This window comes from Chelonia mydas, chromosome 1 (genome assembly GCF_015237465.2).
Source record: "Chelonia mydas isolate rCheMyd1 chromosome 1, rCheMyd1.pri.v2, whole genome shotgun sequence".
Lineage (NCBI taxonomy): Eukaryota > Metazoa > Chordata > Testudines > Cheloniidae > Chelonia > Chelonia mydas.
The window spans coordinates 162009459-162081547 of NC_057849.1; the positions used below are offsets into that span (position 1 = coordinate 162009459).

The 72089-nt window shown below is 43.2% G+C and overlaps 1 protein-coding gene across 4 annotated transcripts; it reads right to left on the reverse strand.

The window, feature by feature from the left end:
* Positions 1-10432: 10432 nt before the first annotated feature.
* Positions 10433-46554, reverse strand: IFNAR2 (interferon alpha and beta receptor subunit 2). Of its 4 annotated transcripts, none has more exons than XM_037904850.2 (10): positions 46307-46554; positions 38540-38584; positions 34711-34802; positions 26756-26797; positions 26294-26423; positions 24304-24479; positions 21204-21364; positions 18527-18692; positions 18069-18190; positions 10433-14050 (listed from the first exon to the last, which is right to left on the reverse strand). In XM_037904850.2, the coding sequence occupies exons 3-10, from the start codon at positions 34748-34750 to the stop codon at positions 13394-13396; spliced, it is 1494 nt and encodes a 497-aa protein (XP_037760778.1). In that variant the 5' UTR covers positions 34751-34802; positions 38540-38584; positions 46307-46554; the 3' UTR covers positions 10433-13393. The 4 variants fall into 4 exon arrangements, with proteins under 4 accessions (XP_037760778.1, XP_037760786.1, XP_043378851.1 ...); XM_037904858.2 differs by having other exon boundaries at positions 24304-24476; positions 46307-46492; XM_043522916.1 differs by lacking the exon at positions 38540-38584 and having other exon boundaries at positions 24304-24476; positions 46307-46482.
* Between the last annotated feature and the right edge of the window lie 25535 nt (positions 46555-72089).

The following is a 72089-nucleotide window of genomic DNA, read 5'->3' on the forward strand; positions in this document are numbered from 1 at the left end:
CACATACATATAAAAATATCTCTTAACAATCATACATTTGTAGCTATTCCCAATGGGTCAGACCCTGTTTAGGTACAGAGCATCTTTAGCTGCCATTGGAATCAATAGCAGAGTTAACAGTGCTCAGCACATACACCAGTATACATCTAGATCAGTGATTCTCAAGCAGGAGTATGTGTACCCGTGGGGGTACGCAGAGGTCTTCTAAGGGCTACATCAACTCATCTAGATAATTTGCCTCGTTTTACATCAAGCTACATAAAAAGCACTAGCAAAGCTGGTACAAACTAAAATTTCATACAGACAATGACTTGTTTACACTGCTCTCTATACTAAGTACAATATTTATATTTCAGTTGATTTATTTTATAATTATATGGTACAAATGAGAACATAAGTAATTTTTCAGTAATAGTGGCTGTGACACTTTTTTGTATTTTTATGCCTGATTTTGTAAGCAAGTAGTTTTAAAGTGAGGTGAAACTTGGGGGTACGCAAGACAAATCAGACTCCTGAAAGGGCACAGTAGTCTGGAAAGGTTGAGAACCACTGATTTAGATATTCCCCATCACTATAGTACCTGAGTGACTTGAAAACTTTAGTGCATCTTCATAGATCTAGAGAAATATTATCCCCACTTGACAGAGGAGGAACAGAAGTACAGGGACATTAAGGGTCTGATTACATGTAAGTCGTCCCATGACTTCAGTCTTCTCAGGCCAGGTCTACCCTACACATTTACTTTGGTATAACTACATCACTCTGAGATATGAAACCTATGTCAGCTGGAGAGATTCTTACAGTAGGACAGTAGAACAAATTGCCTCAGGAAGTTGTGGAAGCTCCTTTGCTGGAGGTTTTCAAGAGGAGGCTGGATCTATCATAGAATCATAGAAGATTAGGGTTGGAAGAAACCTCAGGAGGTCATCTAGTCCAACCCCTGCTCAAAGCCAGGACCAACACCAACTAAATCATCCTAGTCAGGGCTTTGTCAAGCTGGGCCTTAAAAACCTCTAAGGATGGAGATTCCACCACCTCCCTAGGTAACCCATTCCAGTGGTTCACCACCCTCCTAGTGAAATAATGTTTCCTAATATCCAACCTAAACCTCCCCCACTGCAACTTGAGCCCATTGCTTCTTGTTCTGTCATCTGCCACCATTGAGAACAGCCGAGCTCCGTCCTCTTTGGAACCCCGCTTCAGGTAGTTGAAGGCTGCTATCAAATATCCCCCCTCACTCTTCTCTTCTGCAGACTAAATAAGCCAGGTTCCCTCAGCCTCTCCTTATAAGTCATGTGCCCCACCCCCCCGATCATTTTCGTTGCTCTCTACTGGACACTTTCCAATTTGTCCACATCCTTTCTGTAATGGGGGGCCCAAAACTTGATGCAATACTCCAGATGTGGCCTCACGAGTGCCGAACAGAGGGGAATAATCACTTCCCTCGATCTGCTGGCAATGCTCCTACTAATGCAGCCCAATATGCTGTTAGCCTTCTTGGCAACAAGGGCACACTGCTGACTCATATCCAGCTTCTCATCCACTGTAATCCCCAGGTCCTTTTCTGCAGAACCGCTGCCGAGCCATTCGGTCCCTAGTCTGTAGCGGTGCATGGGGTTCTTCCTTCCTAACTGCAGGACTCTGCACTTGTCCTTGTTGAACCTCATCAGATTTCTTTTGGCCTGATCTGTCTTGGCTGGTTTAGACACAACAAATTCTGCATCTTGGCAGGGGGATAGACTACATGACTCTTGCGGTCCCTTCTCACCCTATGATTCTATAAAGGGGGAAGGTTGGGAGAGATTCATGAAATCTCCATGCCTGGTGTCAGTACACAGGAGACAGAAAGTCAGCTAAATTAAGATAAAACAGGAGACAATGGAACACAACTAGGTAACACTATGGACAGCAAGGAGTAACAAAATACAAATATTGATTGGCGTAGTAGGCAGGTAGGTGTTACACTTAGGGTATGTCTACACTGCATGCTTCTTTTGGCAGCATGTAGAGTACCTACTTGGGTAGCCTCCCCCCACTCAGCACAAGTATAAACAGGAGTGTAGAGAGTTAGGCATGGCATAGGAGAGTAAAGTCATGCCTGAAGGGTGTGGATGTGTACCTGAATACATGCCCTATATGGCTCTCTACTCTCCCAAGCCATGCCTCCCGTGGACACTGCTATTTGTAGTAGTGTAGTGTCCTGCTGCTGGAGCCTTTTCTCTCCTCAGGAAAAGACTCCAGCTGAGGGGAAAGGTTCTCGAAGAGGCAAGGCAGCAGAGAAAGGTTCCACCAGCTCCTCTGTTGCTGAAGTCTTTTCCTGATACAGGGAACGACTGGCAGTGGGGAAAAGCTCTGGAAGGTGCGAGGCAGTGGGGAAAGGCTTAGCTTCCTTTGCCGTCTCCTCCCTTCCAAAGTCTTTCCTTGCCATAGTGAAAGGCTCCAGCAGCAGGGAGCTGCTGAAGCTTTTCTCTGCTGACTCCCTCTGCCTGAGCCTTTCACTGACACACGTAGTTGTGCCCTGCAGTATGCCTTTCAATGTGGCATGTAACTACATGCACGCTACACGTCATCGCCAGTGGTGTGTAGTGTAAACGTAACCTTAGTAAAAGGGCTTCATCCAGTCTGGCTAGAAAACTGGGTGAAATGCAAGAAAAACAAATGAAATGCTTGTAGTGGACGCAAAGGGTCTGGACAATAAAATGGAGGCACGGGAACTACTGGTGCAGGAGTTCAAACCAGATATAGGGTTAACAGAAACATTGTGGATTAGCTCTCATGACAGCAATACAGGTATTGGAGGGAGGGTATTTGCTGTTTAGGAGAGAGAGGAATAACAGTAAAGGTGGTGGGGTAGAGTTGTACATCAATGAAGCAGCAAGCTGCAAAGAAATACAAAGTGATGCTATGGACAAGAGAGAATCTGTCCGAGTCAAAATAACTTTGTGGAAGGATTGTAAAAGAGGTTCTGTTGGGATCATGTTAGGGGTCTACTGTAGACCCCCAGCGTCAGTCTCAGATATGGATAGTGATCTCTTTAGTATTATTAGAAAAATAAATCCTGCCAGGAATTGTGTCATAATATGGAGACTAGCTTCCTGGATTATGGATTGCAGAATAAATGCTACTAATGCTGGTAGGCCCCCTTATTCCTGGATGTGACAGATGGCCGTTTTCTTCCTCAAATTGTTACTGAACCAACAAGAAGTGATGCAATTTTAGATTTGGCTTCTGTAAGCAGTGCAGACATCCTAGAAGAGCTGGTCATAGGAAATAACCTTGAATTGAGCCATCATCAGCTGATTCAGTTTAAATTAAATGGGAGGATTATCAAAACCAGGTCATCAACTATTATTTTTTATTTCAGATGGGCAGATTTGGGGAAATTAAGGGAACTAGTTAAAGAAAGGTTTCAGAGTAACAGCCGTGTTAGTCTGTATTCGCAAAAAGAAAAGGAGTACTTGTGGCACCTTAGAGACTAACCAATTCATTTGAGCATAAGCTCAAATGCATCCGATGAAGTGAGCTGTAGCTCACGAAAGCTTATGCTTAAATAAATTGGTTAGTCTCTAAGGTGCCACAAGTACTCCTTTTCTTTTTAGTTAAAGAAATGAGCTGGTCTGCAGAGCTCAAGGACTTAAATGTGGAGGAGGCTTGGAATTTCTTCATATCAACAATACAAAATTATCTGAAATTTGCATCCCAAGAAAGGGAAAAAAATGTGTAAAGAAAGGCTTCAGCTCCAGCTGGATGAATAACCACTTCAAAAAGATTATTAGGAGTAAGCAGAGAGCCTATAGGGACTGGAAAAAGGGGTTGATTAGCAAAGAAAGCTACACTGTGGAGGTTAGAAAGTGTAGAAATAAAGTGAGAATTGCTAAAGGTGAAGCTGAATTAGCTCTTGCCAACGAAATTAAAATAAACAACGAGAGTTTTTTGAGTTATATAAAAAGAGAATAAGGAAGGATGAGGTTGGGCTGTTAGGTTATGTGGATGAGGAGGAGTTTAAAGATAATCCATGTATGGCCCAAAAAGTAAATGAATACTTTGTCTTGGTTTTCAGTAAGGATGATTATATGGATCGTGTGCATGAAGGCAGTATGGCTGATGGAAATGAGTGTCTAGAAATGGAAATTATCACATCTGAGGTGGAAGAAAATGTTAAAGATCTTAATGGGCTGAAATCAGGGGGATTGGATAAATTCCATCCCAGAATACTGATAGAACTGGCACACGAGATTGCTAGTTTGATAGCAATGATTTTTAATAAATCTATCTATTTATAGGGGTAGTACCATATGACTGGAGAATAGCTTATGTCATACCTATATTTTAAAAAGGAAAAAAATGATCCAGGTAATTACAAACCTGTTAGTCTGACCTTAGTAGTCTTTAAGGCTTTAGAAAAAATTATAAAGGAAAAAATAATTAAATTCATGGAGGTAAATGGTAAATTCATGGAGGTAAAGGGATGTAATGTAACATGGATTTACCAAAAAATAACTGATTTTATAGATAAGGGAAGTGCAGTAGATCTAATATACTTGGACTTCAATAAAGTGTTTGAGATGGTAGTATATAGGTAATTATTAGTTAAATTAGGGAAGATGGGGGATCAGTACAAAAACTGTGAGGTGAATAAGGAATGGGCTAATGGGGAATAGACAATGGGTTGTGCAGAAGCACGAATAATAGGACTGAAGGGAAGTTACTTGTGGAGTTGCTCATGGATGGGTCTTGGGACCAATCTCATTTGATATTTTTATTTATGACCGTGGCACAAAAAGCAGCAGAGGGCTAATGAAATGCGCTGATGATACAAAGTTGGGAGGCATTGTCATTACAGAGGAGGATTGGAATATTACACAGGAAGATCTGGATGACCTTGAAGACTGGGGAGTGACAGAAATGGGATGAAATTCAATAGTAAAAAGTGCAAAGTCATCCATTTAGGGTCTAATAATCAGTAGTAATAATACTGGTACAAGCTGGGGGTTCATCAGCTGAGAGTGACAGACGAGGAGAGAGACCTGGGTATGTGGGTCCATCACAGGAAGATTATGAGCCACCAATGTGATGTGTCTGTGAAAAAGGCAAATATGATTCCAGGATGTATCAAGCGAGGCATTTTTTAGTAGAGAGAGGTATTAATGCCCATTGTACAAGGCACTGGTAAGACCTCATTTGGAATAGTATGCACAATTCTGATCATCCCGGTTAAAGAATGATTAATTTAAACTGGAACAGGTGCAGAGAAGAGCTACTGAGATGTTCAGGGGAATAGAGGACCTCTCTTATGAGAGTAAACTGGAAGAGCTTGCCTTGTTTAGTCTAGAAAAAGGAAGGCTGGGAGGGGATATGATTGCTCTCTTTAAATACCTTATGGGGGTAAATACCAGGGAGCATGAAGAGCTATTTAAGCTAAAGGACAATGTTGGTACAAGAATCAATGGATATAAACTGGCTAGGAACAAATTCAGGCTGGAAATTTATTTCTAACCATCAAAGGGGTGAGGTTTTGGGACAGCCTCCCAATAGGAATTGTGGGAGCAAACAACTCAATTAATTATGAGAGAGCGCGGGATAAATTTCTGACTGGAGTTGAATGACAGGGTTGCTTGTGATGGTGGGGGGCAGGGCTCAGCCGCTCTGGGGCTCACTTCCGGTTTGTCTCATATTTTGAAAAGGTCATGCTTCATGGTTTCATCTGGCCACTTGCTGGGGTCTGGAAGGATTCCCCCCCCAATGTATTCTGTTTTGTTTTTTAAATCTCCTTCCTCTGAAGCATCAGGCATGGCCCTAGTCGAGATGGGACATTGGATAGGGAGGATCCAGGCTCTGAGGTGCCACTGACCATTCTCTCTCTCAGGTGCTTGGCTGTCTGGTTCTTACTCATATGCTCAGGGTCTAACTGATCACCCAGCATATGTGGGGCCAGGAAGGAATTTCCCCCCAAAGACAAATTGGCAATGAACCTGGGCGGGGGGGCGGTTTACCTTCTTCTGCAGTGTGTGGGTGCAGGTCACTTGCCAGGATTATCTGGCTATATCTCACTTAATCATTTCCCTGCCATTGCAGGGCCTTGGGCACTGGTGCACCTCGGTACCTCCTGTTCTGTGCCCGTGGCACATAATAGTCTAGTTTCCCGAGGCAGGTTGTAATTCTTTGTTCTGATGTTGGTTGTTGGGTTTAGTGTGCGGGTGCCCAGTGACGCTGGTGGACTGTGATATACAGGAGGTCTGACGAGATGATCTGGTGGTCTCTTCTGGCCTTAAACTCATCTATGACTAATTATTGGTATTTTATATAAATGATGACAAAAATTCATTATGTAACTGTAGGCATGGAGATTAGTGTACTAATGGAATAATTGCATGAATTGAAATAGACAAACACAGAACAAGTCACATAGTTCATATTCAGCCCCTTCTTAACCAAAACTCTCAGGGAAAGCAGTGGGAGTTTTACCTGAAAAAGGGCCTAAGTAAAAGTTATGGTCCACAATGACTAGAATAAAGAATCCAGCACCATTAGTATGATGATTTTGCATTCGTACTATCATAATCAATGCTCATTTTAGCGAAAAGACATTTGTCAATTGGGAATACCAGTCCTTTATCAGAGGTGGATCAGTATATTCTTTCTGGCTTGTGCATCATCTTCAGTAATAAAAGATTCTGCCGGCCAAATTCTGCCTTCAGTTACATCTGTATAGTCTTATTGTCCTCAGTTATGGACTGGATTGCACAGGAGTAGGGTTGTACAGGTGTAAGTAAAACATAATTTGAACACATCATTGAACCGGGGGCCTTATCAATGGAGTTAGCGTAAGAATGGCCATACTGGGTCAGACCAGTGGTTTGTCTAGCCCAGGGATCCTGTCTTCTGACAGTGGCCAATGCCAGGTGTTTCACAGGGAATGAACAGACCAGGGCAATTATTAATCCATCCCCTCTTGTCCAGTCCCAGCATTTGCCAGTCAGAGGTTTTGGGACATGCAGAGGATGGGGTTGCATTCCTGACCATCTTGGCTCATAGCTGTTAGTGGACCTATCCTCCATAAGCTTATCTAGTTCTTTTTTGAACCCAGTTATAGTTTTGGCCTTCACAACATCCCCTGGCAATGAGTTCCACAGGTTGACTGTGCGTTGTGTGAAGAAGTACTTCCTTTTGTTTGTTTTAAACCTGCTGCCTCTTAATTTCATCGGGTGACCCCTGGTTCTTGTGTTATCTGAATAGGTAAGTAACACGTCCTTATTCACTTTCGCCACGCCATTTGTAATTTTATAGACCTCTAGCCTACCTCTCCTTAGTCATCTCTTTTCCAAGCTGAACAGTCCCAGTCTTTTTAATCTCTCCTCAGACGGAAGCGGTTTCATACCCTAAATCATTTTTGTTGCCCTTCTCTCTACTTTCTTCATTTCTAATATATCTTCTTTGAGATGGGGCAACCAGAGCTGCACACAGTATTGAAGGTGGGTATATTCTGGATTTATATAGTAGTATTATGATATTTACTGTTTTATTATTTATCCCGTTCCTAATGGTTCCTAACATTCTCTTATGTAGTTGTTTTGACTGCCACTGCACATTGAGCAGATTCTTTCGGAGAACTATCCACGATAACTCCAAGATCACTTTCTGGAGTAGTAACAGCTGATTTAGACCCTCTCATTTTGTATGTATTTTTTCCAGTGTGCATTTCTTTGCATTTATCAACATTGAATTTCATCTCCCATTTTGTTGCTTAGTCACCCTGTTTTGCACAATCCCTTTGTAGCTCTTTGCAGTCTGCTTTGGACTTAACTATCTTGAGTAATTTTGTATCATCTGCAAATTTTGCCACCTCACTGTTTACCCCCTTTTCCAGATCATTTATGAATATGTTGAACAGCACTGGTCCCAGTACAGATCCTGGGGGAACACTGTTATTTACCACTCTCCATTCTGAAAACTGACCATCCATTCCTACCCTTTGTTTTGTAGCCTGATCCTTTTTAATGGTTAATAATTGTATTGGTTGCCGATAGATACTAATATAATGAGCCGGGGGTAATAAGGTTCTCATCCCAGAATTAAAACTAACAAACTCAATATCTTGTAGGGAACCCTGGGGTGTATGGCAAAGATATTCACATCGAGGGCAAAGCCAAGCCTCAGCCACTTTTACTTAAATAATAAGTAAAAACAATAAAGCTGTGAACCACATAAACAAATACCCCTAATACTGTATTACTGCTGTCTTTGGTGTCATTCCCTGCAGATGCTCATCTATTTATATACTCCTACCCTTCCTTGGAGACCTGGTGGTGACAAAGGACCAGCCCTGCCCCTGGCATGCCAAATGAATCCAATGGTCCAGAACCCCAATGACCAAAGGTCGGTGGTAGATAACAACGAAGAGCTGAAGGGTCAATGATGGAAAGCTAGCTTCTGCTACATGGTGGCTCAGGGCCTGGGTACAATCATGAATATTTGTTCAGATGCCCACCCTTGCATGTCCAGTTCTAACTTCCTTGCCCTCATAATATTGAGGTATGCTTATCCTATAGGTTAACATATTAATGCAGGGGTGGGCAAACTTTTTGGGCCGAGGGCCACATCGGGGAATGGAAATTGTATGGAGGGCCATGAATGCTCACAAAATTGGGGCTGGGGTGTGGGAGGGGGTGCGGGTGCTGGGGTGGGGCTGAGGAGTTTGGGGTGTAGGAGGGTGCTCTGGGCTGAGACCGAGGGGTTTGGAGGGCAAGAGGGAGATCAGGGCTGGGGCAGGGGTGCGGAAAGAGGTTCGGGTTCTGGCTGGGGTTGTGGGTTCTGGGATGGGACTGGGGATGAGAGGTTTGGGGTGCAGGAGAGTGCTCCGGGCTGGGATCGAGGGGTTTAGAGAGCAGGAGGGGGATCAGAGCTGGGCAGGGGGTTGGGGAGAGGCCCAGGGGTGTCGCCCTTGACCCAGCACCCCATGGAGCGGGGCCGAGCTGCGTGGTGCGGCCCCGACCCTGTGCCCTAGCCGGAGTGGGGCCAAGCCACGTGGTGCGGCCCCAGACCCAGCCCCCTGGTCAAAGCAGGGCCGCACCACGTGGCTCGGCCCCCGACCCAGTGCCCCAGCCAGAGCAGGGCCGCACCATGTGGCTCGGCCCCCGACCCAGTGCCCCAGCCAGACCAGGGCCAAGCTGTGGTGTGGCCCTGACCCTGCACCTTGGCCGGACCGGGGCTGCACCATGCGGCTTGGTCCCAGACCCAGTGCCCCGGCCAGAGCGGGGCCAAGCTGCTTGGTGCGGCTCAGGGGCCGGCTTAAAACAGCTCGTGGGCTGTAGTTTGCCCACCCCTGTATTAAAGCCTTTTAGCTCTATCACAGCGGTTCTCAAACTTTAGCAACCTGACAACCCCCACCTTGATTTAATTTTTTTCATGGACCCCAAGCCCCCTGCTCAGCCCCAGGCCCTGCCTCCACTCCACCCATTCCTGCAAGGCTCCACCCCACCTCTTCCCGCCCCTGCTCCACCCCTGCCCCTCCTCTTCCCTGCCTCTTTCCACCCCCTCCTCCAAGTGCCCCCTGTCCCCGCTCCCCTCGCTTCCTCCTAGTGCCTCATGCAGGCTGAGGAACAGCTGTTCCCCAGCGAGCAAGAGGCGCTGGGAAGGAAAGGTAGGAGTTGAGAGAGGGAGGGGGAGATTATCAGCGGGGCTGGCTGACCCCCTGGGGTACCCTCACAGACCACCAGGGGTCCATGGACCGCAGTTTGAGAAACGCTGCTCTATCATATACATCACCTATTGCTAAAGCATGTGTGTGGTTAAACATCTGCCTGCAATTCTGTCCTGAAATAGCCAAACCCAGTACCAGTTCAGTGTTCTTGCAGTTGCTTAGAGTTGGTCCAGAACAATACCTTCTCTTGACCAAGATATTCCCAGTTTCCCAAAGTCTAGGGTAACTGTCAGGCCATTTTATCTATGCTAAAGGTCATAGGCCTACTTTACTTATGCTAACGTGCTTAAGCCAGTGTTTTACAGGATACAGGCCTGTATTCCTTGCATTACATAAAATACTAAGCTAGCTCTATGGGCTATAGTTTACTGTCTTTTAACCAGTTACTGATCCATGAGAGGACCTTCCCTCTCATTCCAAGACTGGCTGGCAAAGGTTGCCAAGGGACCATAGTCATAGCTGGAGCACAGTGCACATGGCCATGGGACCTCCTTGTCCCCTATGCCAGAGTCAGATTGGAACAGGAGCTGGGTATGTCAGCTCTACATCAGCTAAAAGCTTCCCTATGCTGAGGAAATTCTCATCTGCTAAGAGCTGGTGGCTTTCCAGTGGCACAAAGGGGCCAGAATGAAACACAGAATCTGACTCAAACAGTTTATCTTCATTCTTAAATCTATCCACAGGATTAGATGGAGCACATACGTAGCATTACTAAATATTCCAGAGCAATAGTTACACATTTTCAAAAACTTTTATTGATTTTAAAAAGGCATTTACTACACCTCAAAAATACAATGTGGTAGCTGATCATTTTAAAAAAATGTAAAAAAATATATAAAACGTAATAAGGTAATTAAAATAAAAACAAACACACACAAAGACATCCACTTCCATTACCAGTTAGGAATGACCTGTTGAATTATTTTAGCAGCTTGAACTCTGCTCCTAAAATATTGTGTGTTTCCTGGTTTACATACTTTCTGGCACATACACAGTTCCTGGTTATGTCATTACAAAAAGGAATATTTCCATGCAGCATCATACATTGCATTAGAAGTTCACACTTTAACTTCTGATAAAGATTTTGTATCTATGGTACAAGTCTAAATATGTACTGTAGTATTTCTTAATACCTTATACTATTTTAAACTGCTTTAATTATCAAGTGAAATCCTGGCCCCAAAGAAACATATGACAAAAGTCCCATTGACAAAGGCCATATGTACATTACAAATTTAAATCGACCTAACTTACGTCGGCATACAGCTGTTGCAATAATTACACTGCTTGTGCATGTCCACACTTTGCTCCTTGTGTCGGTAGTGCACATCCTCACCAGGAACACTTTTATGGATTGTACTGTCAGTGTGGGGCATTTTAGAATGCCTCCTGAAACCCAGTAATAGTCAACATAAGCAATGCAGTGTCTACACAGACTCTGTGTTAACCTAACTACATCAATCTTGACTCTATGCCACTCGTGGAGGTGGAGTTATGAAGTCGGCATAGCAGTGCAGTTAATGTCGGTGGGAGAGAAATGCAAGTCTAGACACTTCCATAGCTAGGTCAATGTCAGCTGCCTTGTGTCAACATAACTCTGTTGTGTACACCAGACCTTAAATGGGACCAAGATTTCACCTTCAGTGTTTTGCAATGAAATATGCTTTGTGGAAAAATAATAATGTCTTATTTTATACTGCAGACTTTTAAAAGAGAGTGCTCTTTCTGGGTCTGAACCCACCAAATGTGCTATGACCATCTACTAGCTGTCTGGTCTCAGTTTCACTATAGATTGAGGTAAATGCTGAATCTGTTTAAATGTTATCAATATAGGAGATACAGTTCAGATACAATGGCAGTTTTCATTCTTTTCCCATGGTTTTCACTTAATCAGCTTTCTCTGCATAAACAGCTTCTGTGTAGGATTGATTCATTTACAGGAATGCAGCATTACTCTATTGTTTGCAACGGTTAAAACATATTTAAAAGTAACCACCAATATAGAGCAGACCTTCCAGAGACTGCTTGTGGAGATTACTTTGTGGTGAGACCACCCATATAGTAACATCATTATTTCTGTTTCTCATGGTGAATTTTTGGTAAAGGTTTACTACTTATTAAACACTTAAAGTGGACTTGTCTGTGGACCACAATGTGTGAGAATTCACAAAGTTTAATAACTGCAATATACTGTTGCTACATATATTTACCTTCAGATCTGTACTTCGCTTTTGTGTGTGAAATAAAGCTAGTATTGTACACTAAAAGCTTGTCTGAACAACGGGTTTAGTTTATTCCAGCTGATGCATATCAGTTGGTGCACAATATAGAAGTTGCTCTAACAGCATGTATATGGGACAGCTGTGCCTTCTTTCAATTCGCATCATTTCGTACACATGGTGGAGGCTTTGAGCTTACTAAGCATGTGGCATTTTGGGTGCGTATCCGATGGTCCTTTGCTTTGCTGTTGAACTGTGTGCATTCTGGGATTTGTCTTGTTGCACACTGTGAAATGCATTGCAGAAACCAGAGGAATTCTGGGACTTAAGGTAAAATTCAGAATTCCATGTTTTGCTCCATCTACCCCGATTCGATTCCTCTCTATCTGGGAAGGCTAGCATCGTTTTCGAACTGCTGTTGGCCAGCATGGAGGCAACAATGCTCCACACCACGATTCTGGCAACTATGATTATACGCAGAGGCTGTCTGGACTTTATTTGAGCTCTCAGTGCTGGGTGGCTTTGGCCTCCAATCACCTACCAGCAACAGTAGCAGAGGAATGAGCAGGACATCGAGCAACTACTACTCTATACTCTTCCTGGAGCAGTTTCACTTGGTGCTGTGCCATTTCCGGGCTCAGGAAAGCAGCATTGATTGGTGGGAGAGGATTGTTCTGCAGATCTGGGATGACCAGCCGTGGCAACAGAATTTCAGGACAGTGAAGGCAATCTTTTCCGAGATCTGTGCTGAACTAGCTGCAGTGGCACCATATCAACATGTAAAGTCCCATAACCCACTGAGAAATGGGTTTCCATCACCATCTGGAAGCTGGCCACCCCAACTGTTACTAGTCTATAGCCAACCAATTTGATGTGGGGCAATCGACTGTTGGAGGCATTGTCACGCAGGTGTGTGCTGCCACGCAGAAGGTACTGTTGCACCAGGTTATAAATCTTGGTAATGCTCAGGAGATTATTGATGGCTCTGCATGCAAGGGTTTCCTGATTGTATTGGGCAACTGATGGTGCCCACATACCTATCGTTTGACCCCACAAAGCAGTGTGGGACAGATGTTGGAGGAGTGCTAAAGTACCATGTAGCAACATTGTGCAGATATGAGTGATAGTCTGCACTAACTCAATTTTCACTGAACTTAGTACACTTTGAAGGAGGACTCCAGAATTTGCACCAAGGGTTAGGGTTTGCCTCATGTGTACACAGGTATTTTCAATCTGCACTAACTCGAGTTAGACTGGACTAAACCCCTAGTGCAGAGAAGCCCTAAGCTACCAAAACACTGTTAATTAACATATGAGTCCTGCATGCTTTTATAATGTACAGGCATATATTTAGAATTTAAAAAATGCAGAGTTCATCAGAAGCTGAATTGTACGTTCAAACCAGAAAGAGAAACTCTGAAACATGACCAGTTGTTTATTCATGTTTTATAAAGTGGTTCTAGCTTTCATCAATTCATCTCCTTATGTATTCAGAATCTGATGCATCACTTTCATCCGAGACACTAGGTTTTTGCAATTCATGTGAGATGTTATGACAATCTGGCTTCTTAACATCTACTGTGTTAGTAAAAAATTTTGATTCAAGTGCATGAGAAGCGCTAGAATCTTGAAAGTCAACTGCATCCTTTTGCTGGGAGATTAATGTTGCAGAATCACCCCAGGTCTTGTCAGGGTCTCTCAGCATCACAGTATTTAAGTTTATGTTAAAGCAAGCACTGTTACTTAACCCAGAAGTTGACGAACTGTTTATTTCAGATGAAGGATGAAAGAACACTCTACTTGTGCTTTCATTTTCGCTAATGACAGATTGATGCTCTTCAGAATTTTCTGCCTCAGAACCCAGAAGTTCAATTGCTTCACTGCTACTCTCTGCAGATGGATAGTCTATAGTGTGGTGCACGAAGGTGTTTGATTTGGCATGGGAACTTGGAACTCTGCTCAAGATGTCATGTCTAGTATATTCACCAGAATTTTCACTATCACTTTCGCTATCATCATCATAACTGTATTCCCACGTTTTTTTTTTCATCTCTTTATACATGACTTGCACAGAGCACACTTTTTCAGGATCAGGTTCATGCACTGAGCAATGTAAGTTATTTGTGGTTTCCTAAAAAGACAAAACAAAAACAAAAAAAATCACACACACAAAAATTACACACAAATAAGAGAATAAGAAAGTAATCTTGTTATTTACTTTAACAACTGCCTCACCACTTTGCACTTATACTAGTACACAGGCAAAAGTGTTCAGAAGTCAACGGATCACCCCAATATACATGTTTTGGTATTATCTTCAAAGCTCTGAGAATCCCGAAGTCTTCCCTCTCCTGCACTCAAAAAAGAATGGCATCCTGCTCCAAAATACAAACACAGAGAACTAGATAGGCTCATGCAATTGCATATTGGTTCCAAATAAGATCAGAAATGACCCTATGCTTTTTGCCAAAGAAAACCCCAGATGGAAGACACCGTGTTTTCAAGATGTATTTTTTGTGGGATTTTCTCTGTTGAAGACTATCAAATATATTTTGTGGCAAGGTTTTGAAGAACAAGGAAAAGGGGAGGGGAAAAAAAAAGTTTCCAGCTCTCTTTGCGGAGAACTTAGGTTCAGAGGGTAGTCCTAAAACTCTTCAGTACACTGCTTAACTTCATGCATCCAATGAAGTGAGCTGTAGCTCACGAAAGCTTATGCTCAAATAAATTTGTCAGTCTCTAAGGTGCCACAAGTACTCCTTTTCTTTTTGCTTAACTAACGTTTTCTATTTCCTTCCTGGAAGCTAAGGATCAATTTTTAAAGCCCTTTTAATATTTGCCACCTGTACAAAATCCTATATGTATGTATAATATCCCAGCTGTATGAATTCCCTAAAAAACATTCTCTCACATAACAAGCCTGAGAAAGATTGTTTTAGTCAAAATATGTGAGGCAATGTACAATGTATTTCACCAATTAAATTTCCTTTTTTCTACTAGTCTCACCATTAATCCTCAATCATGGATTTTGTCTTCATCTATACAGTGACTGGAGACAGTTACTTTAAAGTCTATGCAGGGGATGTTGGCCCTGCCTACCAGGCCAACCACTAGAAGAGTTCTTCTAAACCTGTGTTTTCCAGCTTTGACACTTGGTAGTTCATGATAGATTTGGTCATACACTTGTAGTTGGCTACGAGAAATATAGCCATTTGAGAGTATTCACATGCTAATTTCCTTTCTTCTAGTGAAATTACCATTCCATTCTATAGCATAAGCTCTCCCCTAATCCTCATTGATATAAGAATACACTAATAAATTATGAAAGAGAGACTGAGGGGGTAAGAGAGAAATCCTGAATCCTGTGGCATATCTATTTTGGAACCACTATTTAGAGCACACTCCTGACAAAGGAGGCATCTTGGGATGATTGCAGATCCAGTTTATATCATCTGGTATACAAGGAAACTGAAGGCCAGACTTTTTCTATGTATATCTATTTCAGCAAAGATGTTCTTTGCTTGGGAGGCTGCTGTTGACATTGTAGAGCAAGTTCAGGTTTCCTCAGAAATGACATACCCTGAAGACTTGTATGCTTCCTCAAAGCAACATCTTATCCACCTGGCCAAAGAAGCCCTTCATGACTTATCTCCTTCACACCCTGGGTGTAATGACATAAGTAAGATACTGGGCTCTTATTCAGTGTGTGATAGATCAATTGTAAGAGCTCTTTTCCACATTTCATCCAGAGTTTTGTTTTTTCTTATGAAGGTGCTGAATTTTTAGTGCCTCTTGGTCTCGTGTCCTCTTGTGGACAATAAAAAAAAATATGAAGAACAGCTCTGGGAATTTTTCTGGTGTTGGCCCTCCAGAATGACAAGGGAAGAGATTTCCTGCATAATTAGCATGTGTCTTTCCTGACTTCTGAACTTTGGGGACTCGGACATCATAGGTTGATATGAAATTCTAGGGCATATCCATACTGTACTAGAGAGGCACCATTCTCTAATGGGTAGGGCATCGGACTGGGACTTAGAAAAGCTGTGTTCTATTTTTTTACTTCCCCTCTCTGTGTCTGTTTTTCCTCCACATCTTTGTGTACATTGTCTGTTTAGAGTGTAAGATCTTCAGGGTGTCCATAGCTTTAAATTGTGACATCATGCCACAAAGACTCTAGCCAAACCAGCAGAAAATAGAGCCACTTTCAGGGTGGGCGTTTTCCTTGTGAGCTTTTTGTCAAAAAACATTTTAATTTGGAATTGCTACCGTAGTGGCTGATGAGAAATGTTGTTTGGGTATTTCATATCCCCATTCTCCTCTACAGGCTGGCTCCCTGGTTAGACTACATCCCCCTGTGAGGGTTACATCATGGGAGTCCGTGGCCATGGTGAGATCTAGTGAGATCATCAAGGGAGATATCATCTGGGCTGAGAGCCCAGCTCAACCCAGAGAGAATGGGGACATGAGGAAACCAAACTACAACTTGCATGAGGTACCATGGAAAGATATCTATATACAAATATTTCAGTTTTTGAGTTTGGGATATTGATTTTTTGTTGGAAAAAAATACAGTTTTTAGTGGAAAGCAGACAATTATTTGCTAAAAAATTTGTTTAGTTGAAATCTCAATTTTTCTATCCAAAAAACAGTTTTGATGGAAAGTTTTCAACCATCGCTATTCATAACTTCAATAGTTATACTATGGAAACCATAATTTTATAATACACAAAAACATATACGTCATGCTTATGTTCTCAAACCTATATGGTCATTTTCATATTTGAGATATTCCAAAACTCTGTGTAAATCAACAATTTATTGGAGAAGCCCTGACTCTGCAGGTAAACTTGGCAGTAATTATATATTCAGCACTAGCTTACCAGCAGCTTTGGACATTAAACCAATGTTGGCTAGGGTGCCAGGAATATCTAGTAATCATAGCGTAAAGTTACAAGTGATCTTTTGCCCTACAACAGGACAAAAACCTCAGAAATGAGCAGAAGACCTTGATTTTAACTTTTAATCCATACCTTTATCAACTATGTTAGTCAGTTTCAAATCACCTATGTTGTAGCAGAACTAGCAAAGAACTGTTTTGATAAAAATACAGCATTTAAGCAATTTAAGCTACAACATTTAGTAACCTACAGATAAGTATTTTTGTCGTCCCCCCCGTCCTCCAACCTAAGCTGCGAATTGAATAATGAACATTCTTCCCACATTAGCAATATGTCCTAAACTTCCCAGGCTAAGAATGGCAGGTGACACGTCATTAGTTAAATTCTCACTTTCTGCCCTTCAGTTTCCACAAATGTCCAGGCTTCTTGTGGTGCTCTGGCATTCACCATGCTGGTGACACCACAACACCTTCTGAAAACCTTCTAGAGCAGTGGTTCTCAAACTTTTGTACTGGTGACCCCTTTCACATAGCAAGCCTCTGAGTGTGACCCCCCTCATAAATTAAAAACACTTTTTATATATTAAACACCATTATAAATGCTGGAGGCAAAGTGGGGTTTAGGGTGGAGGCTGACAGCTCGTGACCCCCCCATGTAATAACCTTGTGACCCCCAGAGGGGTCCTGAACCCGAGTTTGAGAACTCCTGTTCCAGAGAACAGAGCTTGCCCATAAGGTGGCCAGAGGGCTAAGATGCCTATTTGTGGTTTTTTTTAACTAAAAATCCCTTAAGATGGAAAATATTCAAGAAAACACAAAAATCAAAAATACTTTATTTCCCCAGATATATCCTCCCTTTCTGTAGCTGCTCCTTTGGTCCAGTGAAGTTCCATGACATTTATCACATTTTATTCTACATAGGATCCCCAGTATGATGCTCAGAGAACTGACATTTAATTGGGAGCCAATTTCAGAAATCATAGGAGTAGAAACGGAAAAATAAAAATGTACAAAAGTGAACGTTCAGGTCATTTACAGACCACCCCCTACCGCCTTGCAGGCATTTAGCAGTCTATATCTAAAGTGGATGGAATTTCTAGTTGCTTTGCAATTCACTTTTAAGGGAACTCTTCAATGCAAAATATTTGTTTCTTAACTTTTATCTAATGAACAATATATCTTGCTACTTGCTGTATAAACATTATGTGGCCTTCCCTCTCCCGCACCAGGTAAATTAAATATGAAAAAGACGTACCAAGACTTTTGGCCATGGTTTACTTTTCAGGCAAATGAAACCTCCTTTATACAGTCCTAGCAGGAAGATGCCTATTACCAATGAAACAAGTCCACCACTTAGGATTGGAATTATACCATAACCTGCAAATGGAAAAAAAACATACTGAGTAAAACCCAATAGATGTAGGAGAGATTTCCAATTTTTCTTATATTACACACTTATTTAAGATTGAAAAGAACAACTCTGGATCACTGAAAACAATTAAAGAGCTATTTGTACAGCCAGCAGGATTAGCCAAAGATATCCGGTACCTCATATGTCATTTATAGGTCCAACCAAATGTCTATCAAAAGATGCTTTCTCTCTTACTGGGATATTTACCAGTTACCCTTTTCTGAAAATACTATTAAAAACTAAAAAACAACCAGACTGACAACCTGACCCCCTCCCCCACCAAACGTTAAAATATTTGATACCTGGTTGAGTGTTGGACCTGGTGATTATACATTTCAAGGCCGAAGGGATGGAATGATGGTTTAGTGATGCAGCCACAGCAACAGACACACAATAATTTGTATATGAATGCAAGCTTCCAACAACATAGCTAAAGCTTTCTTCAGAGGTTTCATTCTTAATAGGAATCTGCCATGAAAACAATATCTTATTGAAACCTGTTTGTCTAAAAGGAGTTGTTAAACACCGATTAAAAAAAAACCTCGCATTTAATAGCTATTTTAATATCCCATTGTGAAGCTGTACAGTGGCAAGTACAACTGAGTTGTATAGTTGGGGGTGAGGATAGAGTGGGGAGGAAGCATAGCACTTTTCCAGTTTTCGAGAGAAGGAAAGCAGTTACTAGAGCTCAAGGACTGACCCTACACATCTGTCCACTGGATTCAATTTATTAAAAGGCTCAATCTTACAAGTTCTACATTAGCAAGAAGTTGGTGCACCATAAAATGGCACTTTTGCTGTTCAGTAGAAAAGTTAGTCTTGTATCTACATTCCTTTTCTCTTTCTTCAAATGTATCTGTCTTCAGAGTGGTTTATTAAAGACTTTTAGAAAAGCCCCCTTTGATGGTTTTGATTATAATTGTTCATTACATCTGATCTCACAAGCGTAGCTGAATTGGGCTGGGTCAGTTCTTAGATAGGGGACCTAGATGCTGCAGAAAACAGTGTAATGGAATCACTCATATTTTGGTGATCAGACACCATTGTGACAGGCACTGTGTAAATACTTCCTGTGGGCAGTCTTGCACTGCTCTAGGAGTCAGTAATGAACCCAGCCCACATTTTCATCTGGCGACAATTCTTATTCAATGTCTGTCCCAATCTGTTGTCATCTAATATTGAACAACCATGTGACCAAATGCCCCCTATATTCACACCCTACACGCTGTTGTAATAATCTTTGTACAAAATATGCCTTGTGAGATATCATTTGAAAACTAATAACTGGCTTGTCAATAATATCAAGGTGAAATGTGAATAACAACATTATATGTAAAGTTATAAAGATAAGTAGAAATTAGATCTGAAATGTGTTTACCAGAAAAGTCTGGGTAAACCAGTTTCTGAAAGACAAAGGACAAGCTAATGCCTCTAGCCAGGAGGCATCAAAGTTCATGGGCAATCACCTACCAAGTGGCCATTCTTTGGCAAGGAAGGGAGGCATGAACTAACAAATCTGCATCTTAGCAAACAACAGCATGGACCCTCTTCACCACCAGACTCCTTGCCTCTGTCCTCACAGTGAGAATGAACGTTATCTAGGGCTAACCTTCAGGAAAATGCATTTCAGAAGGCGATTGAACTATAAAAGTTAGGAACAAAAACATTAAGTTCTCTCTCCCTATCCATCTCTCTCTTTCACCTAAGAGGACAAAAGAAACAACCTTTGGACTCTGGGAGAAGATCCTGGTCTGAGAATTTGGTCAGCAATGTTACTGGAAACATGTGATAAGGGACTTCACCAAATCAAGTTTCTTAAGTTTTAGTACTAGGAAGCATTTTATCTTTATTTCTCTTGTAACCATTTGTGACTTTAATGCCTTATACTTGTACTCACTTAAACCTCATTTCCTTGTAGTTAAATAAACTTGTTTTATTCTTTAATCAAAAATAATCCATTGTTGTGAACTGTGTGTGTAGCTCCATTTAGGGTAGCAGACTGCTGTATACTTATCCCCTTAGAGGGGCAATGGGCCTAATATATCTGGACTGTCCAGGAAAGGGCCAGATAGTACAGAACACAGGTTTTTTGGGAAAATCCAGGACTGGGAGTGTGTTGGAGTTACCCTGCAAGTGGTCACCAAGGCTGGTGGAAGCGAGTGTGAGACTGATGTGTGACTGGCAGGCTACAGCTAGACACAGATACTCAGAGTGTTACCCACATGCTGCAAGGCTGTTTCTGAGCAGCCCAAGTGGAAGATACAGCAGCAAAGCATTGTGAGGCACCCAGGATTGCAGGGCAAGGGTGACACTGCCCCACACTGGTCTGGATTACACCCTAGAATGTCATAAATTGTCAAGATTCATTTTAGAGGCAACTTCATTTTAATAGAGGCGGGAGAAGTGATCTCCTTATACAATTCACTCTGGGATCCTTCAGCATGAAAGTGACAATGTAAATGTGTTATTTACTTTTTGAGTGAGTTGAAGGAAAGGTCCACTATAATTTAAAATTGGGATAGGGGAGCTCCTAGAGGGAAAAAAGGCACTTTTGATATACGCTAGCACAGAGTTTATTTTTGTGATCAATACTATGTGATACCCTAAGAACTGACATACTGGAACAAACCAGTGGTCCACCTAATCAGCTATTTTGTCTCTAGAAGTAGCCAACGTCAGGCGCTTCGAAGGAATGAAGAGAATCTCCTACACTGCACCTACTGGGGAATACTGTATCACTGGGGGGTGGAATGAAGGGCAGAAGCATTTTCTCTGGTACCCAAATCATCAGCTCATGCCTCAAGAAGGCTCACATTTATCCTGTGTTGTGTAAACCACTGACAATAGTCTTATTCATATAAAGATCTAGGATAAGATACGACAGAGCTCATCTTCAGCAAGCTTCCTTACTGCTCAAGCCAATTTATTTTTTACGCTTTGTACATTTTTCTTTAAATCTTAAAACTACAAGTTACTTACCTTTTCCTTTCTATCAAATGATTCCACTGTTGTCATATAATCAAGGTTTTCATATACATCAATTAAAGATTTTTCTTTTAAATACGCGGCTGGAAGTTTTACTATCACATTTATGCAGGTTGTACAAGCAGTAAGATTAACTTCTGGTGGACCCAAGTATGCTGTTTAAAGAAAAAGAAGACAAACCCCAAAATATAACTACATTTATACATTTAACATCAGTTAGACAAGCCGTAAAAATCAAGTCAATTCCCACGTGTCAGATGATTGACTAATTAGTTGCCCAACAGGGTTTGAAATTATCAAAGATTGAGGGGAAAATTGTTCCTCCAATTTTTTTAGCAGAGGGAATAAAAATAGAGAAAAACCTAAAACAATCCAAAAACTACCATGGGAGAAAAGGTGATTGGGGAGGGGGGTGGGGAGAGAGGGGAGTTGAGCCAAAACAGCAGCATCCCTTTTTTCTCCAGCCCCACAGAAGCCCTTCTGTGTAAATTCTGTGCAACTGAGGTTCTTTTTGTTTGGCTTGGAGGCGAGTACGGGCTGATGGGGAAGGGGTGAACATTGTTTTCTGAGGCAGCATCTTCTAGTAAAACACTTGAAATACCCATACGAATTAATCCCTGTGGGTGGCCCCTCCACACACAAATACCCCTTGGAACGTAGACAAAGGGACTAACTGTTGGCCGGGAACCACTGGCCGCAGAGCTCCAAAGGGAGATGCTCTCTCACAGGTGACTGTCAGGCAGGACCTGAGGAATATCATCCTGAGCCTGGCTTCTGTGTGAATGCTTTTGCCCTCAAAACAATGCCTGGAGATCCTGTTTCTCAGAATGCCCAGGAGTTTGGAGAGCCATAAGCCCTGACAATTCCCTGACTTTCAAAACTATACAGACATTTTCTCCACTGCACAGCATAGCAGTATCTCCAAAGCCTGAAGGTCAAAAGTTTTGCACTTCACTGATCCTTCTGCAAGTGCTGTGTTTTGATCTAATTAGTTATTGTCTACACAGTGCTTTGAAAAATCTAAAACATGCTATGTAAGTGCTAACTACTTGTCTAATTCATTATTATAATCATATAGGTAAAATAATTAAACATTTTAAAGAGGTGGAGTTCTGACCTTGCTCCAAACAGGAGAATGCACACAATACCGGCCAAATCCTACTCCACACCCCTTCCTGTGGTTTTCCTGTTGTTTAAATTTATACAAAAACAACAATAAACCTCAGCCTAAGCTTTCACCTGAACGTGGTTGTTCCCATGGTTTTGGACTACAAGAGTCATCTGTCTCTGCCTCAGATCCTTCTGCCAAGGAGGGAGAGGCTCCAACCCTTCCTATTTTATGGGTAGAAGTAAATCAGATGCTTTAGGGTAATGAATCAGAACAGCCCTGCATTTCTACTCAGGGTCATCTTGGTTTAAATATGCACCAGGAAAAGAAAAAGAAAAGTTGCCCTTGTTAAAACATTTACCATTTGAGCTTGGCTCTTCAGTCAACTGATAATACTTTTCTGCAACTTTACAAAACAGCAAACATAGAGGTGGCATGGGAAAGATGCTAGTGCAGCCTCATCCATGCAAATGTATCCATAAATGTGAAACAGCTGGAGAACACTGTTACAGAGTAATATTTTTATTTTTCTGATACATATCTATGAAAAATAGGTGTTTGGAACAATGAAATCTGAATACAAGGTACAATTTACCATTTCCAATTTTTTAGAACAATCTCATTGTAAGGCACTATGTTGATGAGTCAGTTGAGGAAAAGTGTTACATTATTTTCAAGTTTAGGGTTCTCTGCTTCCCCAGATAAATGGGCATTGCTGTTTGGACAGAAGAGGACAGGAACAAGGGTGTACATGGGGAAAGCTATGTAAGTCAACTCAAGTTGCAATAAGGGCTACACTATTCCCCGAAGGCCTGCAAATTTGAGATGCAAAATAGCTCAAGCACTATATTTAAAATTAATGGAGAAATGTCCATTCATGAAAATGTTACCCTGGCTTGTTAGCATTACAATTAAAGTATTTGAAAGTCTTTGAGCTGAGTGGATACTATTTCTGTAACCTTGTACCTAACATTAGATAGTCTCCGTGTTCAGTTTATCGACTTGATCCCCAGTATAAATAATCCTTATTTCAGGAGAGGAAAAAAAGAAATTAATGTGGCGATATTGTAAATAGGACTCCAGGGAGAAGCAGCCTCTAGCAGTATTAGACCATCATTGCTAATGAGCATCTGGTGTTTATGTGACATACCAAAGGGGATGGGGAGAAATCAAGGTGACAGCTAGAATGGAAGCAGATATTCCTCCACCCCTCACCTTTTGTTTTTGCCTGTTCAACAGTTAACCAATTAACTGACATAAAAAAGTAGATTATGCAATTTATAAATGTAGTAATTTTTTTTTGAAATTTCTACTCTCAAATCCCCAAAATGATGCTAAGACCTTTGTAAAAGTCTGAAATAAATACACATAAAAGAAATTGATTCTTATATATGCACAATGGAAGGAAATCTATCCCAACATTTGCTTTTTCCTTCAAAACCATTGCTTGTTTCTATTCATAAGAACTATTCAAGCCATGTATTTTGTATAGATAGCTTTCCACTACACTAGATGATATGTTAGTTCACAACATCTTACATAAATTAGTATATCACCAACTAAATTACTTTGGAGTTACTTATAGCAGTGGTTCTCAAAGCTGGTCCGCCGCTTGTTCAGGGAAAGCCCCTAGCAGGCCAGGCCAGTTTGTTTACCTGCCGCGTCCACAGGTTCGGCCGATCGCGAATGGGGGCTGCGGGAAGGGCAGCCAGCACATCCCTTAGCCTGCGCTGCTTCCTGCAGCCCCCATTGGCCTGGAGCGGTGAACCGCGGCCAGTGGAAGCCGCGATCGGCCGAACCTGCGGACGCGGCAGGTAAACAAACTGGCCCAGTCTGCCAGGGGCTTTCCCTAAACAAACGGCGGACCGGCTTTGAGAACCAATGACCTATAGTACCATTATTAAAACACTGGTTATGTATAGCTGAGAATAAAAACAAGAAAATGAACAAATGCAGATAAAAATAGAATAGTAAGAGAGAACTTACTGGACCTATATGGACTGAATTCAGATACAGATGAATTTAATACTCCATGTTCTGTGAAGCTCTGAACCATTGCTATGTAGGTATCAGTATAGTCTTCATACTCCTTTGTCAAGTTACAGGACAGGTGTGTGATATTTGAACATCCTTTAGCAATTTTCCATCCCTTTTCTGATCTACTTTAAGTTGAAGAAAAAAAAAATCAGTGTTGTTCAAAAGGATCTTCTGATTTGTGACTGTACCTCTGGAGAGTAACATGAAAACTCAGAGATGCACTGGATGAAGTGATCTCTGCTCTCACTTTAAACAGCGTCAAAAATAATCAAAACCACAGACTAGTAAAATCCAAATGGTTTATTTATGGGGAGTGGAAGAGAGGGACATGTTTGACAAGGAAAACTGAAAAACAAAATCTCAAACCACAACAAACCAGAATGATTAAGGGATAAAAACAAAAACAGGATCTCCCACTCACCTTGGCAACACAAAATAAACTTCCTGAAGAGGGACCCCACTTGCTTCTCTTGTCAAAAGGCTACCCCAATCCACTTACTCTTGTAGGGTAAATCTCCTTTAGGGTCATATTGGCTCCTTTCCTGGTCCATATAGGTTATGTACATATATATACACACTAATTTCTTCTCAACAAAACCCTACCCAAAACCGAAACACCACCACAACAAAATCTGAAAATTAACTTAATGTTTGCAGCCTCTCACATTTTTCACTCTGCTTGTATGTCATACTCTGCTTCTCCTGAACCCTTCATCTTCTCTATGTAAAATGTTAACTCACTGGAGCAAGGACTCTCTTATTATGTGTTTTCACACTGCATTGCACAATAGGGCTCCAATCTGAGATGGGTCCGTACATGCTACTGTATTACAAATAATAAATAGAATGGGGGAGAATCCTTTTTACCTAAATGTGACCTGCAAAGGATTATTTAAAAAAAAATAGTTTAACCCTGAAAGTTGTTTGCATGTCTCAAGACAGCCTGAGACAGAACAGCATTTGACATATAACATTGAGCACCCAAATGGGATCCCATTTCAGGTTCCTCCTCCCATGTCTCCAGTTCTGTGATGATGACACAGATCATATTGCTGTTATGACAAAAATATTAGGAAGCCACACTGCATTATGGAACATCAAAGGTAAGCAGTATTTAAAACATGACATGGTATGTTCTTGAAAAGTTTACTTTATTTTATATTCTTAAGGTCATAAAATTGTTTTTTAAAAAAATGTGGATGTCTTTTTTTTTAAACCATTTAGGTAACCTCTTATTGGCAGTGTTTGTTGGCGTGCCAAATTTCCTGGTATCTGTGATGGCACAGAATGAGGCATTCTGGAGTGGGGTGGGAGAACAAGAACTGGACAGTGTTATACTGGGGAAAGGTAGAGTTTGGAGTGAAATCCAAAAAGGAAAACAAAAAAAAGTTAGTTTAAAATGTATATATTTTTATTTATAGTTATCTAACCCTTGTTCGGTGTTGTTATATGCCCTGTATCCCAGATTATGTGGGGCACTCAGCATATATGTTATCACCAGTTTGAAAAATATTTGCTTTAAAGCTCAGTTTGCTCTGCACACATGCACTATCAAATATAGTATGGCTCAGCACCAGTCAGCCTGCCAATCCATCACACTTCCAAAGGGCTTGTGGCCCAATCTCTCAGTTAGGGTACAGTACTTTGCACTGATGAAAGAATAAGAACAGAAAGTAACAGAAATCAACAAAAGCTGAAGTTATCATGTCTTTGATAAATACAGGTTTCTTCCATGTACAAATTTGCTCTAGGAATTAATGTGTACTTGTTTAAAATTGTTCAAATAGCTACTCATATCCTGAAACCTAATTCTTACCCTTGTATCTGATGAATGGCAGATTTCAGAAAATCTATTTGAAAAACAAAATAGTCAACCAAATATTTTGACTAGTAAGTACGAAAAAGTACAAATTCATGTACAATATGAATGGAAACAAACCTGAGACTTGTGTACATCACATGATAGTATGTTGACATAGTTGTATTATTTCCTGGTTCCCATGATAAAATGTGCTGGAAATTCTGAGAGTTCATTGTTAACTTCTGAGGTGGATTTATCACAGATGCTTCTAGATTAAAAGAAAAAGTTGCTAAGATGAAGAAGTATTCGAAAAGGACAGCAAATTCAATACCATTACACATGGTAATTCTACTCACCAATTAGTTAAATATCAGCCCCCAAAAAGATAAGAAAACTACAAGACTGAAGATGAAGTCATTTTAAATTGCACATTCATTGCATTGGAGGCACAAATGCATGGGACTGTCCTGCTGGATATTATCCATATAGCTTTCTTACATGGAAATGCATAGTGAAGTCAAAAGGATGCTGGATGGAAGTACACACACATCTTTTGAGCTATTTCAGGGATTTTGCTTAAAATACAATAAAAATTCTTACCTGGCAAGCTGAACAAAGTAGCGGTCAAAATGCCGAGGTACACTGGAAATGAAAACATGTATATATATTTATTCATTAGAGAAATTGTACATGTGTGTTCTACAATATTTGTCAATGATAAATTATAGTTCTTATTCATTTACTATTCGTGATACTAATCTTGTTCTCCATCTCTCTCATCGTTTTCCTTTCAGATTATACCATTTTTTCTTGATGAAACTGCACTTGAATTATTTCCTTTCTGTATCAAATGCTTTTCCGTTACTGTCCTTAAGAAGGTGATCAGTGATAGCTCAGGTGTTTCTAAATAGCATACCATTGTGATATTTAAGCACTATATAATAATTAAAGACAGCCTGCAGTGGGGCGGCTGCCCCACTCCCTGAGAAAAAGGGCTAGAACAGGCCAGGGAGGCTGTGCAGACCAGCAGCCAATCAGCAAGGGCCTGTGGAGAGCTAATCAGGGCAAAAGGAGAGGCAGCCAATCAGGGCCGGGCTGGGTCCTATATAAAGGCTGCCTAGGAGCAGCGAGGGCAGTCTCTTCCTGGCTAGCAAGGGAGGAGGACTGGCTCCTGAGGTGAAGGAGGTAGCACCTTGGACAGAGCAGTGTTGGGCAGGCTTGGGGGAGCAAAGAAGAGCTCCAGCCCAGTTACCTGCCAGGCTGTGGCCCCTGCTACAAAGGGTCAAGAACGTGCATGGGGCCAAAGGGGAAGTGGCCCAGGGAAGATAGGTGGACAAGAGGGCAGAGAGAAGTTGCTGCTAGAGGGTCCCTGGGTCGGGACCCAGAGTAGTGGGTGGGTCTGGGTCCCCCACTTCCCCTGCACCTGGCCACAGAGGAGCGTGGCCGAGACAGACTACAACTTGCCCCTGAGGCGAGGCGCTAGACTTTTGGGTTGTGGTTGGCCACTGAGGCAGGTGCTAGCTGAAGGACTGTTATCTTCTGGCTCCCCTCCCCGGAAGGGGGTGAGATTGGAGTAGTGGGCAGTGTCCTGAAGAGGATGCCACCGTGCAGAGTAGCACTGTGGGTCCCAAACCAGCAGAGCAGACAATGGGAGAGACACCATGCACAGAGGGTGCCCTGCAGCTGGCAAGAGCTAATTCCCAGAGCAACCAGCAGGAGGTGCCAGCAGCGTTGAGTCCTGAACCCATCACACAGCCCCAGTAAATGGAAATTTTCACACAGCCTCCCTTGTCCCCAATATGTATGTGTGGGTGCTTTTTTTCTTACTCTTCCCCTTCTTGCCATCTCCTTTCTCTCCTCCAATCTTCCAGAATGTGGGATGGCATTTTCCTGGCTCATTCAGATCCATGTACCTTGTCACTCAGGCTCACTTTGATCTCCCTTGCTAAGGTATTACTTAGCCACATTCCTGCTGCTGAAAATACGCTGCTCCATAGACCCAACAATCTTAGCTTGGGTCAGCCTAGTTGAAAAGTTCTTTTAGAGCACGGTCATGGAGGGTTGTGACTGGATAATTGGTTTTTGAGGTAGCTCAGACCCCAACCTATTAAGTATCTGGCAAGTTAGTGCCCAGGCCTTAAATTCAATCTGGAAAGGGATACAGAGCCAGTAGTACTTGAGGAATATTGGTGTGATATGTTCACATGTGCCTTGGTGGCTACATGTCAGGAATGTGGATTTCTGAAATACTGTAGTTTGTTAGCAGTTGCAACATGTAATTCACTGCTTTCATTTACCACAAGCCCTATCGCCTTCTTTCCAAACTAAAATCTCAGCTGTCTCTCTCTGGCATCTCCTTGTGAATGTTTAGTTGTTAGCAGAGCCCTGCGCGGATACAAATTTATATCTGTGGATGCGGATAGCATGGATGTGGAACTGCAGGGCTCTCCCGGGAACTGCAGTAGCGAAAGGAGCAGAACGTGAGGCCTCCACTGCCAGGAACCAGTGTCCACGCCGGCAACTCGCAGCCCCGTTCCTAGCCCTGCCCCCGTCTGCATCTCCTGTCTGGGGGCGTGCGCGCTGCTTGAACACAAGAGCATGACCAGGGACAACTGCCTGTGAGCCTAGTGCCCGCTCCAGTGGGCAGGGCTGGAGGGTGGTACAGCTGCACTGCAGGAGCTGCCAGTATGGGGCGCTGGCTTCTGGGAGCAGTGACCCCACGTTCTGCTCCTTTTGCTGCTGTGGGTTCCAGGGAGAGCTGTCTAGTTCTGTGGATACAGATTTATCCCCACGGGTATCCACATCCACGGATCTAAATTTGTATGTGTGCAGGGCTCTAGCTGTTAGCTGAAGCTCAACATGGCTGAAACGGAGCTCTGAATCTTTCCACAAAAGCCATCCAGGCTCCCTCCTTTCTCGATCACTGTGGACACCACCAGCATCTTGCCTGTCAGTCAGGCCTATTACCTGGGCATCTTCAATTCAGACCTCTCTAGGTCCCCATGTCCCAGCTATATCTAAATTTTGCAGATCCTTTCTGCAAAACATCTCTAAAATACAGCCTTTCCTTTCATCCACACAGCTAAAACCCTCATCTAGACTCATCATCTAGTGTCTCAACTGCTGCAACATCCTTTACTCTGGCTTTGACAAAACGCAATCTTACCCCACTCATATCCACTCAGAATGCTGTGGCAAATATCATTCCACTAGCCCATTGCTTTGACCATGTTACCCCTCTCTTTGCATCCTGTCTCTGACGCCCTCTTCTTTATCGCATCAAATGTAAGTTGCCTGTCACTTTCAAAGACATTCACGGTCTATCCCCACCCTCCCTACCATCTCTCATTTACTATTCAGATGTCAACCCCCACCTCCAACTGGCCAATAATGCCAACCTCCATTGCCCACTTGTTAAATTTTCAAACAAGCACCTTTGTACTTTCTTCCATCCTGACCCTCACACTTTGGGGATGTTTATGGGGAGCTCTTCCCAAGTTACCTCATTGTCCTTCAAATCTTTCCTTAAAACTCTCATTTACCATGATGCCTCCAAAAAATCAACGAGTAGGCCACTGTTGCACTGGTACCACTGCCTATCATGCTGACCAACATTGGCTCTTTTTTTTTTTTTTAAATACTCCTGCCTGTTGGTATCCAACTGTTATACTTCCTATCTTATACTTAATTTGTAAGATCTTTGGGGCTTGGACAACCTTTTTATTTTGTTTGTACAGCACCTAGCACAATGGGGTTCTGGTCCATGGCTAAGGCTCCTAGGTGCTACAATAAATATAACAATTTTAAGCTTTTTAACAAAAGTCACAGCATAGAAGATTTTGAAAGGAGTCTTAAAATACATGAACACTGAATGGAGGACTGCAAATTAAGGCAAACCCACCTTAATTCAAAGTGGGTTCAAGATTGTAGTGGGACATCATCCCAGGTTAAGAAGGAGGTTAATAAGCTTGGATACATTGGAAGGAGTTATCCAGCATTGATACAAGCTAGTAACATTTTTGTATTTATTGTCTGAATGTTCTATTAGGGAAAGTCATTCTTGTTTTAATTTAAAAGTTTCAATCAATGAGCAGAGTGATATACAACTTAGCAGTGAAATAAACTACATGATCACAATGCAGACAAATGAGATACAAAATAAAGTGAAATGTCCCCAGAGGTCTAAATTTTCTGATATTGCAAATTTCTTGCTCCAATTGAAAAGACAAGCTTTTAACTCAATCATGCATGCTTATAATGCTAAATGTAATACAGTATAACATTTGATTGTACATGGGGAAAGACTTTCCAGTCTAATATTGGAACACTGATACAAAAATTATTTCCTGGAAATACCCCCAATTGCTCTTATTATAGTGTAAATGAAGTGTCCTAATTACTGAAATTAAACAATAAGATACCAATGTAGAATCCTTGAAACTGCAGACAAATGTATTTAGAGACATTTCTGCGACGTTCTTCACTATTGTAACTAAATCCCTCTCATATAATTTTATCCTCCCAGTATCTTGGGAACTGACTCACACAGATTAAGCAATTTGCTCAAAACCACGCAGTAAATCTGTGGTGGCACCTAACAGAAACCTTTTCTCTTGAGTTCCAGTCTGTGACTTAACCACAAGACATCCTTCCTGTCATAGCCCTTCCTCCTCCCTATGACTGCACAACAAAAATCTATTAGAACTGTCGTCAAAAAGAGCAGAAAATCAAGAGAACTAGAACAATTTATTTCCTGCATTAGATTATCAACTATTTCAGAAAAGTTTGGTCAAGTGGGATAAATAGTAAAACATTGCTTTAAAAATAAATATATTCTATAACTTTTATAATATGTAGAGTAACATAAGTTAAGATTTTAAGCTTTTGGGGGCAGGAACTCTCTCTTCCCATACATGTAGCAGCTAGTACCTTTTGGGTGCTTCCACTACACAAATAAGATATTGCTTCTGCTTTGTTATGATACTGATCCAGCTCCCAATGAAATAAATAGAAAGTTTTCAAGTGATGTCAGTGGGAGTTGGATCAGGCCCTACCACTTCTGTAAGAAACACACTACTGTTACTACTTTTTTTAAAAATTTTAAAAAAAGTTGTAACTGAAACTACAGCTATAAAACAACTTTGTAGAAGGTTTAGTCTCTGTCCTCAACAGTTAATAATTTTTAAAATTATTAACTTCTTTGGCAAGCACAATAGGTGAAATTCCTATTCTGGAGCATTCACATCACTCTCAACAACCAAGTTTCCTTACATCAACAAACTTGGTGAGCCTTAATATTAAATCATATTTGTCAGCAATATAATAAGATTCCAGGAATGTCACTCTGTCACTATGAAACCTAAAATGTCTGCTGAACCAATACGAAGCAATGGAAGCAGCCACAAGAATGGTTGAAGACTCTTTGTTCAGAATATCACCAGGCTAAACCATCACAGGGTTTTGCAGTCTTTTACCAGCCAATTAAGTTCTCAGCTATTCTGACTTTACAAATTATACAGTGTGGTGTACAGATACTGTAAATTAAACTTGTGTGGTGTACCTGTATTCTACAGCTAATTTGCATGCAGCAATTTCATTTGTTGTCTGATGGAGACTGCACCATTGGTGGAGTAGTTGGCCCACCCACCATACCTGTGCGCCAACTGCCATCCACACAAGTCAATACAAATCTCCCAGCACAGTTCTCTAGATGCCAATCAACACAATTACCGTGTGATGGAGTATACCAGATCCTCTGAGGCCCCCTGCTGGAGACCTCATGGAACTGCCATACCTCACCCCAAAAAAGGGGCAGTGGAGTGGGTCCTCCAAGCTGTCTAGAGTGGCTGTGTGGGACACAGCCAATCAGGGCCCAGCAGCCTAGTATAAAAAGAGCTTCAGGGCCATAAGGAGTACAGTTCCTTGCAGGAGCTGAAGGTATATGGCTGGCTGACAGAGCTACAGGACCTTGGATGAGGTAGTGCTGCCAGAAGGCAGAGAGAGCAAGAAGAAGCCCTGAGCTGGTTGTGGGGCCTCCATCAGGACAAGGCCCTGAGGTAAGGTTGACGATGGCACAGGGCTGCAGGGAACTGGGTCAGGGAATTAGAGCAGCAGCATGACTTAGATAAAGGGACACAGCGACAGCTGCTCTCTACAGTGTCCCTGGGCTGGGACCTGGAGTAGTGAGCAGACCTGGGTGTGTCCTGTGTTCTCCCAGTGGCTGGGGGGTGGGGGGAAGGAGGGAGGGGACAAGTGGCCTGGACAGTGAGGCACCCCAGAGCGGGGAACTGAACTATAGTGGCCCAGCTGGAGAGTTGTAGCCGGGAAGCCCCAAGAGGGTGAAGATCTTTCCAGAAGAGGGACAATCGGAGTGAGTGGGCAGGCATACACTCAGCCAAAGGGGTGCTCGCAAGAGGTGAGTGCACCCTGTTACACACCCATATAACAAGGATGCACAATAATGCCAAATACAGAGACCCCCTCACAACAGCATGTGTCCCTCATTCACCACATGAGCAAATAGCCCAGCACAACACCACAAGTAGAACACACAATGACTAATGTCACTCTGAAGCTTAGAACATCAGTTGTGTTAGTGTGAAGTGATCAAAACAGCTACAAGCATGGAAAAGAACTCTTTCCAATTAGGCCATCACCAGGTTTTGTCATTACTATTGCTGACCAACAACAGCCATTTTTGACCTTTTTTTTTTATTTTAAACACAGCTCTACAAATTACACCTGGGCAACAGTGCCAGCTTTCAGCTACTACTTTCCTTATAGAGTGCTCTTTCTTCAATATGATTGAGGTCCTGAATAGGTACAAAAGTTGTATCACTTCAACTATACTTGTACAGTTGAAGTGGTACAACCTGCTAATGTGGATGCAGTTTTACTGGTATAAAAGTGTCTTCTACCACAATAGCTTATTCCTCTTCCAATATGTGAATCAGCACTCTTATACCAGCATAACTGCATTCACACAGGGGATTGTACCAGCAAAGCTATTTCAATATTTTTTTTTAAAATCACACCCTTATCCAAAACAGTGATATTGGTACACAATTTGTGTACAGTTCTGGCCTCAGATAGCAAGAGGAAACAAACTGGAAGAAGCTATATCTTGATTTAGATTAGAGGAGGAATGAGAATGCAAAGGGATATGATTCCCAAGTTAAATGGGGAATCTTCAGGGCAAATAAATTCACTGCTTATTCTGTTTCTTTTTCTATAGAGTTAAATGAATCTGCCAAAGCAGTTTCCTGTTAAAATGGCAGATGAGCCAGATTTTTTAGTTGTATAATGTTGTAGGAGCAGGATTTTATAATTGTACTATAAGTATTAATGTAGGATTTGATTTCATCCTGCTAGCCACCCTTTCTGAATAGCAGAAAGGAATGACCTTCTGGGACTATGAAAGTCTGTTTTCCCATATGCATTACAAATTGGGCCCTCTTTAGTTCTTTGTTTTAAGGTTTAGTTAGTAAGACAGTATTCTGTATTGTCTGTTAAGTAGATTAGAGGAACATTGGAGGCCTGGGTCTCAATGTAAACTGTCTTGGTTATAAAACTTAACAAGGTTTAATTTGTAATGCCTTTTTTGCTTGATTATAAAATACTGTTTGTATTCTCAAAGTCTCTGTAAAAGACTGTTTGTGTGAATGAGGAATGAATGCATGCATCAGGAAAGATAAGGTGTGAAGGCCATTGTTAACCAGATGGTCAAGAAAGGAGGAGTGAAGACACTTATTGAAATTTGATGGTTCTTTGGCATCAACAATGTGCACCCATGATTGAGGAAGGGCAGATTTGATGACCCTGAGGTGGAGGCTAGCACCCCTAAAGACAGGACAATTGATTAAATCGAAGCCAGGACAGATGACCCTCTCATAGGTGTTTTTGGAATGTTAACACCAATCAAGGAGTAACCAGTCAGAAACTGACACGGCAAAATCTATAGACTTCAACAGAGAAAAAGGACTATAAGAACAGGGTGCTTGGCCATGGGACTTCGGGTTCATCTTGCCACACTCCAGGAGCATCTGATCGCGACCGACAGAGCCTTGCTCCCCTCTGCGACCAATCTGGCTGGCCACTAGATTGATCCAGGCTCTGGACTGGTAACTCTACACCAACGCGCGTGTGTGTGTGAGAAAAAGATCCCGTGTGCTTCTTACAAGTATAACAATGTTAGGGTATTAACCCTGCTAAATTCCAATGATTTAAAATCCTATAGGAATAGCATACAAAAGTTTAGGACAGGAAATGAAAAATCCTCTATCCATCTGAAAGTACAGGGGAATTTAGGGATGTAGAATGCACAAGTTGTTCCAGAGCACCCCATTATTTAAAAAATGCCATGGAATCTTTACGGACCACTAGCAGTCTGGACCTTGACTGGGTGTCTTAGTCAAAAGGCAGCACTTCTAACAGTACAGTTCTCTCTAATAGCATGATGGTACATTAGGTCAGTAATTACTCAGAAGGAAGAGTGTAATCAATGAATGATCAGCACTGTTATTTCTTTGTACTGGATACAACATTAAGTAACTTACCAAGTTGACAAAAACACAGTGGTACATTCACTACTGCCATAATGATTTAGAAGCACATCTTATTGATTGAAGCACTCATTTTACTTCTGGATCTGCAATTATACCAAGCAAAACTTCAGCATAATTACTGGATGATTGATACTACAGAAGCCCTGTTGTGCTTTTAGAAGAGCTGATATCACACCTTTAATGTCATATGAGAACTGGGATGAAACAGTATCTTTAACATGAGAGATGCAGGGTTTGTAGTGTTTCAGATAAACATAGGCAAACATTTGTTTAAAGAATAAATATTTTCATTAAGAGTTTATATGAAAACAGTGTGACAGACTGACAATATCCTGAATGACCTTTATCAAATTAAGTTGAACATCTTTGGGGTCCACTGTATTAAACACAATTCTGTCTGTTGTTGTGGGTCTGTATGTATGTACCTTCTCTTGGAGACTGACCAATCTCTGGAAGCTTTTATGAAATTCAAAGGACTTTTTGGAACAATATCTGTGAACTGGATATCCTAGGAAGTACCTGAGGAATGCAAATGACCCACTTCCAATCCCCCCCCCTTTTTTTTCCAAACTATACCATGGGGAGGAAAAACCCAGTGTCTACTAATTCCAAAAATTGCCATTAATGAGGTTGTGGAAGTAGTCACTCCACAGGGATTGAAGCCATGCTTATTGTATCACAATTACTCTGGGCTGGATGGACATCACCAGGATGCCAAAGTAGTTGCAGTATGGAAACTGAAATTGGGCAACCACCTGCAAAGTGACCAGAAGAAATGCTTCAAGGACACACTAGAGCATAACTTGAAACAATGCAACATTAATGCTGAGACACATCAGAAACAGATCACTCTGGCAAGCAGTGGTCAATGATGGGGTTACCCAGTTCAAGATTAACTGCTGTAGGGATCTTGAGGCACAGAGGCTGAGCTGCAAACAGCAGCAGACTCTGGAGACACAGATTGTAATTCCTTCCTCAGTATTACACTATGTATGCACTTCATACAGAAAGGACTGCCATTCTTTCCTTGGCTTTTTTAGCCACAATTGTACTTGGAAGACATAAAATAGCTGCTGGAGTCATCTTCGGTCATGAAGGACAACAACAGGAGTTAACTCTAAGCTAATTAGTGTGTGTGGGTTCTTGTTTTAAATGTTTTCTCTAATGTTTATTACCTTGAGTATAAAGTAGGCAGTAGCAATTACCCTGTTAACGGTATCTGAAGAGAAAGCAAGCAGGTTCTGTTTGGGCAGCCTGCCTCTACTGAGGATAACACAATGTAGGCAGGAAATGATGCACCCTGGAAATACCCCAGTTAGATGGGAGAGGAACATGTTTCCATCCAAGTGGGGGAACTGGTGCAGAACTGGGAGCCTAGAGTGGGTGCCCTTGCTGGAACACTGAGGAGAAATGCAGGTGCCCTGAACTGTGACAGTTGGGAGCACTATGTCACTAGATCCAACATAAAAAATGGTTTGACTGTATGTGAAAGGCTACTAAAAGTGTGGCTTTAACAATGAATGTTTTTGGAAAGATGTGGAACATGAGGGGAAATTCAAGACGCACAAAATAGACTTCATAATTATATTACTCTTGGCCATAATTATTCTATCCTCTTAATATCGGTAAAATATTTTCAGGATGTAGCCTTAAATTCCAAACAGTGCATTAAGTTCCATTTTTGCAACCTGATTGCTTTCAATGAACAGATATAAATGAGGGCATAATTTGTCCTGAAGAAACCTTATTTCTGGTGAGAACGCTTGAGCCAGAAACAACAGTTTTGACTTATGTCTTGGGGAAATTTTACAAGTTAGACAGTTAGAAAAGGAGGAAAAAAACACACTTTTTAGAAATCTTAGAAGTGTAGGGCTGGAAGGGACCTGGAGAGGCTATCAAATCCATACCCCCCTGCTGAGGCAGGATTAAGTATACCTAGACCATTCCTTACAGGTATTCAGATATTTATCTACCCTGTTCTTATAAATCTCCAAGAATGGGGATTACACAACTTCCCCAGGTATCCTGTTCCAAGAAATTAACAGTAAGGGTGGTTAAGTGTGGCTTTTTTCTTCTTTTCCTAATATCTAACCTAAATCTCCCTTACTGCAGATAAAGCCAATTACTACTTGTCCTACCTTTGCTAAACAAACAGAACTGATCAATCAAACTGAACTTATAACAACCTTTCCCATATTTAAAGAAATATTTTTGCTCCCATCCTGGGCCTTCTTTGGATTAAGCATTTCCAATACGTTCAACCTTTCCTCATAAATCATGTTTTTCTAAACCTCTTATTTGTGTTGCTATCCTCCAACTCTAATTTGTTCATGACAAAGTATGTGCACCCAGAACTGGGCACAGTACTCTCTGAGGCATTGCCTGTGCCAAGCAGCTCAGGACAACTACTTCCTGGGTCTTACAGATGGTATTCCTGTTAGTGCATCCTAGAATATTTGCCTTTTTTGCCATAGCATCACACTGCTGACTCATTCAATTTGTGCTCCATTATAACCCTCAGATCCTTTTTCTGCCATACTGCTGCCTAGCCAGTTATTTCTTTCTTCCTAAATATAGTACTATGCACTTGTCTTTACTAATTTCAGACCAATTCATCAAGATAATTTTTAATTCTAATCTTGTCCTCCCAAGTGCTTGCAACCCTCCCAGGTTGGTGTCCTCTGCAAATTTTATAATCTACTCCATTATCCCAGTCATTGCTGTTAAACATTTTCATTAATGAGCAAACTTCATTCAGATGCCACTGAGAGACAATAAATGGAACCTCACAATGCCCTTTTTACAGTCACTTTAAAGAGCAGAAGTACACTTTAGCGTGTCACCTTTGAAGGATTGGATCCTTAAAATATCCATCTATTCCAAATGGGCTTCCCAAGACCACCTCTTTGCAGGATCTTGCCCCAAGGCCCTGATCCTGCAAACATTTATGCACATGCTTATCTGGACGTATGAGTAGTCCACTGAAGTCGGTGAAAATACTCGTGTGCAAAGTCAAGCATAAATGTAAACATTTTCAGAACCAGCCCCGAAACCCGCAATGGAATGTGTTTTGAAAAGTGATGGAATGCTCTTCAACAGAAAGCTTAGACATGATCAGCTATTGAATGAAACCATTGTTCAAGTTTGCACATCTGCATTACTGTGTCAATTTCCAAAACATGGATATTTCTTTTAATCTTAATCCTTACAATAAATCACAAAATACATGCAAAGTACTGAATATCTAGTGCTATGCAAGGTAGATGTATTAGTTACCTTTAGGACTCTGTTCTAAATATTCTGCTGAATAACCAAAGTAACAGGCATGTCCATACAGTCATGCATACAATACAATGAATAATTTATCTTTAAAATGATTCTGGTTTGAAATCAAGTAACATGCTAACAAGATGCAGTACAGCTTGTTGGAAAATCTAGTTAAATTTTCCCATCAGAACTAGCATATTCATCAAATCTAAGTCTTCTGTGAAGATGTCTTGAATAAATTCTGACAGAAGCCAGGCAGATTTCCTGCCAGCCTGCCCACCTACTAGGTTGCTAGGACTCTGGGCAGGCTGGGGAGCATCAGAAACATTTTGAAAAGGTCAAAACAATGCCTTTTCAATGTTTCTAAAACTTTTTTTGGATCTACATTTTTGTGGAAAACTTTGAAATTTTGGTTTTGTTCCATGTCAGAATGAAACCAGATTTTGAAATTTCAAAATCCTCCTTAACTGAATTACTGTTCCCAGCATGGCTGCTTAATACTGCTGTTAGAGGTGTATTGAAACTTTTTAATCCAGGGAACTAAATTACTTACACACACTTCTGTAGCTGAAAGGTCTAAATACACATGCAAACAACCCTGCAGGAAAGGAAGAAAAGAGAATGGAAAAAGAAGCTGTTAGCAGACAGAAGAAACACTACAAGAAACGCATTACATGACATTTAATATAAATGAAAGGAATTAAACATTACACTAATACCAAGGTAAATCAGTACAATGCCACATACCTGACATCACCCAAATGTACATCACTGTAAATGCTATATTCTACAGTGATACACTACACTCCAACAGGTTAGTATTGTACAAAGAGGAGATAAATGCAAGTAAATTCTTACTTTCTAGAGTCCCTCCCTGATATTGAAAGGTCATCTTAAAAACAAACAGGCATGCCCCAAGCATTGACAGAAGGTAGTTTCACCATCCCTATAACACATGTATTTCCAAGTATTAATGAAACAGTAGCAACCTAAGAAAAGTCAACTAAACTCTTTCAGTAGTTTGGATGTAGTGTCTCTTATAAACAGTCAGCACTTTGCAGCAGCAGAAAACACTGTTATGGAATTATAGTGTATAATTAATTCTAATCTGTGATGTAGCATAAGGGATTATATATGGCTAAATCTGTCATCCTGAAGTTATACAGCAACCTGGAAATCTTCTTACTTAAAAGGTATTTTATCTGGCCTTTTGTAAAATGGGAGACAATCAAATCTAAAGACTAGTTACAGCATTTAATGCTCACCTACTTCACAGTTCATGAACTCAAATGGTCATCTTTTCAACATTTTCTCTAGTGCTTTCTGAATATTTGTTACAGGAAAAAAAACTCAGAAGTAAAAGAGCAATCCCTCTGACAATATAAATTCTTTTTACCAAAAAAAAAAAAAGCTGAGGCAAAGGCTTGCAGGCACACAAATGTTCTTACAATGCATATAAACTTTAAATGTTATAATTTAAAAAAAAAGCCCACAACCACCACCAAATACTAGCAACTTTTAAAATTTGCATCTGTTGAGATACATTCAAATAACAATTCTGCCCCACTAGAGTTGCAACCACATTATATTCTCTGAATGGAGCCAAAGTATTGCAGTGTTAGCTTTTTATAATTAAGCTTAAGGAAGTATTTGTTGATTTGGATCTTTCAGGGAGAGAAATAAATTGAAAGAGGGAAAACTGCAATCTGTCACAGATTTCATTTATGGATCAGTTTTACAGTTCTCCATCTAAAACATCTGGCAGTGACTTGTGTGTGTTAAAACAAGCTGAAAAGAAGTCGAGGCCATTGCTGTGGACATCTTTAAATCTAAAAATATAATGGGAAGTGGCAAAATACCATACTCTATTGGTTTCTTCAAGTCTGATTTAGCCATACATTATGGGCATAACTTTTTTGTTTAAGAAATTGCTATCAAAATGCAAGTTGACTTTGAAATTAAGCTTTGGTTAATTTTAATACAATTTGTAGTTTTGGGGATAAGGAATTTTGTCAATTACCAATCCTTAATTTCCCTTTCAACTTCTAATACTTGAAAGAACAGCCATGTGTCCCTCTTGAAAAGGGTTTTCCCTACATACACAATGACAGAATGCAAACTTGGTGATTTTGGATCTGTATATGGACACTGAAACTCCAATGGAAAGAATGGTGGAAATAAGTTTTTTTTTTTCCACAGCCTCACTTCTACAATAGCACTGCATTCACACTTGCTGATGACTATTCTGTGTAATGGAATACTGACAGTTATGTCCAGAACTGTGAAACTTTGCCTCAGGCTATGTTTACACTCAGAACATGACACAGCAGCAGCTATGTTGCTGCAGAACATCAGTGTAGACACTCACTACAACAACAGGAGCGATTCTCTGTTGCTATAGTCAATCCACCTCCTTGAGAGGCAGTAGCTAGGTCAGCGGAAGAATTCCTCCATCGATCTAGCACTGTGTACACCAGGGTTAGCTCAGCTTAAAACTACATCTCTCAGGGGGGTGGATTTGACACTTTTGAGTGATGTAGATGGGTCAACGTAACTTTTTAGTGAAAATGAGGCCTCAGGCTTCACTAGGAAAGAACTAGCACTCATACGAGCCATCCCCTTAATCAGTGTCCTACTTGAGAATTCAAACTCAACTCTGAATTTCCAGGTTTCTAATACTGACTTTTTTTTTAACTTTAACAAGCTTGAATGGTAATATACCATATAATGGGGAGGGGGGCACGAGGGGAAAGGATAGCTCAGTGGTTTGAGCATTGGCCTGCTAAACTCAGGGTTGTAAGTTCAATCCTTGAGGGGGCCATTTAGGGATGGGGGCAAAAATTGGGGATTGGACCTGCTTTGAGCAGGGGGTTGGACTAGATTACCTCCTGAAGTCCCTTCCAACCCTGATATTCTATGAAAACACTGATGTGTCTGCAATATTTTAGGCCAAACTCTCATGAACAGGAGTCTGATAGCTGGACTGTAAATGAAGTGAACAATACCACCATCACCCTTTTAACTGACTACTCTTGCTTAAAGATATCCAGGGGAACAAAGATTTGCCTGCTGCAGATCTACTGAAGTCCCATTCCTCTAAACCTTGCAGGCACTCAGGATCAGTACATAAATAGGAAGCGGGTTCCTCTCCAATTGGCCTCCTAATGTCTACAGGACTGGGGCTCTCTTGCAGAAATGGGAAGTTGGGTGGGACTATGCCTGGCAAGAAGCTTGGAGGATCAGCAGAATCAGGGGAAGTCTCTGTCCACATTCTGCTGCCCAGCTCCCAAGAAGAGACTCTTGAACCCTTGTCACATTCCATCAGGCTACCTTGTGTTGCTCCTTAGTCCCCATAAAGAGTTCCAGCGAGTGAACATTCCCTTACCTTGCATCCAATGAAATGAGCTGTAGCTCACGAAAGCTTATGCTCAAATAAATTGGTTAGTCTCTAAGGTGCCACAAGTACTCCTTTTCTTATTCCCTTACCTGTTGCCTCTGACTCCCCTAAAACTTAAGCTAAGTCTACACTATAGCCTATGTTGGCATAACTTATGTCACTCAGAGGTGTGAATAAATCACCTCCTGAGCGCCATAACTTACACCAACATAATCGCTCGTGTGTCCAGCCCTATGTTGGTGGGAGAACTTCTCCTGCTGACATAGCTTCTGCCATTCACTGAGGTGTTTTTATTATGCAAAGGGGGAGCTCTCTCCCATCGGCATAACATGTCTTCGCTAGATGCGGTGCAGCTACATTGGTACAGCTGTACTGCTGCAGTGCAGTACGTTTAGACATGGCCTTAGTAAGCTCTCCAGCCCCCTGACAACCTCCTTATCTCTGTGAACCTCATGAGGCCTGGTCCACCTTGGGCCCTTAAGAGGCTCATCCCTTCCTCAACTCCCATGAACCTTAGGTTGCTTAGCCACTCCTCCCCACAACAGTTCATTACTTTTAGTGACCCACAAACTCTTAGTTCATCAGCCCCTTGGCAAACAGCCAAAGATTAAACAAACTTATTAAGGCCCATGGGCCACTTGGGGTGGCCTCCATGAGCCTAAAGGCTGGGCTACATGAGAAATTTAGATTAATCCAGCTATGTTGCTCAGGGCAGGGGTGTGAAAAATCCACACCCTTCAGTGATCTAGTTAAACTGACCTAAGTGCCCATGTAGACAGTGCTAGGTCGAGGAAAGAATTCTTCCATCGACCTAGCACTAACTACTGCTGCTTAGGCAGCTGGATTAACTAGAGAAAGGGCAGAACCCCTCCCATCTGCATAAGTCCTGTCTACACTTGTACTACTACAACAGTGCAGGGACATGGGGGTGGGTGGGTGGGAGCAGAGTATCCTCAGTATTTCTCCGAATGTTCGCAGGGGCTTGTCTACCACACTGGAAGAGCTCAGGAGGGCAAGCAAGGAGTGGAGGTAAAATGACCTACTTGCTTCCACTCTTCAATCCCTCCTGCTTGTAACAGCTCTGTCATCTGGAAGATGCAGCAGAGCAGAAGAAAATCCCAGACATCCCTGCTCCCCCACACACCTTGAACCTGAGTAGGCTTGGTGCCAGTGTTTTCACCAGGAATTGAAATTAGGTGGGAGTGTTCAAAATATGGGAGGGGGGTGGTGAGGACCAATGAGGGGTGAGATCGTTAGGGCAAAGGTGGGCTGTATTGCACCGTAGTAAAAACTGAAAAATGTTTCATGACCACTTTATTAGATTTAACTCCTGTTTTTAAATCATCACACAAATTTAAAATTGGCTGCACAAGCCTAGTATGAAGCACTATATCTACATCCTTCTTGGTTTCTTGTTGTAATTTTGCACAAGTCTGTTAGTTAACTTCTCGAATGCAGTGCATTCATTTTTGGTGGCTTCTTATGTGCCCGGTACTTCCAGTCCTTCAAGATATGCTCATGATCCCGCAGAAGGCGACTTCTTTCAGAACACAAAATTCTATTCGATAAGGAAAAAATGCTCAACTGTAGCTGTTGTGACTGGGACTAGAAAGAGATTAATTCCTACTACTTTCATCCCAGGAAACATAGCCTAAAAATTAGGCCAAACCACTAGCGATGATGAAGTTGAAGTCAAATCTTCATTGGTTCATCATATGATATTCCACTTTGTGTTCAAACTCTCTATTCTGTCATGATCACAGGGCAGCCCCATTGCAGGTAGTACCTCATTCCACTCAACTGTCAGAGTTCTATAAGACAGGCATCTGTAAAAGCTATGCAGAGGTTGACAGAATGCAGAAGTTGCTGTTGTAAAGATGTAAGAATCAAGTCTGTGTATTTTATTTATTTTTTTTTTCAGGTGGTTTAACAAACACTTCTTGTCCTCTTCATTTAAGGAGTCAATAGAAGTGCCCTAATTAGTCAACTTCTGAACTGAAGTCTTTGCTTCTTCCAGTAAGTTTTCAATGGATATCTCTCTGATTGATCCAAGCGTAGCTTCCACTGTTGGACAGAGATCTACTACTGTTGTAGCAGATGCCTGGATGGCATAGTTTAATGCCCCAAGCAGTCTCAAGTAGACTTACAAGAGAGAAGGACGATTGTCTTCTCTGAATGTAGTAGCAAAAGCAGTCCACCAGCCTCACTACTTAGATTTGTCCCGTCTTGGTAGATACTTTCCAAAGTCAATAATAATGGCTGCAGGAATTTTAAGACAACAGCCAAGGATCGCTCATGAGAAAGCCAGTGGGTTTTCCCAGATTGGACTAATTTGAACTTCAGTCCCAGTGTATCTTCTATATTATCCAAGAAGTTCAGTCCTTTTGGACTCTTGCTGAAAAAAGTATAATGAAGACATTAAGTTTATAGCTTTTCAAATGCCTTTTGAAGATTCTGAAGCTCCTACTAGTGCTAGTTGGAGTAGATGGCCTCTGCATTGTGTATTGGAGAGATTAGGGTTACACTTTTGTCTGATCAAAGCTTGTACTCCATTATGTCTTCCAGAGAAGTTTGCAGCTCCATGAAATGCACAAACAGCCATCTCTTTGAAATTCAATTTACAAGCATTTAACTCTAAGACATGGGTTGTCAGAGATACAGCCTACCACTGACATCAAGATAACGTACGCAGTGACTTAATACTTGACACCCATTTGCACTGGTTCATTCATCTGCCATGTACGCACATTTTCTGAATGCAGTGAGGGAGTTCTTCATGTTTTCAGCGGCTGAGTCTTTCACTGTTGCACTGCATGCTTCTAGCCAGTCAGTTGAGTTTCTTGCAGAACAATAGTGAGCATTTGCTGGTCTTGTTCAGAACCAGTTTCCAACTTCAGGATTAACAAATGTTAATCAATGGCTATTATTCAGCGTGGGCAGGGATGCAATACCATGCTCTGAGAGCCTCTGCTTGCCAGAAGCTGGGAGTGGATGACAGGGGATGGATCACTCGATTCATTGCCCTGTTCTGTTAATTCCCTTTGAAGCACCTGGCATTGGCCACTGTTGGAAGACGAGGTACTAGGCTAGATGGACCATGGGTCTGATCCAATATGGCCATTCTTATGCAGAAATTAATCATGTTTAGTACAGAAACTCCCCAAGATAATGACCTCTCAAGATAACAACAACCCTGGCAAATGTGTTTTTGTTTTAAAAAAATTTGGCCTACTAGGAAATTTATATAAGTCTAGCATTCTAGAACCATCACTGAAACATAGTACAACAAATGTTCTTTTAACGTGCCCCTTCCTTCTCCCTCTACCGCACCCCACCCATAGTTGTTGTCCTTGGTCAGCAAGGACCCAGAGTTCAAAGGTGCTTTCTCATGAGTTCACTTCCCACCCTGGGAGGTGTGGAGGAGAAGACACCTTGCTCATTCCTCCAGGTGCTTGCCGTGCTCTGGCTGCTGTTGTTTATCATGCCACCATTCACTCCATTGCTGATGGCCCTGTGCCATCACCTTCTGCTACCACTGTGACCTCTCTGAGTCAATCTCTTGAGGTTCCACCCAGCTCTCAGTGTGGGAACCTCATAGCAAGTGCCGGCTAGGCTGTCTTTTCCACAGAAATACTGTCCTACAGCAGGTCTAAGCACTTAGATCTGATTATTAGTGATTTCAGCTCTAGTGGTCACTTAACAAAAGACACTCTCTGGCACCTAATAAGCTTTATCTTTAAATAGGGGAGAGATGCAAGTCAAATAGTGCCTGTGACTCTTAGGCACAGCCCTCACCACCAAGCAAAACCCCTGCCTGTGTCTGTGTCTCTCCCCTCAGCTCCACTGGGATCTGCAATCCAAACCCCTTGCTTATCAAGTGCAGTTCAATTGAGGGTGACCAGTATTTCATTTGTAATGAAAGAGGTGCTGGAGCTCAAGCAAGTTCTTTACTTTCATAACTGATGTGGCAAGCCCAGAGGTCCTAGGGCTATAAACTGTCAAGCCTAAAGGGGCTGGGGCTCAGCCCTGGCAAAAATTAAGCATTGAGGGTGAACCCCTCAATCAGGATAGACTAAGTATAGTTCTGCTGCCCTTTACTCATACAATAAGGATAACATTTCATGACCCCCCACATTCAATACTAAAGTGATTTGTAACCCACCACCAACCAATATTGACCACTTGGGTAACACAGCTCTGTCTGCTGGATACCTAGGCAGAGTAGGTGAGTTCATGTAAATACAGTCTGGTCCTGAAGCCTTCCCCCCCCCTCCCCTGGCTCATCACTAGCTGTCAGGCAGAACTCAGTCAGACCTTGCTTACAAATCAGAATTTGAAATTATAAGGTTGATCAGCATTGTGGAAATGAACATGCTGACAGTGTCAGAAAAACCAACAGCTGTATGAGGAAGCTAGTCTTTGTTCATACTTTTCAAACCTAGTAGACTTTTCCAGGTACAAGTATTTTATCAAACACTGCATGGGCTTTTAAAGTGTGTATTTTAATGCTTCAGTTTCAATTCAAATTTCTAACCACTGACCACACTGGCAACACTGCGCTGTAACTAGCTGACCACATGGGGGGGTGTTGGGAAATCCCTGGAAGGGCCCCCCCCTCCAATCCCTCCCAGCCAGCCGCTCTCCCGCTCCACGTCTCTGACTGGAAACAGGCTCCCTGCCCCAGCGACAGCCCCGCGCCGCGCCAGAGCCCGGCGCTACCCCCAGGGCGGCCGCACCCCGGGGCAGCGAGCGGGGCGCTCGGGGGCCGCAGCTGCAGCCTCCGGCCCAAGGCCCCAGCCCCGCTGCCAGCCGAGCGCGGCAGGGGGCGACAGCACAGGCCCGGGGCTGGGAGGCGAGGGGGCCGGCCCCGCCCTGCTCCCTGCCGGGCAATCCGCTCGCCTGCTTCCTCAGCGCCCCCTGTACCTGGCAGCGGCGCGGCCCCGCTAGGAGCCGGGGCGCCCGGCGGCTTCTCATGGCGACCCGGGCCGGGCTTAGGGCTAAAGCGAAAGCGCCTGGGCGGGATCTGCATCGCGGGGCGGAAACGAGGGTGGTGCGTGAGCTCGGGGCATCTGCACATCCTGGGCCCCGCTGGCCGGGCTCCCTTAAATGCTGCTGCGGAGCCGCTTGCTTCCCCGAGAAGAGCGAGCACCGCGACCCGTGCGTGAGCCTGCGGCGGGAGCCAGCCCCGCATATGCCACAGCCTCCCCCGCCCCCCACTACCCCTTACAGCTCCCCACCAATCCACCAACACTCCCCTAGACACCCTCTGACCACACAGCACAACCCCCCTACAGCCCCCGATCATAAACCACCCCCCAGCAGCCCCTACAAATCCCCTAATCAGACACTACAACCTGCTCAACATCCCCATACACACCCAATGACCCCATACAGCCCCATACACCTCTCGCTCCCCCAAAACCCTTGCCACTCAGCTAGTAGCACCCTCCAACCCCCTGCACACCCACCACAACTAGCCCCCCTGTGCACCCTCCAACCCCCTTCGCCACACACCCCACCTCACTCAGCACCCCCTCACACCTCAAATCTTCCCTACTGCTGCACTTAGAATCCTATAAGATTAGGGTTGGAAGAGACCTCAGGAGGTCATCTAGTCCAACCCTCTGCTCAAAGCAGGACCAACCTCCAACTAAATCATCTCAGGAAGGGCTCTGTCAAGCTGGGCCGTAAAAACCTCTAAGGATGGAGTTTCCACCACCACCTCCCTAGGTAACCCATTCCAGTGCTTCTTCACCACCCTCCTAGTGAAATAGTATTTCCTAATATCCAACCTAGACCTCCCCCACTCCAACTTGAGACCATTACTCCTTGTCCTGTCATCTGCCACCACTGAGAATAGCCAAGTTCTGTCCTCTTTGGAATGCCCCTTCATGTAGTTGAAGGCTGCTATCAAATCCCCCCTCACTCTTTTTTCTGCAGACCTAATAACGCCAGTTCCCTCAGCCTCTCCTCATAAGTCATGTGCCCCAGCCCCCTAACTATTTTCATTGCCCTCCGCTGGACTCTCTCTAATTTGTCCACATCCCTTCTGTAATGCGGGGACCAAAACTGGATGCAATGCTCCAGGTGTGGCCTCACCAGTGCTGGATAGAGGGGAATAATCACGTCCCTTGATCTGCTAGCAATCCGCCTACTAATACAGCCCAATATGCCGTTGGCCTTCTTGGCAACAAGGGCACACTGCTGACTCATATCCAGCTTCTCGTCCACTGTAATCCCTGGGTCATTTTCTGCAGAACTGCTGCTTAGCCAGTCCATAGTGGTGCATGGGATTCTTCCTTCCTAAGTGCAGGACTCTGCTCTTGTCCTTGTTGAACTTCATCACTTCACTTTGCTTCCCTGTTATATAGCCAGACTCTCAGCTGCACTATTAATACTCAAAAAGAAAAGGAGTACTAGTGGCATCTTAGAGACTGACCAATTTATTTGAGCATAAGCTATAGTGAGCTCAAATAAATTAACTGGTTAGTCTCTAAGGTGCCACTAGTACTCCTTTTCTTTTTGCGAATACAGACTAACAGGGCTGCTACTCTGAAACCTATTAATACTCAGTGTATTTCTCAGAAACACAGTATAACTATTTAGTATAACACGAATTCTCAGGGCATGCAACATAACTTGGCTTAGCTAAAGATGTTGCATCTTTCTTTATGATGAGGAAGTACTGTTCTGTTTGATCCCTAGTCCCTGACCTCTCTTTTCAACTCATACATGCCTAAAACAGGAGATCTGTCTCAGACTAAGGCCTGGTCTACACCCAGTTTTTTTTACCAGTATAACTGTTGGTTAGGAGCATGATTTTGACTGAAATAATTATATAACTCCCATTTTGGATGCAGTTATATTGATATAAAGGGATCTTTCCATAGGGGTATAGTTGTACTTGTATAAGTACCTTTATACTGATAAAATTGAATCAATACTGGAAGGTAGGAGGTTGTGTCACTTTAACTACACTGCTACACTTAAAACAGTACAGCTTTTGTGTTTAGACAGGCCAGTAGGGGGTGAGGGAGGTGGATTTTTATGGGAGCTCTTTGCCAAAATATCAGGAGCTCATAATTCTCTGTTTTTAATGGTGGAAGGAATACTGTGGTAAAGGGAGCTATGTTTTGGGGGCTTTTGGAAGAGCTTTTGATTGTGCTGGAAGGGTCTGAGGTCTCTCTCTCTCTCTTTTTTTTTTTTTTTTTTTTTTTTTTTTGAGGGAAGGAAGCTGTTGGTTTATCTTTCCAGATATTATTGTACGAAACCAGTATAAGAGCCACAATCTGGAACTTTGTCATTAACATAGGACCCATTCCAGTAGTATTGTTTTACTTGTAAGTAAATTTGGTGCTTGTGATTATAATGTTTGAGTGCCTCATGAGCATTAATAAATTAAGCCTCACAGTACCCCTGTGGGGTAAGAAAATATTCTACCTTTTTTACAGTTCATATGGTGAACCTGAGGTACGGAGCATTTAAGAGAAATCTCAAGAATTTTCTGATTCCTAGTCCTGTGTCCTAATCACAAGACTGACATGTTTTAACTAACATGACAGTCAATACTACTTTTCCCTTAGTGGCGAAAAGGCTATGGTTAAAAACATGTTAACTGGTTGTGGTAAGCCTAAGGTACCTTTTAAATCAGGCATCAGTGTAGGAGGAGATCCTAAGTTTAACCGTGACTAGTTAACATTTTTAAACATGACTATCCTTGCCCACACTAATGTTTAACATAAGGTTAGTTAAAATAGATACCACTTCGGAACAGGGGGAGAATATCTGGAGGAAGGCCAACATCTCATGTATTTGTGTAGCCATTAATGAAAATTATTACGAAGTATATTAGTCAATGGTAACTCACTCTATTTAAGCTCAGGAAAATATATAAAAAAGGGAGTCATAAATACTGGAGAGGATGTGGAAGAACTGGGACCTTTCTGCAGAAAACACCCTTGAGAACTAAGGACCATTTCATACCTCCGTGTTTTCCACTCGAAGTCAGATTTGTTTGACTTTGCCTTCTCTAACAAACACACTGTAATAGCTACATTTATACTGAAACAAACACACACCCCCACACTCCCTACCAAAACAAGATACTTCACTGCACATGCTTCTGCTTTTCGGCAGAGGATGAGAGAACTAACACCGTGTGACAGATGTGTAGTCATGTTGCTTAATTCACTACTGGAAGATGTGCAGATTCTATGGTGATGAGCATAGGGTAAGAACCTATATAGAATAGAATATGGTGGGAATGCCCCAATAGTATTATGCAGAAAAATAACAAGTTAAAGTTAGGCTGCTCTCAGAAGTCGTTCTAATAGGTTACAGTCCAAATGAGGTGATTAATCACAGGAAGGACCCTTAGATAACAGTCATAATTACTACCAGCAACCAGCTGTATGATAGCTCATATTTTTTGTGTGTGTGTGTTTTAAGTGATAGATCCTCCAACATTAGTGGCATGGAGAAATAAAGTATGAAAAGTACTTTCAGTGGAAAAAAAAAAAAAAGACTTATCAGAACCAAGTAGATTTTTATAATACATGGTTATTTTTGGAATTTGAACAAAATAAATGCACAGATAAGAGTTTGACCAAACACAAACTAGTCTTTAAAGTTAATACAACGTACAAATAAGATTTCTTAATATTTGTATGGAAAGTTAATGTATGTTTACAATAAAATAGTTAGTTAGCTGGTGTGTTTTCTAACATGATGTATTTCCCCAGTAAGACCTCAAGCTCTAACTGCTGACATGCACAAGGTTTATCAATACCACTCTGATGCAACTTTTTCGGCTTTTCCAACATCCAGTTACAGTTTAATCTGTTCTCAGGCTACTTGAAGTGGCAGAGAATAGTTCTCTGGTGGTTACATAGGCAGATCAAATGCTTACAAAGAATGTGAGCATAAACTGAAAGCACTAATTTCAAATGAAGACAGTTTTAGTTTTGAGAGTCACCATACTGTTCTGTGTTGGTGTCACTGGCTCCTGGTGTGGTCTTTTGAGGGGTCTCTGCTGCTCCTGACTGGCCCTCCTAAGTTTGTCCTCTATCAGGGCAGTTCTTGGACCCTTATCTCTAATTAAGTCTAGCAGTCTGCCTTAGTTTGGTGGTGGTGTTTGCAGAGGCATTCTGATTTAAGGGTATTACCACTTTGCTGTCCTAGGCCTTTCTGCTTCCTCTTCTGTATGTGCTCTCTCCTTTATAATGGGCCTTGGTTGTAGGCTTCACAAGGAACAACCAGGTTTCTGCTACTGTTATTTATAAATCCTGTGCATAACAGTCACTTCCTACATTTGACTGTCTAAGTAGCTAGTGCATGCTTCGTTTGTTGCAGTATATGTCAGTAACATAACCACACTTTCACAGTATCAGTCATGCTTCACAACATGGTTTGTGGCTTCATTGTTGCCTCAGTATTGAGATCAAGTTAATATATCAAACTGTAAGATCTGAAAATTAGATAAAAAGCAGTTTAATTTTTTTCTGAACAGATGTGTACGTTTACTGCAGGGGTGGGAAAAGTTTTTGGCCTGAGAGCCACATCTGGGAATAGAAATTGTATGGCGGGCCATGAATGTTCACAGAATTGGGGTTGGGGTGTGGGAGGGGATGAGGGCTCTGGGATGGGGCTGGGGATGAGGAGTTTAGGGTGTAGAGGGGGCTCTGGGCTAGGACCGAGGGGTCTGGAGGGCGGGAGGAGGATCAGGGTTGAGGCACGGGGTTGGGGTGTGGGGAGAGGCTCGGAGTGCAGGCTCCAAGCGGTGCTTACCTCAAGTGGCTCCCGAAAGCAGTGGCATGTCCCTTCTCCAGGTCCTACGTGAAGGCGTGGCCAGGCAGCTCTGCATGCTGCCCCATCCACAGGCACTGCCCTTGCAGCTCCCATTGGAGTGCCAGAGGGGGCCATTGGAGTGCATAAGATCCGGAGCGGGGTCATGCTGTGGCTTCCGGGAGCCGAATGGAGAGGCCCCTGACCCTGTGCCCCGGCTAGAGCGCTGGAGCGGGGCCATGCCATGTGGTGCGGCCCCTGACCCAGCGTCCCAGCTGGAGCGCTAGAGTAGGGCAAAGCCTGACCCCCGCACCCTAGTGGGAGCTCGCAGTCAGCTTAAAATGGCTTGCAGGCCGGCTGCGGCTCCCGGGGCGTAGTTTGCCCACCCCTGGTTTATTGTCTGTATATTAGATACTGGAGATAGGTTCATATAATATATATGGGTATTTTCCTAATTTCTACATCTTCCTGTCTCATGGCCTAATAAAAGGTACATTTACTTGAGACTCTGGTGAGTTTTTCTGTGTTTAATTTTTTGTAAAAGCCTAATTAGGGCTTATGAAAAGTGTACGATGACAGTATCTGAGACTGAAATCTGTTTATTTGGGGTCTAATCCAAAGTTGATCATGGTCAATGGCAGTTTTTCCAGTGACTTCAAGAAACAATGATGATAAGTGTGGTGTTCAGTGATCACTCAGAGCTAGGGAGTCTGACGCAGATCAGCTTCATTCAGTGTTTGAGGGTATGTCTACACTGCAATTATAAACCCATGGCTGGCCCGTGCCAGCTGACTCAGGCTCACGGGGTTCAGGCAAAGGGTCTGTTCAATTGTGGTGTAGACATTCAGGAGCTCACAGTGTCTTAGAGCCCAGGTTCCAGCCCAAGTCTGAATGTCTACATCACAAGTAAACACCCCTTATCTTGAGCTTTGTGAGCCTGAGTCAGCTAGCCTGGGCCAGCCATGGGTTTTTAATTGCAGTGTAGATGTACTTTGAGTTCTAAATTGTTGTGCATAACAATAACAAGAGCTTCACAGCACCCTGCCCAGACTCTTTATCTAGGAAACTCAGCCCATGAAGGCAAAGACTCCAATATCACAGCAAGGGCATGAGCACTTTAAGCTTGCGCACACCACCAATGTGATGTTAGGGCTACACTACTAAGCCTATGGCGACCTTGCCTCCTGGAGCAGAGGCAACGTACACCAACGGAAGGAGGAGTTCTGCTTTTATGGAAACCCCTCCTCCCTAAATGACGTTAGTTATTCTGACAGAGGCCCCCCATGTTGTCATAGCTGCGTCTACGCTGGGGGTTTTGTGGACATACCTATGTCGCTAGGGGTGTGGTTTTGTCACAACCCTGACCGACCTAGCCATGCCAGCATAAGTTTTAAGAGTACACCAGGCCTGAGTCAACTTTAAGCTGAAGGGATCCTCCTCTAGGTGCGAGAGGATAGTTCAGTCTCCACAATCGCACAATACTTTGTCATCTTGATGACATAACCAAAAGTCGCCAGTTGTGATGTGGACAACTGTTTTGTTAAGAAGTGAACTGAGACCACTAACTCACTTTACATAGGCCACTGAGCAACTTTCGGAAGACAATGAATTTTGGTCACTACTGACCAGTAATGTAGAACAGAGTGGGTTATGTGGCCTATTTCATGAGCCAAGTCAGATTTTCTGAAATTACATTGGCACTGCACTTATATTAGGTTATGTCTACACTAGAAATGCTATGCAGCAGCACAACTGCAGTGTAGACACTTACTACAGCAACAGAAGGGGTTCTTCTGTCACTGTAGTAAATCCACCTCTCTGAGAGCTGGTAGCTAATGGCATGTCTACACTACACAATTATGTCAACCTAAGTTACATCGGCAGACAGCCACTGCAGTAATTAAATCACTTTTGTGTGTCCACACTACACTCCTTGTGCTGGCGGTGTGCATTCTCACCAGGAGTGCTTGTACCAACTGTCCTGTCAGCGCAGGGCACCGATGCAGCTGCGCTGCTGTAGCACCTCTGGTGAAGATGCTCTAAGCTGACGGGAGAGAGCTCTCCTGTCGGTTTAACTCCACCTCTGTGAGAGTCCGTAGCTATGTCGGCAGGACATGGGTGGCAAGTATAATAGGCCAGGAGAGGCTAAGCCTCCCCTGGTGCAGCTGCTGCCGCCCGCCACCGGACACCTGGGCTGTGGTGGCCCTGCCTCTTCCAGTCCCTGCTCTGTCCCTTCCCTGAGGCTACCCGGCCTGCTGCTGCTGCCAAGTGAGTCTTCCTCCTCTCCTCCACTCCACCCCCACCTCTCCAGAGGCCCCCGTCGCTTGCCGTGTCCCTCCTCACCCCCTCTCCCCTGCGGAGGTGGGAGAGCGAGGTGGGAAGTGGTGAGCCAGTGGTGGGTGGGAGGGAGTCTGGCAGGGAGTGAGGAAGCAAGTGGCGGGCAGGGGAATAGGAGGGGGGTCTCGTGGCAGGCAGGGGGTCTGGTGGGAGAGTGAGGAGGGACACAGCGAGCAGCGGGGGGGGGAGTCTTGTGACGGGCGGGGAGGTGAGGAGGTACGTGGTTAGTGGCAGGCGGGGGGGTGTCTTGCTGTGCGGGAGGGGTGAGAAAGGATGCGGTGAGCAGCAGGAGGGAGGCTAAGTGGGGAGGGGGCAGGATTTGGGGTGGAACGAGGGTGGAGTGTGGGCGGGGCCGAGGGTGGAAGAGGTGGGACAGGGAGCTAGCCTCCCCTAAGGGAAGTTTCACCCACCACCCATGTGGCAGGAGAAGCTATTCCACTGACAGTCTACCCAGTGGGGTTAAGGTTGGTATAACTATGTTGATCGGGGGTGTGGATTTTTCATATCTCTGAACAACGTAGCTACGTCAGCCTAAGTTTTCTGTGTAGACCAGGCCTTGGAGACATTCCACACCATCTGTTAGGGAGACAAAGGAGTTAAGTAACATCTTGCCCCTCTTTCCCCTAAATTTGAATGGGCTGTGAATGTATTTACAATTATAAGAGTATAAACAGAAGAAACGGAATCTCAAAGCATGCGTTCCAATTATGAATTACAGCAGGATGACTCTCCTTGTTTTATTTTTTTTATTTTTCCTAACTGTTTAGGGCTTGGTCATGTATTCCTTGTACATCCACTGAAGTCAGAGGGAGTTTTGATTGTGCAAGGAATACAGGTTCACAACCCAGAATAAGAGCATGGCTACACTTGCAGATGTGGAGCGCTGTGAGTTAAACCAGCCCTCGGAGAGCACAGTAGGGAAAGAGCTGTAGTGTGTTCACACTGTCAGCGGAAAGCGCACTGGCGTGGCCACATTTATGGCACTTGCAGCGGCATTGGGAGCGGTGCATTATGGGCAGCTATCCCACAGAGCACCTCTTCCCATTCTGGCGCTGTGGCTTGTGGGAAGGGGATTGGAGGGTGCGGGGCATTCTGGGTCTTGTCCCAACGCCCTGTGATGCATCGTTTCGCATCCAAGCATTCCCTGTGCTTCTGTCCACATATGTGCCATTTTTCAACGGTTTTTGTACTGCGTGCTCTGTCTTCCCTTTCAGTCTGTGGGAATGGAGCCCGAAGTGCTGAGGAATATACTGATGAGTCTCACCAGCACGTCACGTTTGGCAGTTGAGTTACTCCTTAAGGTACAAACTGACAGTGAGGAGTCCGACGATGGTGTCGACTCGCATAACACACACGACACAAGATTGCTTGTGGCATTCACGGACATGCTCACCACAGTGGAACACCACTTTTGGGCTCGGGAAACAAGCACTGAGTGGTGGGATCACATCATCATGCAAGTCTGGGATGATGAGCAGTGGCTGCAGAACTTTCAGATGAGAAAAGCCACATTAGAGCTGCCCTGCTGGTGGAGAAGCGGGTGGCTACTGCAGTCTGGAAGCTGGCAACTCCGGACAGCTACTGATCGGTCGCTAACCAGTTTGGAGCGGGAAAGTTGACCGTTGGAATCATGTTGATGCAAGTTTGTAGGGCCATTAATCGCATCCTGCTCAGAAGAACCGTGACTTGGGGTAACGTGCATGACACTGTGGCTGGCTTTGCACAAATAGGTTTCCCTAACTGCGGAGGAACGATAGATGGGACGCATATTCAAATTCTGGCACCATCCCACCTAGCCTCCAAGTATGTTAAACGGAAGGGGTATTTTTCTATGGTTCTCCAGGGGCTTGTGGATCACCATGGATGTTTCATTGATATTAACGCAGGCTGGTCCGGAAAGGTGCATGATGCACACATCTTTCGGAACACAGGCCTGTTCAGGAAGCTGGAACTGTCTTCCCAGACCAGAAGATCACCGTAGGAGAAGTTGAAATGCCCACTGTGATCGTTGGAGACCCCGCTTATCCTTGAATGCCGTGGCTCATGAAACCTTACACAGGGAGCCTTGACAGCAGCAAGGAGTGGTTCAACAACAGGCTGAGTCGGTGCAAAATGACTGTGGAGTGTGCTTTTGGCCATTTAAAGGGCCGCTGGTGCTGTTTGTATGGGAAGCTGGACCTGGCCGATGACAGCATCCCCGCGGTTATATCCGCGTGCTGTACCGTCCATAACATTTGCGAAGGGAAGGGTGAACGATTCACTCAGGCATGGAACTCGGAGGTTCAACACCTGGAGGCTGAATGTGAACAGCCAGAGAGCAGGGCTATTAGAGGGGACAGCGTGGGGCCGCAAGGATTAGGGATGCCTTGAGGGAGCAATTTGAGGCTGAAGCCACCAGTAATGTTTGGTGCCCTGCACGGGAGTGAAGTGCAGTGGTTCCAATGTTAGTAGGAATCTGTGTTTGCTACGAATGATGCACTGACTTGCAGTGCCTGTTGCTTTCCTGGGCTAAGGTATCTTTTACTTAATGCAATAATAAAGAATGTTTTCAAAGCCAAAACATCCATTTATTGAAAAGAAACACAACTGCTTGGGAAACAGAAAGGGCAATGGGGTGGGATGGGGAATGGTACAACCACAGATTTGCGTATGTCCTGTTATCAGACTCAGGCTTCCTATCTGGAGTGCTGTGCAATGAATGCTGCACTTCAGGCTGGCTATACTGCATGGTGATGGGGGTTGAGTGCACTGGGTAAGGGTCGTAGTTTGCAGGGCTGGGTGGTGAAGCTACAGGTGTTGGAGGCAGCTGGTGGTGATAAGAACCCAGATGTGCGGGAAAGAGGGTTGGAGGTGATATGGGGGCACAAGGGAAAGTGTATTGGGACAAGGGCTGCAGGGTGGGGCAGGCGTTGTGGTGCTCCGCCTGCATTGCTGTGAGTGCCTGGATTGAGTCCGCTTGGCTCTCCATAATGCTTAGCAGCCGCTCCGTGCTTTGGTGCCGGCGATCTGCATTCTGCTGGTGGACCCTCCTTTCACTCTCCCGCCACTCCTGCACTTTTTGATTTTCATTAAGGGACTGCTGCATGACTTCATGCAGCATGTCCTCTTTGCTTCTACGTGGCCTCTTCCGAATTCTTTGGAGTCTTTTGGCCGATGATAACATGGACGGCTGAGATCTCAAGGTTGCATCTGTAAAGGCAAAATGCAACACTTAACAGAGGCAGCATTGTTCACATCAGACAGAGCAATGATTCGGCCATACTTAAAGTAGACAAGCAGAGTCTACACAATAGCAGAAATTGCCCGTCCAAAAGTGAGCGCACATAACGCACAGGAGCCCCAAAATGGTGAGTAAGCACGGGCAAGGGAGACTGATTGTTTCATGGCCATACTGTCCTCTGGGTTTCTGTGCCTTAGGGAGAGCTAACAGCTGCAGGGGGCCTCTATACTGAATACTGTCCCCACATTTTCCACAGTTCGTCCTGGAAGATATCTCGCTGCTGAGGGTGACCTGGGAAGCAAGGGAGGGTCTTCTACTACAGTGCAGCTTCCGCCCTGGCCCATATGCAGCTTGCCTGTGTGCAGCAATGGTCCGCCGACCGCTCCCAGCACAGTAGCGCGGACATGTAAGCCTTACTGGGACAAGGAGCACAGTAGCTCTCCCAAGGAACCTGTGCAAGCGCACTGCACAGCTTCTGGATGAGACCTTTGAAGAGATCACTGAGGCTGATTACCGCGATGTGAGAGAGCACATCAACACCCTATTCTGCATCTAGGCATGCATGCAGCCCTAACCCTCCTCGCCCCAAGAGCCCGCACCGAACAACGTCCTTCCCAAAATGAAAGCCGCTTACCGTGCACCTCCTCTGGTGTTTGTCCTTCCCCAAGCACCGGCTGCTGTGACTGGCTACCTTCCTTCTGTCTTGAAAACAGCTCCCGGCTGCATGCATATAGGGATGCTGGGCTGTCTCCCTCCTCCGCAGCACCCTCGCGCCCGCTTTCCTCCTCCTGCCTTGTTGAACTTGTTGAAGTGTCTATGGTGGTCCTCGGAGTGGAGGTGGGGTCGCCCCCAAGTATTGTGTCCAACTTTTTGTACAAATGGCAGGTCGCGGGGGCAGCACTGGAGCGGCGGTTTGCCTCGCGGGCTTTGCGGTAGGCCAGTCGGCGAAACGGGTGAAGCCGCCCCCCGGCAAGGAAGTGGTTGCTGGCGTCCCACTTGCTGGTCAGTTCAAAGGCTTTTACAAGGACTCTGGTTTTATGGCTCATTACAACAAGTTCTAACACTCCACACTGTCTGCTACCCTTAATTGCCCACTTCAAGCCCTTTATGCATAACAATCTAACCCCCAGTTGCCCACTTCACTTCAACGGACCACCTCCAACCTGAGTTACCCCCTCTGCTTAACAAGCTGTCCCAACTTGTATTGAGCAGAGCTCAGATACTCTGCTTCCTTCCCAGACCTGAAGAAGAGCTCTGTAACTCGAAAGTTTGTATCTTCCACCAACAGAAGCTGGTCCAATAAAAGACATTTACCCCACTTACCTTGTCTCGCTGGGACCAACACAGCTACAACAATAAGGCAATGAGCAAAAGCATGAAATACATATAAACATAAACATATACATATAAACAAACCAACTTACAATAAAATGGTTAATATGAAATTAATCTAATTATCAGGTAAATTAAACCATATCAAATAGACCAACAATTCCTTATAATATGTATCTAACAATTTGGAAGGCAGCAGTATTGGCTAGCTAACAGCCCCAAAAGTAACAGGGCATTATCAACCTCAATGCTAATCAATATATTTATGGAGGGTGATAAATTGTTCTCCTTGTCCACTGAGGACAGGACAAGAGGTAATGGGTTTAAATTGTAGGTTGGACATTAGGAAAAACTTCTTAACCGTAAAGGTAGTTAAGCATGGGAACAAATTACCTGGGGAGATTGTGGAATCTCTGTCACTGGAGGTTTTTAAGAAGAGGTTAGAGTTAGACAAACACCTGTCAGGGATGATCTAGGTAAAACTTAGTCCTGCCTCAGTGTAGGGGATTGGATGACCTATTGAGGTCCCTTCTAGTCCTACATTTTTGATCCTATATTCCAGCCAAATAGCTGATACAGGGAGTGTTGAATCACTCCCAGGTTGAAACTAATGTTGAGATTACACCTCTGAGGCTAATTAAAGCAGCCTACCCAAATTATTGGTGGTTAGGTAGGAGCCAGTTCTCCCCACTCCACCAATATGAAACATTCCATTACAATTCAAGATGACACAGCTTGTTATATTTAATATTCAAATGACAAAATTAGGGTAAAACAACATGATTTCTCAGGATTAAGCATACAGTCCTAACCTATGAAAAGTGTGTGTTTGTGATCTTTTAGACAGCAAGGTTGGTTAACCTGACTCAAAAATCATTTAAAAAATGAAAAGTAGCAAAAAATTGGAACTAAAATAATAGGAAACCACTGATCATGCTGTGGTGCTGGCAGACCAGGTGCTCATGCTGACGCCAAGGCCCAAAGGCCTCGCTGAACACTGACAAATGCATAGCTGGAAACCAGTCTGGCTCAGCTATGTGTTAGTAAAAAGAAAAGGAGTACTAGTGGCACCTTAGAGGTTCCTCTAAGGTGCCACTAGTACTCCTGTTCTTTTTGCGAATACAGACTAACACGGCTGCTACTCTGAAACCAGCTATGTGTTAGTATTGTTCAAAATAGGTATTAGATTTCTAGATATGTGTTTAGCGTTTGGACTTTATGAAATGCTTGTGAGTTGCTGCATGTATTAATTTCACTTATACTATCTGTAACCCATGCGGGAAGGTAACATTTAAGTGTTTGCTTTGTAACCATAAAAGGGTTTCTATGAAACTGGAAACCCTCCACAGTCAGAATAGAAGCTTTACCAAGTGTGAAACACTAGTTTACCACAAAAGGTGTCATCTCCTGCCCAACAAAAGAAGGCCCATAGACACCAGATGAACCATTGTGGAACACCAGCGGAGAAAAGACTTTTTTGATTGCTCCCTCCACTCCCAGGAAGAGGGGACTTGCACAAACCCTCATCCCATCACAGTTTGAAGCCTGGGGGAAGGAAATAAAAATCCCTGACCAAAAGGATCTGTATCGCTGTGCTGCTTGGAATTTGGAGAGGGCAATATTTCTAAGCTTATGCAGGGGATGCCCAAGTTGCTTAGCTTGGATTAGCCCTTAAAGGACACACAGTGCTTGCACATTACAGCAGCTTCTGTTACCTTTTGAAACCTTAACTCATTTGTGTGTTTATGTTTACCTGCTTTAACCTTGTAAATAACTTGCATTTCTTTTTCCTACTTGATAAACTAACTAAAGATGTATTACAGGATTGTCTTCAAGTGTTGTCTTTGGCGGGAGATCTAACCTATAACTGACCTGGGGTAAGTGACTGGTCCTTTGGGAGGGAGAGTATTGTTGTGATTTTTGAGGTAAGGGACCATCGGTCAGAATGGCAGGCTTGCCTGTTAGGCAAGATAGACCAGAGCGCCCAAAGGGACTGTCTGTGACTCCATGTTCAGGCTGCTACAGTGCTTGAGGAGTTCACATACGATTGGTGGAATCTAATTGTAGGACAGCATCCATGTTTGTGAGTCACTCCAAGCAGCCTGACTCATGCATCCCCTCAGTCAGGCACAGAGGGACAATTCTTGTTCTGTAGTCAGCTGCTTATAACTTCTCCTTTTGTATTTTGGTACTCAGTGACTCAACTTTGAAGAGCATTTTTGATACACAAAGTCTAGGTGAAAGGTTAGATTTTAACTCTGTCAGAGTAAAAGTCTTTCCCTCCTAAACCCACAATTTTGAAGTTCAGTTTTTATATGCAGTCTTGTCTGACTCACAAGGGTGGAAGCAAAACAGTGTCAGCCTAAATCAGTTGAAATCAAGGCAGCCCCATTCTGCACTATCTGAAAATTCTGGAGGCTCTTCAGAGGTCACCCTTGTCCTCTGACATAGTATCTGCAAAGTCTAGAAAAAACAAAAGCATTGCAAGTGGGGGGCAGCCTTGTGGAGGCATCCATTGCTATAGTATCTAAAGGCTAGAGCTCCAAAGGGACTTAGATGTTGCAACAACTTAGGCACCTAGGGTCCCTATACAATGCACAGGGAGAATTAGGTGCCTAAGGGTGGGATCCAGAAAAGCCAGTAACTGAGTCACATAAACTAACCAGTAGGAAATGCTGAGAAGAGGTGTATGGCCTAAGCCAGGGGATGGCAAACTTTTTGGTCTGAGAGCCACATTTGGGTGGGGAAATTGCATGCAGGGCCATGAATGTAGGGCTGGGGCAGGGGTTGGGGTGTGGGAGGGATTGCGGCCCCTGGGAGAAGGGGAAGGTCAGAGGGCTCCGTGCGCTGCCCTCACTTGTGGGTACCTCCCCTGAAGCTCCCATTGGCCCCGCTTCCCTGTTCCCAGCCAATGGGAGCTGCGGGGGTGGGGTGGGGAAATGGTGCCTGCAGGTGAGGGCTGCCCCTGGAATCCTCTGCCCCTCCCACCCCCACCCCACACACACACACTCCCAGGGGCCACAGTGCCGGTCGCTTCCAGGAGCGGCGCAGGGCTGGCAATCCCGTGGGCCGGATCTCACACAAAATACTGGATGAGGAGGATCCCTCACTTATAACTTTTAGCCCAGTGGTCAGAGAACTCACCCAGGATGTGTATACACAACTAAATATGCATTGGAGCGGGGATTGGAACCAAGTCTCCTTGGTTCCACTGGGCTGTTGAGTCATGCTTACTCTTTCTGCTCCAATTAATATTTAAATCTTTATACAAAGTGGAACAGTTTCAACAGGGGAGATTGAGGGAGCCCCACATGAGAATACCCCATTGTCTATTAATTAGGATACTCACCTGGGAGCGGGGGGACTCAAGTTCATGCTTTCTCCACTTCAGAGAGAGGGGAGAATTGAACCTAGGTTGCCCATATCTTGAATGAAAACACTAACCACCGGGTTAACGGTTTTAGGGCAGAGGTGGGCAAACTACTGCCGCACAAGCAGCACAGCGTGCGCCCGCCCACCTCCCAGGCTTTCAAATAAGCCTGTCCTGCCACTGTAAGCGGCCTGGTAAGGGCGCCGGAGTGGGGGTTGGATGGGGGGCAGACAGGGGACAGGGGGCAGTTGGATGGGGTGGAGGTTCTGGGGGAGGCGGTCAGGAGGCAGGGGTGGTTGGATAGGGGGTGGGGTCCTGGGGGGGCAGTTAGGGACAGGAATCCCGGCGGGGTTGGATAGACATGGGAGTCACGGGGGGCCTGTCAGGGGGTAGCGGTGTGGATTGGGGTCGGGGCAGTTAGGGGACAGGAAGCAGGGGGGGTTGGATAGGGTGTGGGTCCTAGGGGGGTCAGTTAGGGGCAGGGGGTCCTAGGAGGAGGCAGCCAGTGGAGAAGGAGCGGGGGTGGGGGGTTGGATGGGTCAAGGTTCTGAGGGGGGCAGTCGGGGATGGGAAGTGGGAGGGGGTGGATAGGGGGCGGGCACTAGGCTGTTTGGGGAGGCACAGCCTTCCCTACCCGGCCCTCCATACGGTTTTGCAACCCTGATGTGGCCCTTGGGCCAAAAAGTTTGCCCACCCCTGTTTTAGGAGAACAATTCACCATCCCTGCTTCCTCCTTTGGCTGTTTTATGCGGGGTTAGGCATGCTCTGAAAATGCTTAGTGGATAGGGCCTTCTGGGGTGAGTTAGGTGGGGAGGGGAAGACTTAGTGTGAGGAGCCTACTGGGGCTTAAGCATGAGATTGATGCCAGGGTGTCTAGACTGAAAGGGCAATGAGCATGCTTACTGGCAGATTTTTAGGCACCTAGGTGCCTTTCACAGTAGAAATATCGGCACCTACAGAATTAGGCAGCAGCTGAATGGGAGTTTTGAAGATCTCAGTAGCATCTAAATGTTTGATTCCGGCACCTAAAGGGGCTGTTAGGTAGTTAAGTCCTTTTGTGGCTCTAGCCCTAAGTTCTGAACTGATAAATTATATCTGTACGGCAGTGTCCATACTGGGCTTCCTAGAGGATCCTGCCCTTAGGCCTTCCTGCATTCTAGAAAAATCAGCTAGCTTAAAAAATAAAAGATATTCATTATGGTGTTTCTTTTTCTGGGAAATCCTCAGCAAGTCAGTGGGTTTGGCAGGGTGTCTAAAAGTGGTCAGCATTTGGCTTACTCTAATTTCTGCTAGTTGCTTGTTCCATAAACAAACTACTGATTTTTAGCTCTGGGTCTCTCATGGTTTAGCCAGGGTTTTTCACGTGTATTAGCACAGGGGAGTGCAACTTCTCGGTGAGTTAGGCGTTGCAAGGTGGTTCTTATGAAAGCTGAGTCCTTGTGCACTGGAGGCCTTGAAAATCTGGACCATGCTATTGGAAGCGAAGAAGGAACTGGCAGCGGGCACAGATGATAGAAGTGTTGTGCTCTGACTGAGTCTTCATGCACTGAAAATGCATTATTTTACTCTTTTGTATAAAGATCTAAAATATTCCACACTTCCTCCTATCCTTTGGTATCTCAGACCTTCTCCTTCCACTCTATGGCCATGCTTACACTAGGGAATTAATACAAAAATCACACTGATGATTAGAGTTGGAAGAAAACCTGATTATTATGATTATATTATAATAATAATTAATAATAATCAGTGTGGGTCGAACTGAAAAATACTGAAAATTTCAGCGAATCAACAAAGTCCATTTGGGGTTGAACAAAATGTTTTGCTAGACCCAACACATTGTGTTTCCAGGCATTTTAAAAGAATTACATTCACAAAATAAGGGGGCTGGGGAAGGAAGCAATGGCGAGGGAAGCAGTGAGAGGAGGAGGTGGAACCCCTTTCTCTAACTTTTAGCCCAGGGGTTAGAGCACTTACCTGGGATGTAGGGGTCCTGAATTCAGTTCCCACTTCTGCCTGATGTGGAGAAGGAATGTGAATGTGTCTCTCCTACCTTCCAGAGGAGTGCCACAACCACCAGGCTATGGGCTACTGTGGGGGATGGGACTCTCAGTCTATCCTGTTGAAGCTATTCCACTTTGTATAGTAATTGGGGCAGAGATGTGAACTTGGGCTTCCCGTCTCCTAAGTGCATGTCCAAACAGCCAGGCTACAGAGTTGTTCTTAGTCTTTCTTTTTGATCTAATAACTATCAAAGTGTTCCATACAAAGTAGAACAGCTTCCACAGGAGAGGCTGAGAGCCACCTACCCTGAATAACCAACGGTCTAGTGGTTAGTGCACCCTATTAGGAGGTAGAAAGCCCAAGGTCAAATGTCTATGCCACATCAAGCAGAGGGGAGAATTGACCCAAGGACTACCACATCCCAGGTGAGTGTACAAACCACTGGGCTAAAAGTTATAGCCCCCTTTTCCCACCTTTGTTTTGTGAATGGCACAAAAGCCACCTTATGACTCTAGCCCAGTGGTTCTTAACCTTTTCTGCAGCCTGCACCCCTTTGGTTCTCAAAATATGTTCTCGCACCCCTTATCAAAAATCATTGAAGTAGGTCAGTTCTTTAAACCTGTTTGTATATTACAGTTATTGTTAAAAATGTACAATGATGATAAATACATAGATTTGATGGAACAAAGTAGTTGTACTTATGTGCCTGTGCTTAATCTGTGTTTTCGATGATTTACCTTCTAAAAAAATCTGGCATGTCTCGAACCCCAGAAAGGGCATCTCGCACCCCAAGAGTGTGTGTGCACCCCAGGTTAAGAACCACTGGTCTAGCCCAACCATTTTTGGGGTCCAAAACTAATGGTGTGAAATTTGCAAGTTGTTTTGGGCTAACCAAAACTCAGTTTTTTGGCAAATAAAATATTTGTCCAAAAATGTTGCCAGACTTTACCGGTGATACCACTGGTTCATCAGAGCCTTAATACACACAAGGCTTGGTAACTCTAGCATTTTTACTACTGAGTAAAACTACTGAAAAGTGTAGGAAGCTTTTTTAATTTACTCTAGGGCTCCTGTCAGCATCAACACTGATTCAGGTGAACTAGTAGTTTCATCAGTGGGCAATTTTTTGTAAAATTCTCTGGTGTAGATACAGGCTTGTAACTTTTCCACTACCCCCTGAAGAAAAGGTAAAGATTAAATAAAATTTCTCCCTTACAATACACTGACCCTCTTGTGTCTCTTTTAACTGTGAAAGTTGTTTTCATGCCCAATCATTCAAACCTTCCTGAGCATCATCATCACTATTGTCCCTAAACTCCAGCAATTCTCAGAGCCAGATCCTCTACTACTGGAAATTAGGATTGCTCTGATGAAGCCAGTTTTGATTTATAAAAGCTGAGGATCTCGCCCTGCTTCCTTAGGCGGTCGTGTCTTAGCGAGAAAACTAGCTACAGAACTGCTGTTTTATTTACGTACATTGCTGGTTCTTTACTTGTCAAACAATACTTGTTTGCCTCATCTATTGACTCCAAATGATACAGAGAAATAAATAAATACTATGTTGGCAGCAGATATGCCATCTTGAAACCATTTTATTGTATTTATGTATGTATAAGCATCCAGATAATTCCCATGATTTTTCCTAAAATACTCTGGATTTGCCCTGGTATATGAGTGAAGAATACAGCACTACTTTAGAAAGTTATGACAATATAAATATATATATACCAGCTTGTTTACTCTTTACACAAGTCTATCTATATTACATTTCATCTCTATTTATGTTTTTCTGTTTGTATTCTCTTTTGAGCCCAATTCTATAGCCCATACTTGTGGAATCATTCATATAAGTAAGGGCCAATGGATTAGGCCCATTTCTTGTTCAGTTATGTAAAATCAAACAATATAAACAATTTTAAAACATTGTCTATGTTTTGTGGTTGGGTCAGAGGTGAATAACAACATGCAGTGTTTGGGGAAGTAATTTCTAAATGGCTTCTATTAAGAGAAATTAGAATGTAATAAAAATATTTTTGTGGCCTGAAGGTGATGCTGTTGCTCTAGGAAAAAAGATATCAGAGAAGAAACATTTACTGAGCATGCTTTGAAAGTCATAAAAAGTACTTGGACTATAAATTTGACACACATTTATACTGTTGGAGATAGTGCAATTTCTAATCCATAATCATTTTAGAGGCCTGAGACTTTTCTTATCAAAGTTCAAAATGTACTATATTAAAACTTCTTACTTATTACACATTGACTGGAAAGATACGATTAGGACAAAATCAATCACTCTTTAAATTATTCAGGCAGAACTTTTACTTTCTCCTGCTGTTTCTGGATAGGTAGTCTGGCAGCCTAATCTCCATTCCTTGTCTCATATATCTTCTGGGGGTCACCAGCTGCCTTGCTCTCCACTTCTCATAGTCTTCAGGGGCCCACCAGCTAGATTCTGTGCCCCAAATCCCAGGAAGGTTATGCTTAGTGACAGAAAACTTGCCCCATCCCCCTCCTGCACTGGTAGTCCAGGAAAGGTCCCTACTGGCATTGGGGATGGGGCCTGGGATGCCCTAGATTCTTTGTGTGGTAACTAGGGAAACTGTTGGTCATCTGTGGAGCATGGGGGAAGCTAGGCCCAAGGAGAAGTTAGGCCGAGTCAGCAAGATCTTTTACTCCCTTGTTGCTGCATAGGGTGATCAGATAGCAAGTGTGAAAAATCGGGATGGGGACGGGGGGTAATATAGGCACCTATAAGACAAAGCCCCAAATATTGGCATTGTCCCTATAAAATCAGAACATCTGGTCAACCTATGGCTGTGGGACGGGAAGAATGAGGTTGAATGAGCCTTGCTGGTGCCTGCACAGATTCACTTTGGAGGGTCAGGGTAACAAGCAACCCCTAAAGTACAAGTGAACCAAAGAGGGCTGAAGCATCTCAGAGCCAGGACAGGCGCTTGTGGGCATTACCACAATACAAACAATAAAAACCCAACACATGTAAGAGGGTGAAAGTCTCATTAACTAGGACTGGTGAGTTTCAAATAGCACAATGAAGGACTATAGCTACACTTTCAATGATCCATTAGGTCTTTTCCATCTCTAACATCTATGAGCATGTAGCGTGAGGCAAGAGAGTTATGGGTCCCACCCATGTTTGTCTCTCTTGTCCTCCTGTTGCATCCTGTCTGTCATTTAGATTATGAGTTCTTTGGGGCAAGGACTATTCTTCTTGGTTATAGGTGTGTACAGTGACTAGCACAACAGAGCCTTGATCCCTGATAGGGATTCCTAGGTACTACTGCAATACAAATGATAAACAATAATATTTCAACACTGCCTATGCTAGAGATCCTGATAACGCTTCTTTAAACATTGCTACCTTAAATAAACTTTGGCATGCTCTCAGGAGATGTAGCAGGGGCCATACTCTGAATCTTTGAATGACACGATCTGCAAAATCTAATTCAGACCCCAAACAGTGGAAGTGTGATGTAGAAAATCACAATTGGGAAGGGTGAAATTCTACTTTATCTCCTGGAGAGATACACGGGTGGGGTGGAGAGGGGCAGATGGAGCTCTAGCCCACTCCCTCAGACAGGCCAGTGAGTCAGAGAATGAAGCACCACCGAACTCAGGTGAGAGGTTTTTGTTTGGGATCTGATGGGGGTTCAGGGCAGCACCTGAGTCAGAGTCTGAATTAATCCTTCAGTTAAGACATACCTATGCGGTCAGGTTTCCAAATGAGTTCAGCACATTGGATGTTGAGCTCTGGAGAAAATCTGGCTATAATTGTCACATTGGGAGCTGCTGGGTGCTGGACTCTTGAAAATCTGGCCTCAGTTGTGGATGTGGAATGCTGAAAATCTGACCCTGAGCTCATTTGAAAATCTGGCTAAAGGTTTATAATGCATCTGTAAACAGCAGCAAATATAAGATTACAAACACATAGTAAATATAGTTCTCTTCAGCATTTCACAACAATGTGACTCTCCAAGCGGAAGTTATTATAGTTCACTGCACACTTAGGGTCTGCTTCTGCGAGGATACACGTACTTAACTTTATGCATGGTGAGTAGTGAACACTATTTATGGTGATGAAGTTAAACCTATCCATAAGTTTTGGCAGGATTGGGGCTGCAGGGAGATAGAAGCTTTTACTTTTGCCTACTGCCTAATGACACACCACTTTATCACATGGTACTGGGGTTTCTGATAACTCATTCTCTGTATGTATATTGATTGAGTGAGTCCAGATTTGAAAATACTACACTTTTAATAAAAATATATTAATAGGCAAAGGCAATTTTTGTTCAAATAAGATAATTTGTGAAACCTTAGGACCCCATCCTGAGAGTTGTTCTGTGAAGGTGGGGTCCCAGGGCTCATGTGCAGTAGCTTGCAAGACTAGGACCCAAATCAGCACTTTGAATCCATTTTTAAATGTTCACAACTTTAAGTTAAAATGACCCTCCCATTTTGTTAATCTAGTACAAGATACCCTTTCATTCCTTATTAATTAGATATTTTCTCCTGGGAGTGAGAAGTTTACTATACTAACACAGCGGTCACCATTTTAAAAAAATGGCCATGACTGTACTGTGATATTTACCTTAGCCATGACAGTGACAGAATTTCTTACATTTTTAAAGGGTAATATCATGAATGCTGCAATAAATTTAACATTATATGAAATTCATCTACATTTTTAGTCCTCAACATTACTGAATGTAAACAGAAACAAACCAAGCTGCATGGTGACTCCCAATAGAGCACCCATTTCTACCAGGTACTAGAAGGCAGAGAGAGAATTGCGGTAGTGCTTTAAATATGAATTATATTTGGTCAAACAATCATTCCAACCATGTTTTTTTTTCATATATATCAGAAGCTATACTGATAATAAAATTAATTATGCTGACTAGTAAAACTTTAAAAACACCCTATGTGTTAGTAATAAGGCATAGTTGCCCATGATCTTGATGATGTAGCTGGTCAGATCCTCAGTTGGAGTAAATCGGAGCACCTCTGTTGAGCTTGTTATCAGCTGGGAGTCTGGCCCATTGTTTTCTCTGACTGCAGTACACTGCATAAATAATAATATAGTTATGACACCTTGGTCCAAATTCTGCATGGATTCATGGAACCCCAATGAAGTCATACAGGGTGTAGATCAGTGAAGAATTTGGTTCCAGGTGTTTTGTGTTTATTAAAAATGATGGCATATTGTAGAGTATATAGCGTAGATGAGGAATACTAACAAACTCCTTCTACAGCTTCTGAACTCTTGGAAACCACTCTGTCTTCCAAAACATATGCAGGTGACATCAACATTTGGGGGCTTTCTATTGAGTGACAGACAGATCACCAGGGTTAGGAAGGAAAACAGCAGAAAGTGCAGTCTTGTCGAGTCTGATAACATATTAGACCCAATGTGAGACCATTAATGTCACAGTTTTCTCAGATAAGTTTAAACATAGGAGCATCTCACAATAGGTGTAACTCACAGTGGTATATGCCTCAGCTGGGATTTCACCGTCTGCAGTTTTTAAATTCAGTTGTGTCCCCAAGGGCTAATCAATATTGATGGCAATTATTCTTAGTGCCCAGACCAAGTGAAATGGGTGTTTTTCTTCTTTTTCTTGGGTAAAGTGAAATATAAAGTAAAAAATAAATCCCTTATGTACTGCAGTACATAATATCCCTAATGTACTGCAGGATTACATAATAGCTACAGCTATTTTGCATCAAGTTTTCTTTGCCCATAGATAGAGTTTAGTCCAATAATGAGTCCATTGCTTTAGCCCTTAGCCAGGAATGATGTGTGCTATTTATATAGGAGTGCACTGCACAATGGAGAATTAAAAAAACCACAAGCTCATCATGAAGCAATTGTTTTGAGCATTACATTAAGGCCATTACCACAGGTTTTATTTATATATTTCTGTTTCTAAGCTTTAACCTCTGGAGGACGAAGTTGTTTAGAGTGAACGTAGGGAGGTTTTCTCAATATACAATAGGTCTACGTGTAAGAGGAAATGCAAGCAAACAATTATATTTTTGCAGAGAAGAAATTGTGAAACTTGCAGATTATCAAGGCCTCGGTTTTACTTGTGTCAATAGTCTCATTGCATTCAATGAAATTACTCAGCTGAATACAGTTAAGCAGGTGCATAAGGATCAGTGCCTTAAAATGTTTTTTTTTAAAGTGCTAAGCCTGTCATTGCCCAATAATGGATTTTTCCATGTAATCAATTTTTAACAATATTTTAGGGTTCTAACATCATGTTTACATATATTTTTATTTACCAGTGACTAGCCCACTTCATGCATCTCTGGTGTTTTGCCTACTTTTGTGATTCAGCCTGTCTAAGCTTTGTGTCAAATTACTTATTACGTAAGTATCATAAGAGCAGTATTGGCCGGGGGGAATTCCTCAGAACAAACGGCGGGTTAGCTAGTCGCAGCTTCATACCGGTGATAAAACAAAACTAAACTGAAACAGTTGAGAAGGGAGGGGAGAATGGGAATGGATACGTGCTCTGAGGGAATGGGTAAAGGGCCCATGTGATAAGAATGTTGTGGGTCCTGGGAGGTAGATTATGGGTATGTGTGTGTGTGCCTACACTAGTGAGTTTACAGCAGCACAGCTGTACTGATGCAGCTGCGCCGCTATAAGACCGCTCGTGTGGCCACGCTGTGCCAATGGGAGGGAGCTCTCCTGTCAACTTCATCAAACCACCTCCACGAGCGCTGGTAGCTGTGTCGCTGGGAGATGCTCTCCTGCCGACATAGTGCTGTCCACGCCGGCACTTCTGTTGGTATGACTTATGTCGCTCGGCGGGGTGGTTTTTTCACACCCCTGAGAGACATAAATTATACTGAGAAAAGTGGTAGAGTAAATGTGGCCATATGAGCGTCTTAACCTTGAGAGCATGACTGCCATGGTCTCGAAGACTGAGCCTCGCCGTTCTAATGCTTTCCCTCTAGCTTTGCTTCCTTCTTGTGAATAATCGCTTAATGGTATGTCAGTGTCTAGAAAATCATTGCTAATATTATAAGAATGTAATCTGCAGCTCAGCTGGCAATAGCTGATCACAGACCATGTTTCTACATGGAACAATAATTTTCAGCTCACCATGAGAAAGTATTTCTGTTAGCTCTGCAATGTGAATCTAAAAGAAGAGTGGAGTTTAAATAGCAGCTCAGGGTAAAAGTTCATACTGAAAGTGTGCAAAGTGACACGTAAGTCATATGAAGGGGAAGAGGATAGTTAACAGCACAACTCAACAGTTTCTCCTGCTTACAGATGTAGTGCAAGCCCAGTTTGCTGAACTCCAGTGAACCCAAATTCCCAATTAGTTGAAGTTTGGTTATGTTTCCTGGGACTGTTCTGGCTTCAGTTCTGCTCCTGAGGAACCTTAAGTTTCAGTCCTGTGGAGCTCCTATACTCTGTAGGACTGAAGCGAAAAGTTCCCTCAAAGTCCCAAATCTCAAAAGGAGTTGAGTTCCTCTTCAGTTCTGCTCCTCTTTGGGGTCTTCCATGGGGCCAGGATTTCATGCTAGGGGTACTGCAGGATGGATGCTCCCTGCTGGCCCCTGATTATCTAAACCCTTGACTTTGCTAAGGTTTCAAGTGTCTCCCAAGACTTTTGTAAAATCTGATTTCTCCCATACCTATCTAGAGGGACATGTGGGTCATCTCAGCAAGACTGACATGGCTTATTTTTTCCTGTATTAATTTTTGCTAGTGGGAGCTTTGCCTGAGTAAGGATTGATTAAGAACATTAGTGTTTGGCCACACATTTGTAACGAAAATGCTGACAGACCCTTTGTCCAGTGGCACTAGTGACCAGCACTAAAATAAACATGGAGATACTGCAAAATCTAATTCATAATCTGTTCTAAATCATATTTATATATCCCAAATTATGGGCCTAGTTCTTCAGCCTTTGTGTAAGATGAGCAGCATTTGGTCCTATAGGTTTTCTTTGGCTTTGAGAAATAATGTGCCGGTTAATTGGGAAATGGGGTTTGGAAACACTTGTTATAAAGCTCCAATAATTTGTATTTTATTTTGTAGCAACTTCTAATAAAGGAACCTGATTATGGTGGGGATATGCAGTTAATTAGCATTAGACTTCTGCTTTTGATTAATGCTACTAATTAGTTTCTGTCCTTGACTTTTTCCAATTAAGGCATAGATGCGTTGGTGCTAAACACCTGGGTAGATTAACTAATTAGATGAAAGAAACATGTACACTGGTTTGCAGGTAATTATTTTAACTTTCAATGCTTATTTTGTATTAAACATGCCAGGTTCTTTTGAGGGATTGTAGAAGCGGTCTCAAAGTTTGAGCAGAAAGCAGAACCTTGCACAAAAGTCAGGGCAGCTGGACATATACCATTTTTTTCTTTGGTTTTCATGGATCTGTGTGTATAGATGTAGTAGTAGGAGCAGTGGTCAGGTTCCAACTTCTGGCAGATATAGCAGGGCCTATGGAGAAACCTGCAAGAAGGGAGTAGAGCAGTGGCTCTCAACCTGCGGGCCGCTTGCGGCCCAATCAGCACACAGCTGCGGCCCATGTGACATCCTCAGAGGCATACAGGTAGCATATATACTGTGTGGATGCAGCCCACATAACACATAGAGAGCTGCA

Coding starts and splice junctions, on each gene's coding strand:
- IFNAR2 (XM_037904850.2), bottom strand. CDS start 34,750: ATGGCAGTAGTGAATGTACCACTGTGTTTTTGTCAACTTG. Junction 26,424..26,755: donor TACTTTGTTCAGCTTGCCAG/GTAAGAATTTTT, acceptor CTTTTAATCTAG/AAGCATCTGTGATAAATCCA. Junction 21,365..24,303: donor ATTCAGTCCATATAGGTCCA/GTAAGTTCTCTC, acceptor TTCTTTAAACAG/CATACTTGGGTCCACCAGAA.